This window comes from Taudactylus pleione, unplaced genomic scaffold (genome assembly GCF_031769625.1).
Source record: "Taudactylus pleione unplaced genomic scaffold, aTauple2 ptg000574l, whole genome shotgun sequence".
NCBI lineage: Eukaryota > Metazoa > Chordata > Amphibia > Anura > Myobatrachidae > Taudactylus > Taudactylus pleione.
The window spans coordinates 1081790-1153878 of NW_028284976.1; the positions used below are offsets into that span (position 1 = coordinate 1081790).

The window sequence follows — 72089 nt, forward strand, 5'->3', positions numbered from 1 at the left end:
TGACATGCACTAACAGGTGCAGGGGTATGCCCCTGTGAGAAACAAAGTTCGAAGTACACACTGAACTGGTGTGGGGTGAAACCCCGAGTCCGACACGAGGCTAGAGCCTCAGGATAGGATGATCCATAACCGGGTTGAGCCCTGTATCGTGACGGAGGTCCGGAACAAGGTTGAGCCCTGAGATGTAACAAGATCCGGAACGAGGTTAAGCCCTGAGACGTAATGAAGATCTGGAACTGGGTTGTGCGCTGAGACGTGATGTGGGTCTGGAACAGGTTTGAGCTCTGAGATGTGATGAGGGTCCAGAATGGGGTTGAGCCCTGATACGTGATGAGGGTCTGGAACAGGGTTGAGCCCTGCAGTGTAATGAAGGTCCGGAGCAGGGTTGAGCCCTGCGACGTAATGAAGGTCTGGAGCAGGGTTGAGCCCTGCAGCAGGATGAAGGTCTGGAGCAGGGTTGAGCCCTGTAATGTGATGGGGTTCCGATGAGGATAGACTGTAATGGTGCAGTTGACAACTGTAGAAGAAGTAACCCCAGTGTCCATATGAGTCAATTATAACAAATAGTGTAGCGTAGAATGGAATAGCAGTAATAGAGCAGGATAACAACAGAAAGACAATGGCAATTCTGAGCTCTGTAGTGAAGCTGATAACCTGTATCAGAACTTGAACCGGAACATGAGCAGGAATATAGAGAGGTCCACAGCATACACCAGGCACAGCGGGGATCTGGCAGGAGTCCAAGGAAGACCTGAAAGTAATGTTGCACAGACAATGAGGCATAGTTAGTAACAGGCTTTATACTAGAGGTCTGTGATCCATAGGAAGTTCAGAACATGTGACCCAAATAGAATCAGGTTTGGAATAATAAGCAATCAAGGAATCCAACAACCTGACGACACCTAAGAAACAGATGATCACTTTAACTCTCTGCACACTGCATGTGATGAACGCCAGTAACCAGGAAAGATCCTCCAACGACCACAATGGAACTTCGACAAGTGTAGTTTATCATTATGTACAGAAATAGTCAAAGTCCTGACATACTGTGCCTCTTCAGACTCCACTGTGTACCATCGGAGTGGATGGGAATTAACTCCCAATGGTTACCATCTGCTCTAGGATTTCAGAAATTACCATATAGATTGGCACTCTTCACAGGGAATTAATGTCCTTCTATATCCTCCCATCAGCTGAGATTCCGGTCATCTTGGGTCTTCTATGGTTATGTAAGCACTCTTACACGTTAGACTGAGAATAAATCCAAATTTTATCATGGGGATCTCAATGCCATCAGGGGTGCTTGCTGACAATCCGACCTCCACATCGTATCATCCAAAGTTTACTATGTCCCCAGATGATCCTCTTCCTGCTCCATATCAGACACAGAAACAGACAAATCACAGGTGCACATCTCCAAATTACTGATTGTGTATAAATACTTTATGCAATAAAATGTTGCAATCAATAGAGGTTTTTAGCATAATCATGGCCAAGGTTATGGACCTACCCACCATATCCAGGAAACCTCTGTAGGGTAGGTCCCTATATGATGGGCAATACAAATATAAAGTCATGCATTTTGGATTAAATAATGCTCAAGCTGTTTTCCAAATATGTATGAATCATATCTTCGAGGACCTGTTATATAAGTACATGGTGGCATATCTGGATGACATCCTAATACTATTGAAGATAAAGTGAGCCTATGCTAACATGTATGTGAAGTACTGTCATGACTCCAGGCCAACCAGTTTTTCTGCAAGTCAGAGAAATTCTTTTTTGAACAAAAGTAACTGACATTTCTGGGGTACATCATTTCAGGTTCTTTGTTGCTGCCATTGTCAACTGGCCTCATCTGATTGGGTTGAAAGCGATACAACGTGTCCTGGATTTTGCAAATACTATTGCCAGTTCATCAGGAACTCATCCTTCCCAGCTCTCATCACTGCTCTTACCAAGAAGGGTCAAGATACCCGGGTGTGGCTTCCTGAGGCAGAGGAAGCTTTCATCCTATTAAAGCAGTGTTTTATTTCAGCACCCATTCTGAGACAACCAAATTGTGACCAACCTTTTTTTCTGGAGGTGGACATCCATGGTTGGAGTAGGGGCAGTGCTGTCACAGAAGGATGAAGAGGGCAAGTGATATTCCTGTCGGTTCTTCTCATGTAAGTTCTCTGCTCCAGAGAAGAATTATGCCATTGGGAATAAACAAATATTAGCCATCAAGTTGGCCCTTCAGGAATGGTGATACTTGTTGGAGGAAGCAAAATGTCTGGTGACAATCTATACCGATTACAAAAATCTGACGTACTTGAAAACAGCTCACTGCCTAAACTATTATCAATCCAGATGGTCATTTTTTTTTATTGGTTCAATCTGGTGATCACCTGCTGCCCGGGCAACAAAACATCAAAGCTGAATCCTTGTCCTGAGCATTCAGTTCTGCTGAGGTGGAGGAAGTAAGGGAAGACAAGCCAATTCTGAACCCTGCTTGCTTTGTGGCAGTTACAAACAAGGTTAAGATTCCACCGGGAAAAACATTCATAGCACTCGAACGTTGGTCGAATTTACTTCAACACGCTTTACCAGTCATGCATACTTGTATGACAGGCAATGGTATTCCGGTGGCAACAGAAACATGTAATAGAAAATTAAAGAAGGGGCACGCAGTAGTGCAATATGCTTGATGCAATAATGCTAGTTTATTAAATAAAAACATGAAGTATATATGAGGCAACGATGCAGGTATGTTAAAATAAATATCCTTTAATAATTAGCTCAGAAGCAATATAAAATACAAGTAATAACAACAATAGGCTCTGGAAAAGAGCACAACATCTGAAGTAAATAGCAATAAAAATGTCCATAATGATGGACCCATACCAGTAATTGGTGGTTAGATAGTGTTGTGTTGCAAACAGGGGGTTCTGGAAAATTTCCCTGTGTGACTCACTAGAACAGCGGCCGCTGCATGCTATTGTTAAAGACCAGGACCCAGAGGAACTACAATTTAGTGAGTCACACAAGTGTATTTCCAGAAACCCTGTTTGCAACACAATGCTCTCTAACCATCAATTCCTGGACATTTTTATTGCTATTTAATTCAGATGTTGTGCTCTTTTCCAGAGCATATTATTGTTATTAATTCTATTTTATTTGGCTTCTGAGCTAATTATCTAAGGACATTTATATTAACATACCTGCATCGTTGCTTCATATACTGTATACTTCCTGTTTTTATTTAATAAACTAGCTTTATTGCATTAAGCATATTGCACTATTGTGTGCCCCTTCCCTTATTTTCTATTACATGTTAACGTTGCCACGGGAATACCATTGCCTGTCATACAAGTATAGTATTACTCTTTTAACTATTTTCTATACACTATTAGCGCCAGAGGTGTTTTACTGCTGCATACTTATCAAGGGTGCTCATTTTGTCCCATTAAAAGGTCTACCCTCTGCTCTGAAACTGGCAAAAGCATTCATAAGAGAAATCTCAGGCTGCACGGGTTGTATGTAAATGCTTTGGAGTTCATTTGAGTTTCTCATCAGCCTTTCATTCTCAGAGCAATGGTCAGATGGAGCGAGTAAATCAGGATCTCGAGAAGTTTATTCGATTGTATGTTTCAGCCAATCAAGATGATTGGGTATCCTTGATGCTTTGGGCTGACAATAATATGTTCCTTGAGGCATCGGGTTACTCTACCTTCTTCATCCAATATGGTCTGCATCCTGTGTTAATGGAGTTACTGGCCCTCCGATCAGTTTTACTTCCAGTGGTCAGGGTACTGTGAACCATTTCCTCAAGATTGATGTAAAGAGGAATTTGTTCAAAGCCTCTTCTTAGTACAAACTGTTTGCGGACAGTAAGAGGAAAAAGGGTCCTTTACTAAGTACTGGGGACAGAGGCCCTGATTCAGAGCTGGACACTCTGACAGAGCGCTCACTCTGAATCAGGGCCGGCCTTCTTGTTTTTTAGAGCGGCCTCCTGGCCACTCGCATAGCTGTGGTTACCACCCACAGCTATAGCGAGCGGCCAAGAAGATGGTCGCGATGGTCAAAACCATCGCGACCATCGGGCTTGCGACGAGACCCTTGTGGTAGGGTTTCGTTGCCGCAAGCCCCAGAGAGCTTTCGGCTCTAACAGAGCCGAAAGCTCTCCCACTGACATCACTTGTGATGTCAGTATGGGCCAGCCCCAGACCGTAGGCGTTCCTATGGAAACGCCTCCATCTGGGCAGCCACGCCCCCGGCCCACCCACCAAAGGGGGCGTGCTGTCACTCAACATCGACAGCATGCCCCCTTTGGTACGAGACCCGGAGCGACGGTTTTCCCTTCGCTATCCGGGTCTCGCGCATGCACACGACGGAGCCGGCTCCATCGTGCACATGTGCACTGGGCCACCATCAGCCCACTTGCGAGCACATAGCGCTCGTGAGCGGGTCTGAATCAAGCCCAGAGTCTCTGTGTCAACCAAGCATCTACGATTGAAGGTGCCTACAATGAAATTTGCTCCCAGGTTCATAGGGCCTTTTTAGATTTTTTCAAGTGATCAACCCGATAGCTTACCATCTGAGGCTGCCAGGAGCACTTAAAATACTGAATGTTTTCCATGTCTACATCTTGAAACTGTTGGTTCTTAATCAGTTTTTGACACCCTGCGATCCTCCTTTGGCTATTCCAGTGAACCATCAAGACTAATATGATGTGAAAATCTCTTGAGGTACGGTTCAATTCCTGCTTGACTGGAAAGGATATGGTCCCAAAGAGTGCTGTTGGGTCAAGACTTGGGATAATCACGCACCACAACTTCTTCGGAAATTCCACTAGAAGTTCCCTGGCAAGCCATTTGTGGGGTGTTCTGTGCCCACCTCTAGAGGAAGGGGTAATGTCTGGCGGCACTGGTCAGCAGCAGGGTAGTGGGTGGAGAGTCCCTTGCGTCCGCTGTTGTGTAGTCTTCCTCCTCCCAGCATCTGGGCGGCCGCAGCTTCCCTGGGGGCGCATGCTGACCTAAGAAAATTTTAAAGGGGCCAGACCCTCCCATTGTGACATCACAGAAGGCACCTAATTCAAGCCTTGTCTATATAAGGAAGTCCCTGGGAGCACTCCTGTGCCAGAGTATAGACTCCCAAACCGTACTCCAGCATTCCAAGTGATTACTACTGCACGTTCTTGACCTCAGCTTTGTTTGTGACCTGTTTCCCTAGTACTGCGGTTTTTTACCTTAACTATCGTCCGTGACCTGCATACGTCTGCTCCCTGGTGCTGTCTTTTCCATTTGGTTCTGACCTGGCCTTTTGACTACATTGTACATCTCATTGTACTTCACTCTGATCCAGAGTACACCAGCACCTGTATTAGGGAACCTTGTCTGAGGGCTGCGACCTGCGTATTGGAGGCAGCTAATTCTAAACTTTCTTGCGGGGGTCCCAAAATATGGGTTAGCATCCACTATCCATCCATGAGTTGTGACACCATGAAGTACAGGTAAATAATGAAATTTGTGGGTCTTAGAAGAGGGAGCGGGGCTAAATAAAATGAGGAGTGGGGTTTAATTGTGGACTGCAGCAGGCAGCTCTATTAAAAGAAAAAAAATTGGTTCATCAGGGGAAGTTTCTGGGTACTCAGAAACTCCCCTGCATGCGCAACTGCCATTTGTATTGTTTAGGGATAACATGACATACTAACATGTGGCATATTATGAACACAGGGTGGAATAGCATTTGTATTAATTGAAGTGAACTAGCACTCCTTTCCACACATACTTAGATCATTATCTACCCTTATGATTTTCCTTTACTTCAAATCATACAGTAGATTAAATATTAACTAATTTATCACAAAATAATAGGTAAACAAGATTACAATCTTTGGCAACCTCTGCCCAGAAAGATTTGTTGTTTGTATACAATAAAAGATTAAATATTGTAATGCATTGCCAAGATCTTAGCTTTGCAACAGGAAGGTAGTTTAAGATTTGCGACTGCAAACTGTAGAGAGCAGAACCAACTCGGACAAAACAAGCAAAGGAGAAACGGAAAGAGAGTGACGTGCCAAACATTTGGAAGAAAGAAGTATTTGCAGCAACAGAGACATGAGCACTGCAGGAAAGGTATGCTTTTTTATACAAAAACATGTTTCTAGATAATAAAGACCTTTGTTTCTATTACAATAAAGCTGTAGTATCATAAGATATTCTAAAAAAATATATAACTTGTGCTAATGTTTAGTTATACAAGCAATGTTAATGATCTTTATATGATAAATTCTATTTTCTTACATTTGCAGTGTTGTCACTGATACTGCCATAATCTTCAAAACTCAATATGTGTCTGTTTGAAGAATTATTGTATTACTGTATTATAGAACTTGTAGGTTGTTTATAGAAATCTTGAAATAAAAAAAGTCCTCAGTACAGATGCAGAAATTGTGCCAAACAAGCATTATACAGTGCCATAATAACTCAGATTTTTTTATTATTGGCTACAAGAGCTGATTGGACTGTTAGTTGAATTCTTATCATAGTTCTACCCCCTCATAATGTTGGCAATGCATTTTTTACACGTCAAAGACTATTAGGGTTGGTTTAGTTTGCTATTCCGATATTTTGTAGTATGTTATAGTTTGCATATCTAACAGCAAAATAATAAATACTTAGAAAGATATAAACGAAGTGTACAGGATGTATTGCATTCATGAAATAATATCTAAAAGGTCATACACGAAACATACATTATAAGGAAAAAGTATTACATAGAACAAAACTTATTAAATTAGGATTTGACATATTATTGGTATTTATATTATTATTACTATTATTATTATTATTATTATTATTATTATTATTATTATTATTATTATTATTATTACTATACTGGTTTACAAAAAAAACTTTTTTTCTTTCACAAGAACTAAATAACCTGAATATAAAAGTATTTTTCATGCTGAATTCAAATATGCATTCAAATTTTTTCAATCAGGCAGGTTTCTTTTTGTGACAAACAGTATGTTTAAAGTTTTATTAAATGAGAACTTATGTAAGTCTAAGTGAAAATATACACCTCATTCTGGCTGACCTAATAAGTTGTAGATGATTATTTTCAGGCAAATTTTGCCTTTGAGATGTCTCTCTCCATGGTCCAGCAATAGTCAGCCAGCATACTGGAACTCCATTTGCCTTAGTACCTCATTTCCAAAGTAGAAATCTGCTAATGGGAACACTTGCCATGCTCATCATTGACAGCCCCAAGATATTCTGGGAAGAAGTATAGGATGGAGTCCTCTAATGTTAGTTAAGCAGAAATAGCAATCAATTGAATGGTCCTTCAGGTTCCCTCCAAATCATAGGAATTGCAAATGGCATATGAGATGACCCATTTTCCAGCCAGTAAGAAACCTAACACATGATACACATCCCCAGTTCTTAGCCAGATCACCAACTTTACACCCGAAGGAAAGTTCATATGTAATACTTTTTTACAAGCAGCTTCAAATTCCCCTCTGACAGTTGAAGTTTACTTCACCACACACATAACATAAATTGTCTGGATGATTTAAACACTTTCTTGGCATTGTTGAAAATATTCTAACAACTAAGACAACAAATAATTGTGCTAACAGGCTACTCTATGCTGAGAGAGACCCATGGGTCACAGGACAATGTGCTGAGCCCTGATTGGAGGAGCCCAGCACACATGATCCTCTGACCAAATCAGGGGGTCGGGGCTACACCAGCAGGTCCGGCTGTATGGAGGAGTAGGAAGTTGCTGGAGGCTCCACATAAAGGTAGAGGGGAGAGCGGGGAGGGACTACAGGGGGACATATTTCTTGTATGCTCCTGTCAGTCTGTGTGTATGACAGGCCATATAGAACACTAAAATCTGAAAAAAAGAAAAGTAACTGTCACAAACACACGTTGCCTGATGGAAAAAATTCTAATCACATATTTGAAATCAGAATTTAAAACTGCACTATTCCGTTATTATGAACAATAATACAAGCTCGACTTGTTGTATGTAAATTGCAATTATATATTGAGTTGTGTAGTAAAATAGTAGGATATATGGGGGCAACATAAATAAAGGCTATTATCCAGAGGGAATTACAAAAAATCATAAAATCAGATACCCTAGTTTCAATAGTTAATCACATATCCTGTATGAGGATAGCTTACCATTCATTTACATAAGTGATTCAACTGTTCTGTTTGTGTTCATAATATGGAACATTATAAAACAATGGTTTGTTTTTAAGGTTATCAAATGCAGGGCAGCAGTTGCCTGGGAACCTCATAAGCCCCTCTCCATTGAGGAAATAGAAGTAGCGCCACCAAAATCTCATGAAGTTAGAATAAAGGTACAGTACTGTTACTTTAACTAAAAAGTGATATGCCTTACTGAGGAAGTGCTAATATACTGTATAGTATGCCATGATTATCTTTTTTATACACAATGTTGAGTAGAATTGATCACCTTTTCTTTTCAAACACTTAAATGCCAGCTGATTCAGTTTGCTATTTGCAACCATTGAATTATAAAGTAGATGATGGAAGCAGGTAAAATGGTAAGTATGTAGCAAAATGTTTAATTATGTATTTCAGTTTCATATAGTACATATATAATTTCAGATATACATTATAATTAGAAAATGGTAATTTATGGTATAAAGTCCACTTTAAAAAAATGTGTTGATTGGACTATCTTTTGTGTTATACATTTTCTTTGAAGCAAAGATAATATACTGTACAAATATCAAATCTTCAACTAAAATCTCTAAACTGGAAACTGACTTGAATTTGGCACCGTAATGTGAAAAGAGGGTTTGCCACATTCTTCCTCAAATGCCAACATTCTACCACATTAAAATCAACACCTTCAACTTGTATAATCATGTCTCCTGTACTCTGTGTTCATTATAATTAACATATTGTATCTTTAACATTAACATTAAATAATGTATACAATTATATTGGTTGAAATTGTAAGTTTATAGTTACATGAAAAATATATTGGTTCCCACACATAATTTGTTTTAGTTCTTTTATTTTTTTACTTAATACATATATCCATGTTAAAAAAAACTCTCTTCTTCCTTGTTTTTTTTAGAAGACATTATTTTTATTTTCTACAGAAAATAGTAACATTCTAACACAACACATACAATTTAACCAAAATGGCCAAAAAAGTGGGTTTTTTTTATCCAAATGTCAAGAATGTGCACTAAGAGCAAATGTGATTATTATTTTTATTTTTTTATAAATACCATAAAAATAAATAAAATAAACAATTTGTGGTTTTTGCTCAAGAATTAACCCACCTTTCCAAAACAGCAAAAAGAAAATCAGATATGTAAGGTTTTCAAAAAGTATCTGCATTTGAAAATGATAAATGATTTCTATATTTTTTTATAATCTTCACTGTTTAAATATATACACTATTATGTGTAGGAATAATGTGTTGTTTAAAGAAACCTCACATATTATAAAATAGAAAAACCTACTGCTTTAAATTAAGGGACCCTTTTTTAGTTGACACAAGACAGGGTAGATCTGGTCTTTAGATTAAACACCAACACCACCACCCCCTTCCCGTTCATCTGTGGAATTTTTTTCTTATGTATATTATTTTATTAATTATCAGGAGATCACCAGAGAATAAATACTGGTGGCACACATAATTTGAAAGAGAGGACTCCCCTTTTTCAAATGTCAGTGCCCCCATGTGTACAGGCACAATAATGGGGGTGATAGGACAAATAATGGCCTCCCAATCATGTGTTCAACAGCACATAGTGTATTATTGGCTGTGATCACAGTTGATTACCAGAAAATTGCTACAAGGGTGCCATCTTTTCTTGAAAAAGGGATGCCCTCTGTCAAAAGTTGGTTCTACAAAATATATGGAGACCAGGCGGAGGGTGATCTTCCCCACTCTCTGGACTCATTCATTTTTTTTTGTATTGTAGGGGAAATTTCCTGATGGTGCCCTCATCTTTGTATCTACTACAGTGGGGGATATATAGTGGCTTAAGCTTCATCCCCAACTCTTTTTCTATTTTTCTACTTTTGTTTTTACAAAAGTGGCATGAGAATACTCACTCAGACCACACTGGGCTAATGCCATCTAAAATGGAGTTATCTAATGGTGCCAAGTCCAAAAAAGCTAAAAACTTTTTGGAGCATGGTAAATGTGCCTTTTTTCACAATGCCAGAGAAACCTATAATAACTGCTTTTTGAGAAAATTAGAATTTTTGGCAGCTTTAACATACAACTTGACAAATATGGCCCTCGGTATTATACATTTCCCTTATGGTAAGTCTTAAATGCTAAATGTTATAAGGTTTCTGGTAAGTTACAGTATGAGTTTGAATAACTTCTAACAATATTATTGTGCTCCTTAAGTTTCACTTAATTTGCATACCAATATTAATGAACATTTTCAATAATTTTTTTTCTTATTTATTCTTTGCAGATTCTTGCTTCTGGTGTATGCGGAACAGATAGCAGTGCACTGAGCGCAGTACTTCATACCAAGTTCCCAGTAATATTGGGTCATGAAGCTGTTGGAATAGTTGAAAGTGTGGGTCAGGGAGTGACGCGGGTTAAAAAAGGTGAGTCTAATGTAGTGATAGCTGTTGTACTAAAACCAACTGTGCATATACAGTACCTACAGTATTCATCATCAGAAACTGCAAAGTATTTTTCTTAAAAATTAATCTAGACTGTGGTTGTGATAATACTGTGTACTAGATAAGGAGACATATCATATAATAAAATGTATTTAAAAAAAATGCATCATATGTTATTCTAACATAATAGAACACCGAATGATGTAATAACTCAAGCTCCACCTGAATACCATACTAATAACATGTAAAGCAGCTGAATGATCTTCATATCCAGTCGAGGTATATTTGGATGTACTGACTAAGTCCATTTCCTTTTATATCTTTAGGTGACAAAGTCATCCCACTTTTTATGCCCCAATGTGGAGTTTGCAGAGGCTGCAAATGCCCAAACAGCAATTTCTGTGAAAAAAATGAGTATGTTTGTTATTTTTTTTATTTGTTTAGATTCTAAGGGGCAATGTTTTTTTATTTATATACAGTCAGGTGCATAAATATTGGGACATTGACAGAATTTTCATATTTTGGCCTCTATTCACCACCACAATGGCTTTGAAATGAAACAAACAAGATGTGCTTTAACTGCATACTTTCGGATTTAATTTGAGGGTAATTACATCCAAATCAGGTGAACGGTGTTGGAATTACAATGGTTTCTATATGTGCCTCCCACTTTTAAGGGGCCAAAAGTAATGGGACAAACTAAACAATCCTAAATCTAACTTTCACTTTTTAATACTTTGTTGCAAATCCTTTGCAGGCAATTACAGCCTGAAGTCTGGAACGCATAGACATCACCAGATGCTGGGTTTCATCCCTGGTGATGCTCTGCCAGGCCTCTACTGCAAATGTCTTCAGTTCCTGCTTGTTCTTGGGGCATTTTCCCTTCAGTTTTGTCTTCATCAAGTGAAATGCAGGCTCAGTCAGATTCAGGTCAGGGGATTGACTTGGCCATTGCATAACATTCCACTTTTTAGCCTTAAAAAACTCTTTGGTTGCTTTTGCAGTATGCTTCGGGTCATTGTCCATCTGCACTGTGAAGTGCCGTCCAATGAGTTCTGAACCATTTAACTGAATATGAGCATATAATATTGCCCGAAACACTTCAGAATTCATTCTGCTGCTTTTGTCAGCAGTCACATCATCAATAAATATAAGGGAATCAGTTCCATTGGCAGCCATACATACCCACGCCATGACACTACCACCACCATGCTTCACAGATGAGGTGGTATGTTTTGGATCATGAGCAGTTCCTTTCCTTCTCCATACTCTTCTCTTCCCATCACTCTGGTACAAGTTGATCTTTGTCTCATCTGTCCATAGGATGTTGTTCCAGAACTGTAATGGCTTGTTTAGATGTTGTTTGACAAAGTCTAATTTGGTCTTCCTGTTTTTGAGGCTCACCAATGGTTTACATCTTGTGGTGAACCCTCTATATTCACTCTTGTGAAGTCTTCTCTTGATTGTTGACTTTGACACATATACACCTACCTCCTGGAGAGTGTTCTTGATTTGGCCAACTGTTGTGAAGGGGTTTTTCTTCACCAGGGAAATAATTCTTCTGTCATCCACCACAGTTGTTTTCCGTGGTCTTCCGAGTTCTTTTGGTGTTGCTGAGCTCTCCGGTGCATTCTTTCTTTTTAAGAATGTTCCAAACAGTTGATTTGGCCACACCTAATGTTTTTGCTATCTCTCTGATGGGTTTGTTTTGATTTTTCAGCCTAATGATGGCTTGCTTCACTGATAGTGACAGCTCTTTGGATCTCATATTGAGAGTCAACAGCAACTGATTCCAAATGCAAATGTCACACCTAGAATCAACTCCAGACCTTTTACCTGCTTAACTGATAATGAAATAACGAGGGAATAGCTCACACCTGTCCATGAAATAGCTTTTGTGTTGATAGTCCCATTACTTTTGGCCCCTTAAAAAGTGGGAGGCACATATAGAAACCGTTGTAATTCCTACACCGTTCACCTGATTTGGATGTAATTACCCTCAAATTAAATATGAAAGTCTGCAGTTAAAGCACATCTTGTTTGTTTCATGTCAAAGCCACTGTGGTGGTGAATAGAGGCCAAAATATGAAAATTCTGTCAATGTCCCAATATTTATGCACCTGACTGTAGATTACTATGAGGGAGTGTGTGGAAGAGAATAAATCATATCAGTTTAGTTACTAGTGTATCTTGGTGTAAATACAGGTATGTGTTGTATTACAGGACAATACATTCCTGGCGCTCTATTAGTTAAATGACTGGGATAAAATGATTATTTAAAATATATTGTCATCCAAACCAAGTGATTTCCAATGCAGATTCCATAAACTTTCAGGAATACATTCTCTACAGTGTTATCTACTAAGAAAGTCAAAGCAAAGGCATTATTGTAGCAGAAGTAACAAAGGGCTACTATAAGTGTCAAAAAGTTCTATACCCAAACAAAATTCTATACCATAATTTAAAGTGCTTTAACATTGAAACTGCCCTCAATTTGTATAAACTATGTACAAATTATGTTATTTAGGGGCTTTTTTATGTAGAAATGCAAATTGTCAGCCCAGATAAACCAAACTTGCTGTGATTTCTGACAAGAGAACATAAGCTACCAGAGCAATGCTTCATTGTACCCATTCCAGGACAGCTATCCTGATGAAGCCTAACATCTACACTGCTAAAAATAGTGGTGAAGGTTTACAATGCCATGTTTTGTCCCAACAGTGCTATTTTACATGCGCATCCCTCTTTGGGATCCCTCATAGGATCCTTCTTTGCCCTCCAGACCCTCATCCAATTTTCAGAGCCTCTGCCCATTCCTACCTGCACAACACAGGTAAGAATGGGCTCCCAGAGTCAAACTCTAATATATTTTAGTATTTAGAGCTTGATAAATAATTAATCTGCAAAATCTTCCTACATAAGTCTAGACAAGATATGATTCATATAAGGCTAACTTACCTTAAGGGATTAATGGATTGCAAAATAAAAAAAAAACCTTTAATATTGAGTCTAAAATTCTAAATTTTTAAATTCTAAATTCTATCTGTGTTAATACATAGGAAAACAAATAAGTGCCCATGAACATTGTTATGTCCTGGCACCCGAAGACTAGCTTTCAGGTATCAAGCACCATGCTGAAATCATGTTTAATAAATTTGCAAATTAATCTCACAACATCCACCCAGATGCCATAACGGGTAACAATATAGTTCCCTGAATCAAGCTCCCCATTTTTTCAGTTTGCTGATTATGTTTACAGTGCCTTACCAGGGCAGTTCTGCACCCTGGGTTGCCACCTGCCACCCACCAACCCACAGTGCATGTGATGTCATGAATTCATAAAAGAGGAGATCCAGAATAGGGAACTACACTCTGAATATGCACAACACATTTCCTCTGCAGATAGAGGCTGCCAAGTCAGCAACCATGCAGTGCCCCCTGCCATGCGCCCCAGGCAGTGGCATCGGTAGCACCCTAGTTATGGTGCTGTATATTTTTACATACCAGTTCTCATACATAAGGCATCCTACACATTTACTGTGAAATATAATGACTTGTACTGAACCTTTGACTGATCTTTTTTTAAAATATTCTTTTACAGCATAGGAGGAAAATCAGGGCTGATGGAAGACAAAACAAGCAGATTTACTTGTAAAGGCAAACTGGTTTACCACTTCATGAGTACAAGCACTTTTACCGAGTACACTGTTGTGTCTGAGATATGTGCTGTCAAAGTGGCTGATCGTGCTCCAAATGAAGTTTGCCTCATTGGCTGTGGATTTGCTACTGGGTATGGAGCCGCTATAAATACTGCTAAGGTAATAAATTGATACTGTGAATTAACTAGTTAACTGGTGGCATGACATGTGATGCGACTGTAGACAGCAGTGCTTCAGCTGGCAAAGTCACATCATGTGCAACTACGCTGCTTACCCCGGCTATTGTACAGAACGGATCTCCTCTGACTCCCCAGACCCCCGGAAGTGATGTGGTGGTCTGTGACCGCCATCATCACTTCTGGAGTCACGCCCCAGAATGCCATGCTGCATGTGCCAGGGATCACAGTGCGAAGAGGGGAACTTAGTACCCCTCTAAGCACTAATTGGCTGATCTCTACAAGTGCAGTGATCAGGGGGAACTGATGATCATTCCCCCTTGACACACACTCTGCTGCTCTCTTTATATATGGGGGAGGGGGGTTTTGGGGGGTCTATACTCATGGGGTTTAGGAGGTTATCTAGCATCAGTGGGGGGTGGGGGAGGAATAATATATATAGAAATATAATGCTAGAGAGGAGGGGGGTAAAATAATAATAAAAAACATACTTGTCACAGGATAGGAGGGAGCAAAGAAAAATTGTGTTTTTACAGGGGGGGAAGTTGGTTTAGAAAACAGGTATGGTGTGTGGGGTATTATTATTAGGATTTATGACCCTTGGAGGGTCTATTGCCTATCAGGTGTGTAAATTTGTTTTATAATGGGGGCCTATGGACACGGGGGGATGGGGTGGTTGTAAAACACCCCCTCAATATTTATTTTTTAAAATAAAATATTTAAATATATTACTAAAAATATTTTTTTTACTTAATTAAATAATTTAAAAAAGAATGACAATCTGTGAGCGGTTTACAGGGGAAAAAAATCATCAGTTAAGTGGCTAAGTAAGGTATGGGTATTCCAAAACTGTTTAATAAGCATGTTTTATCTATCTGCAGAGTGTGAGAATGTGTTTTTAATTTGATCTGGTTAAAAACTTCCATTTAATTACAAGAGTGCATAACTGTATATGTTAAAAAATGCATATACCATTTGGGTATTATTACTGAGGGGTCTATTTACTAAGCAGTGTTATGACACAGAGTGAAAAGTGATAAGTCTGTGATAAGGTGCCAGCCAATCAGCTCCCAACTGTAATTTTTCAAACCCAGTCTGTGAGATGACAGTTGGGAGCTGATTGGCTGGCACCTTATCACTTTCTTATCACTTTTCACTCTGTCTCCTAACACTGCTTTGTAAATAGACCCCTTAATCTTAATCACAAAACATATTTCATACCAGCTACTGTAAAAAACAAATTAATTACTGCAGGTCCACACTAGCATGTATATATTTAGACACCTATTGTTCCTGGGAATGGGGTCAATGGGCCTGATTCAGACCCGCTCACAAGTGCAATGCGCTTGCAAGCGGGTCAATGGAGGGCCATTGCGCATGCATGGTGTGCGCAAAGCGAGTGCGTGAGCCCCAGAGCGAGTGAGAACTTCACTCACTCCAGGGCTCGCAGCAAAACGGGGCGGCTGTTGATGTCGATCAACAGCTTGCCCCGTTTTGTAGGCAGGTAGGGGGGGTGGCTCAACAAACAGAGGCGATCCCTTAGGAATGCCTGCCGTTTGTGGGCGGCCCTACTGACATCACTCGTGATGTCAGTAGTGGACTTCCTGCTCTATTAGAGCAGGAAGTCCACTCGGTCTTCCGGGTTACGAGACCCTACCACAAGCCCGATGGTCGCGATAATCGCCACCATCGCCAGGCCGCTCGCACATGCTGTGGGTGGTAACCCACAGCTATGCGAGAGGCCTGGAGGCTGACACACAAAAAAAATCGCCCTGATTCAGAGCGTGTTCTCGCAAATAGCAGGGCCAATATCCCAACTGCGGGGATTCCGGCACTCAGAATGCCAGCAGTTGGGATATTGGATTTCTATGGAGGGATTTTTGGAATTCTTGGTTTCAGAACAAAGTGTAGAAAAACTGGTGTCATCTAGAACAGATATTTTGTGGTTAAATTGTTTCACACACATGTGAGTCCCAAAGTGGTGCTTAGTCCACCACACAGTATGTGTTTCAGGTATGTTTAGGATTGTAGTAATTATTATTATTATTATTACCTTTTATTTATAAGACACTATAATATGTATTACATACTAAGGGAAGTATGCAGCAAGATACATTTAACACTGAGCCTAGAGTTGTTGCTGCATCCACCAAGTGGCTGAAGCTGCTGCCTGGACTGCCGCTAAAATGCTACTGTTTATGTTTTATGGTTAGCTACTGTGTTTCAGCACTAAGAATAACTACTCTAAACGTACAAATATATAATTATTGGCAATATTAAACATACATGTGCTTGGCAGTAGACTGTCACTCCTCTTTATAAGAGCAACACAGTTTGTGCAGGGGCTATTGACAGCACTGGAGGACCCAGACTCAGAGAGACCGGATAGAAAAAAAAGAAGGAATGATGAGGGACAGTAATGCTGACAGTGCTAGAAAACAGACTCATAGGTCAGACAGACAAATTGACATTGCTAAAATGTTGGCTCACTAGTCAGACAGGCACACTGACAGCTCAATAGGACATACTGAAAGTGCTCATCCTCTTTTACCAACATTCAGACATCTACAGATTCCTTCCTTCCTGAACTGTGTGCTGACTACTCCTAATGATATAAAGCAGGGGTTCCCAACCACAGTCCTCAAGGCACACTAACAGTCCAGATTTTAAGGATAGCCATACTTGTGCACAAGCATGTTAATTAGTACCTTAGTTATTTTTATTTAACCATCTGTTACCAATCATGGATATCTCTAAAACCTGGATATCCATGTTAGTGTGTTATTGTGTCTTGAGGACCAAGGTTGGGAAACACTGACATAGAAGAATCATTGAGCACACCTTTGTTTTGTTCTACTGCTTCCTGAACTAGTCCCACCCCTCATCTCCCCACACAGCCTATTGTACTGCCTAAAGCTCCTGCATGAAAGTATACAATATTTTTCAGCACCCAGCAGGGTTCAGGGCAACAGGAATCCCTGCAATTTAGAGTTTTAACAAAAAGTGAGGAATATGGGCCAACTAGATTAATTCTTTTGTCCAATCATAAAGTAAATGAGTTTAGCCAGACACAATGCAGGAGGGAGTATTCATTTCTACTAATTACAATTAAGTTGACATTTTCATATCTACCATATTCTATTTCCTCAGGTAACTCCTGGCTCTACCTGTGCTGTATTTGGTTTGGGAGGTGTTGGTTTCTCAGCAATAATTGGCTGCAAAGTTGCTGGAGCCACACGCATTATTGGGATAGGTTCTCATGAAGATAAATTTCCAAAAGCCATTGAACTTGGAGCTACAGAGTGCGTAAATCCAAAGGACTATCAAAAGCCTATTCAGGAGGTCATTTGTGATATGACTAATGGAGGAGTGGATTACGCCTTTGAATGTGCTGGGCGTATTGAAACTATGGTAAGTGGAAAATATTTAAACAGTTATGGCTGATTCTGAGTTTTAAGTCACTGGTGTCAAAAAACACAAATGTAAAATGCAACTATGCAAATAGGCACAGTTAGACAAATCCCAAGATGTGTGCAGCTCTGCATAAGTAGTTTGTATGCCAAGTTTACATCAGTCATAAATCAGCAGGGGTTCCAAAGGGTTGGTGAGCATTTACAATATAATGTAGCCATGGTCTGCCAAAGAGGCAGAGGCATGCTCCCAACATGATGTGGCCATGCCCCGGAATGTCCCAATGAGACATGACCTCATTCAAATTAATTGCCACACGCCCTCTTTGTATAGGTGATAACATTTCTTATGGCATTCATTTATATCAGATACAAATACACCCAAATTTGTAAACTTTTGCTTTGATAGTGAAATTTGCATTCACTAGTAGGTTTAAATAAAGCAATAAATAAACTCTGTAATACAGTGCAGTTATCTGCTTCAGCAAACAAGTGCCGGCAACTGTTTCTATCATCAGTGTGTATTTACACAAGTCCTCAGTCACCTGCAAGTGATATAGGTACCAACAGATGTATATGAAATTCTGCATCTGTTCACAGACTGTATTCTTCTAACAAGAGCCAGTGTCACCTGTGAGCAAATCTGCAGTCTGTTTTGTAGACATGCACAAACCCAACTTGCATAGTTTATCAGTGGCGGAACTCCCGGAGACAATGGAGTCATTTGCCACCGGGCGCCAGCCCTCAAGGGGGCACCTGGCTCCATTGTCCCCCAGCCGTTCCGGGCACTGCATGGAGAAGGAGCGCCACTGATCGGTGCTCCACCTTCAGTGGCATGCGGGCGATGCAGGGGGTGCGGTCGCATTTGCCGGGCGCCTACTGAGTGTGTTACCAATGGGCGCCCACTCCTTCTTCCCTCCCTCCCCCCGGCGCCAGCAGCAGCCAAAGTTCACTTCTGAGCTCCGGCTTCCGGGCCCCACAATGCACTATGGGAGTGACGTCATGACGTCACTCCCATAGTTCCGAGGAGCGGGCGCCGGGGCGGATTGCAGCAGCACTGGAGCGGGGATTAAGGTAAGTATTGTGTTTATATTTTTTGTGTATGTGTGTTGACGCGCGCGAGGGGTGCTCACTACTGGGGGCCTACAGGGGGCATTACGGTTGTCACTACAGGGGGCTTACTACAGGGGGCATTCTTACTACTGGGGGCCTACAGGGGGCATTACTGGGGTCACTACAGGGGGCATACTACTGGGGACCTACAGGCGGCTTACTACAGGGGTCACTACAAGGAGCTTACTACTGGGGGCCTAAAGGGGGCATTACTGGGGTCACTACAGGGGGCTTACTACTGGAGGCCTACAGGGGGCTTACTACAGGGGGCATTACTGGGGTCACTACAGGGGGCTTACTACTGGGGGCACTACGGGGGCTTACTACTGGGGGCACTACGGGGGCTTACTACTGGAGGCATTACAGGTGGCTTGCTACTGGGGCAGAGCTGGATTAAGGCTTTGGGGGGCCCGGGGCATTTAAGACAGGGGGGCCCTAAAGTCTAAAATTAAAATCATTCGTCATCAATCACTAGAGAGAGAATTACGGTACAATTCGGTGGTAAATATTAATATTATATATAGGTATAGGTATCCTGTAGAAAGGAAAAAGCTGCACTCCACAGACTTTTAAAATAGTTCAAGTTTGTTTAAATAGTTACCGATATTTCAAGACCTCTATGAATCTTTTCCTTGGGGTACATATTTACACTAATTTGAAAGTATGTGGAGTGATGCTTCTTTCTTTCTACAGGATACTGTACCTATTTGCGTCTACTAAAGTAGGAGTGCACTCTGGCATACTGTTTCTTTTCCAGAGTGCCAAACTTCACGTTTAAAAAAAACGTGACTTACCGATAACCTACATCTCCAACTCATTTAGCCAACTGAAGCCATGTCACTTTTGTCGCATCATAGGCATTGTATAACACAACGCGGTTGCTGCGTCCTGAAAAGCGATGCGTTCCATGCGCGGCACGCAAACCCCTGCGCACGTGACCAATGTGTGTTAACCAATGGGCGCTTCAAAAGAGAGTTGCTATGCAACAAGATAAATACACAATCTCGGTATAAAGAAGCAGGGATAAGCACTCAAAAAAACCTGTATAATCCATTCTGATATCTCAAACTATCTTGTCCAGGGGGTAAAATAATATACGGACTTGGCCATAGGGACACACAACCCCATCTCCAATTATTGTGTTAAAGTACAAGCATATCACTTCTAGCTATACCAGATACATTTTATATTTATATATATATATATATATATATACTCACACACACACACATGTACATATACTGTATGTATATATATTTATATATATACATATATATATATATACACACACACATATATATATATATATTTGTGTATATATATATATATAGGTCTATATTTTTATGTAGTTATATATATATATATATATATATATACACACATTATCTCTCTCTCTATAGATCTAAATATAGATATATATGTATAATATATATAGATATATATATCTATATATAGATCTATAGATATATATATATATGGAGAGAGAGATCTATATATAGATTTATATGTATATGATATAGATATATATATATATCTATATCATATACATATAAATCTATATATAGATCTCTCTCTCTCTATACATATATGTATATATACACACATAGATATATATATATATATATATATATATATATATAAATCTATATAAGAAAAATTTAGCTGCCTAAATGAATAAGGTCTGTCACTGACTTACCCTAACACTGGGACAGACAGTGCACAGACCAGGATGGTGCAGCCCAGACAAACAGGTGGAGGTTGCCGGGTGGTGGGTAGGCGGCGGCGGGTGTCGTCGGTGACTAATTGGCTCCCTGCTGTCATTGTTGAGCCCAGCGCCCGCTCCTCAGTGGTGAATAAGAACGGAGGCCAGGGTGGAGGACCGGCGCAGGCAGTCGCGCAGCGTCATGAGATGGGAATGAGTTCATGACGCATACGCGGCGCCGCGCATAACGTATGCGCAGCGCAAGCACTTGACCTCCGCCGGCGGCGCCCACAGTCCATTCAAGTACGAAAGACGGGGGCCAGGGCCGGCGGTGGAGACGATGCAGAGTCTCCGCTTGGAGCCTGGCCGGGGGGTGTTTACACAATCCGCGGAACCGCGGCAGAAAGGTGCTTGGTGCCCTGAACACTCAGGGCCCCTCTGAACTTCAGGGCCCGGCACAGGTGTGCCCCTAGTCCCCCCATCGCCGGGCCTGTTGGCAGGGGGCCCTCTCCGAGAGGGGGGCCTGGGGGTACATGCCCCCAGTGCCCCCCCCTTAATCCGGCCCTGTACTGGGTGCATTACAGGGGGCTTACTACTGGGGTCACTACAGGGGCTTACTACTGGGGTCACTACAGGGGCTGACTACTGGGGTCACTACAGGGGCTTACTACTGGGGGCATTACAAGGGGCTTACTACTGGGGGAATTACTGGGGGCACTGCAGGGGCCTTAATACTGGGAGCACTATTGGGAGCATTACAACTGGGGGCACTACAGGGGCCGTCACTACTGGGGGCACTTCAAGGGGCATTACTACTGGGGCACTGCAGGGAGCATTACTACTGGGGGCACTACAAGGGCATAACAACTGGGGGCACTACAAGGGCCCTTACTACCAGGGGCACTGCATAGGGGGACAACTACTGGAGGTACTGCATAGGGGGACCATTACTGGGGGGCACTACATAGGCGGGCACTGCATAGGGGGACCTCTACAGAGGTCACTGCACAGGGGGACCACTACTAGGTGCACCGCTAGGGGGCGGCGGCAGCTGGGGCTGGCATAGGTGCTGGGGGGTGGTTAATTTTTAATTTGGGGGGGCACCAACATTTATCTTGCATCCGGGCACCTGGGATAAAGTTACGCCACTGTGGTTTATGTTTCGCAATTTGACATATGTGCAACACAGCATCAGCCTCTTAATGTGTAAAGTTATTTTGGAATAATCAGTTTAATATGTTTGCCACACTGCTTGATATTCTTTGGGTGTCCAGCTGTGTCCATTTCATGAAAACAACTTAAGCCGATTCAATCATAAATTAATATAAAAAATGCAAAGGAAAATATTAAATGAAGTATGAGAACTGACTTTCTTTTAGTTCTAACTTATGACTGTTGCTAACCCTTTGGGTACATAGGACCTCTATACTATACATAGAGCTTAAAACTGTGAAGGGTGAGATTGGTTGGATTCCATTGGGAACATGCGTGCACTCTCTGAGCATCAAGTAAAGAAAATGCCAAGGATGGGTTCAGTGGCGTCACTGGGTTTGGTGTCACCCAGTGCGCTTACTACTCACCCTGTCACCTCCATGTGATGCATGCAATTGTGAAAGGGTCATGGCCTCATGTTTGCGAAGTCACTATCCCTGTTGAATTACATTTTGGGGATGTGACCACATGCCACACCTCCATTCTCATCACACTGGGGGCTGACCCATTGCTCTGGGAGCTGCTGGGAAGTCTACAGCCTCTACAGACACAGGCCCTGATTCAGAGCCAGACGCTCTGACAAAGCGTTCGCTCTGAATTAGGGCCGTCCTTCTTGATTTTGAGCGGCCTCCTGGCTGCTCGTATAGCTGTGGGCGAGCGGCCAGGAAGATCAAGATCATCGCGACCATCTGGCTTGCGACGAGACACTTGTGGTAGGGTCTCATTGCCGCAAGCCCTGGAGTGCTTTCGGCTCTATCAGAGCCGAGAGCACTCCCATTGACATCACTTGTGATGTCAGTGGGCCCGGCCTCAGATGGTAGGCGTTCCCATGGGAACGCCTCCGTCTGGGCAGCCACGCCCCCGGCACACCCACCAAAGTGGGCGTGCTGTCACTCACCATCGACAGCACGCCCCCTTTGTAGCGAGACCCAGAGCGACGGCTTGCCCGTCGCTATCCGGGTCTCGCGCATGCGCATGACGGAGCCGCCTCCGTTGTGCGCATGCGCACTGGGCCAACATCGACCCTCTTGCGAGCGCTCAGCAAGTTGGTCTAAATTAGGCTCACAGTATGGATGATGGGAACATGTGAGTATCATCCATCACTGCTATCAGTGCTGCTTGGTGACACCATTCGAGGGGGTGACACCAAAATAGCAGAGCAGCTCTGCATTTGGTGTCATTCCCTCCAATGGTGTCACGTGATGTGGCACAAACACCCCACATCCCCCTAGTGACACTACTGAATGGGTTGAAAAAAAATTGAGGTTGCCCATCATTGGAAGGAGAATGCCCCCTTTTGAAATTGTAATGCTCCTGTTTAATAATTGTTTGCTTGTTGTTTTTGATCAGCAGGCTATAAATAATATTAAAGGGTTGAATGGGGGAATTCTAAAACAGCTCTGATTACACACCAACAGCCCCAAATTAAAATGGTGAGCACTTATAATTATCTTATTTCAAACATTCAAATCTACAGTATCTGTAGTATATACAGTATTTTAGTTGTTTTAAAAATTTTGTTTTAATAAAAATGTCTATAAATAATGTACAGGGGACTGGTCACTTTTAGAGCCACAAATCTGCTCCTCCACATTTTATTTTACAAGAAACTGGGGGAACCACTGTTTGAAAGAGTGGTCTTTTTTATTTATTGTCATAATCTCATGTTAACCAGACAAGAAAATAAATACTTTTGTAGATAAAAATATTAGGTACATGTAGAAAAGTATGCAATTCATCTTTAATAACTTTCTACCCCATTTTAATATTGTAAATAAATGGCAAAATATAAAACATATTTCTCTATTTTGCCACCTCATGGAGACTGTTGTGCTTTCTAGACTTGGGTTAGAAAGGCTATTGGCTCCTCATTTGTTGTGGTAGTATACTAGCTTTGTAAATTATATATCTTTCCCACCTTATTTGTGCACCATTATAATTAATTAATTTCATACAGGAAATAAATACAACAAATGATTTATAATGAAATAAGCGCACCAATCCAATGGTGCTACAGGAAATGCTTGGGTGGCCACTTACACCCTATAGACCTCAATGAATACTGTACTTGCAGTTCCCGCGCTCCTCTGGAGTAAATGTCAGATTTAGGAACGGTTAATTATTGAGAAAATTTCCCCGGAATGGATTCCTATGATGTTCCTGTTCAAACGATTCAACCAGTGAATATGCCAAAATTCCTCAAAAAAATTAAAAAAGTAGTATATAGTGAAGTACAGTTTATTTCAAACGTAAAAGCATCAATAAAACACATAAAGGTAACTCCATACCAGATACCCCCTGTTTACTCTGCTTGCTAAACTAGCCTTAGTTGTTCTGCCAGTTGGCTCTGTTGCTTACCGCGTCAATCTCCTATGTGGGCTATTGGGAGCAGTTGCGGCCTCTATGTTTACTACAACATTCAGGTGGTTAATATACACCTTGAAAAAGGCTCTATATGAGCAGAAATGTGTTGGTGAGAAAGGAGCTACATTGAGAATACCAGGAATAAGGGCTAGAGGACGAACCACTGCCTTATAGACAGTAGGGGGACCACACGAGCCTATCCCGGGAGGTGACTGTTTATATCCCTGTGCTATTTTGGGTGTGTATTGTCCTACACCCCTATATATCTGGTACGCAGTTACCTTTATGTGTTTTATTGATGCTTTTACGTTTGAAATAAACTGTACTACACTATATACTACTTTTTTAATTTGTTTGAGGAATTTTGGCATATTCACTGGTTGAATCATTTGAACAGGAACATCATAGGAATCCATTCTGGGGAAATTTTCTCAATAATTAACTTTTCCTAAATTTGACATTTACTCCAGAGGAGCGCGGGAACTGCAAGTATTGTATTCATTGAGGAAATAAATACAGCTGCTGGGAAAGATATGATATTCCCTGTTTTGAACTTTATAGTATATAAATGAAAAATGACTTATCTGACAATATTATAACACATTCTGGAAATTACTGTGCATTCTAGTTATTATTTGTGATGGGACTGCCATGAAAAGTTACTGATATTAAAATTTGAATGTGATGAACCCAAAATTGCTAAAAACATGTGAAAAAAATGCTATAATATATCAATAAATAAGAAGTATGCCCTCTTTTTCTTAAAAAATACTTTCCCTTATTACTAATAATTAATATATGTGCCCTCTTTCTCTTAATAAATAATATTTGTGCCCAGTAATATCTGTGTTCCTTTCGTTGTTCTAATATATGTTTATTCTGTTTTTCTACTAATAAATATATGTTACAATATTTTCTGTAGTGTAGTTGTACCCATCTTCCATCTTCAACAGTGTCCATTGGGATAAACCTTAGTATAAGCAAAATAGACTGCTCTAAAGAGCTCCCTGATGCAAATGAGTAAACCTTTAGCAAGCCTGTTTACAGAAAGCTAGTCAATCAGTTATCTCATTATTCATGAGAGACTGCTCCTGATTGGCTGCCCATCAATAAGGGGTGTATCTAAAAAAGAATACAAATATTTTAACCACTACACTACAGAAAATATGAGTCTATTTTTTTATTATTATAAAAATAGTTCAAATATATGTTATAAAATATGAAGATGGCACATAATTTATTATTTGAAAAGTGGCATAATCAGATTTATTGATATACTGTAATAAAGGGGCACATATTGGTGCTACTAATCTAAAGGGGCCACATATCCTAATGATTTGCACTGGTACGCACCAATCAAGATGGGCTACTTAGCATTGGCCTAGGCTTCCCTAGTTACAGAGTCAAATATAGAATGGCTTGTTGAGGAAGGGGAGGGAGGGGAATTTATTTTTTATGGGAAGCCTGATAAGTCTACCTCTAGTAATATCAGTAAAGATATAACCAATACAGATTATCAGGAAAATCAGGATAGAGGCCCCCTTCAATTTAGAAATAAAATAGGGAGCAGATCAAATAAGATCTCCCAGTTCAGAAATCAAATTTTTTTTCCAAATCAGTCTGATAATTATATCCATCCTTAAAAAAGGTTAAATGATTATACTAATTACAAACGAAGCTATTATCCCATTAATAATTGGAAACAAAAAAAAACAGTGGTCAAATAGAGGATATGATACTAATAGGGAATATGTTTATGTCTCTTCTGATTCAAAGAATGATAGATGGGGGCGCAGTTCCAATAAGTAGGTATATGATCCCCACCTCAAATAGATTCCATTATTTACAAAAAAATTATTTTTTTTTTAGAGAGACAAATGGACATAAAGAAATCCATATAACATCTAGTAGAAAGAAAAAAGGGGGAAAAGGGCAGGGCAAACAAAAATTTGAAAAAAAGAATATAGAAAAAATAAAATGACTGAAGATAAGAAAAGAGAAAATAGTAGTCAAATCCCACTTGTTAATGAAGGCAATAATCTAACTCATTGCGACAATGTCATGGTTAAATTTTTTAATTATGTTTTAAATTATATTGAGAAGTCGGTATTATCTCGGGGCTTAAAGTTTGCACCGTCCAATAATATAACTTTTTTTGATCTTTATATAGACTTCAAAAGTTTGTCCATATATTCTGTTTAAAAAAATTCTTTGGAGATGAAGGAGAAAATTCAGAAGAAGTAGTTAAGAAATTTAGGAAAATATCAACATTTAATCCCTCTTTTGCCAAAGGGTGTTTTGTAGAATTCTTTTATAAAAGCGTTATTAAGGATATTGATGTCCTCAAATTTGAGAATAAAAGAAAGTTTAGATATAATCTCACTTTGGAAGAAAGGGCTGCATTAGAATCAGGACCTAATTATCAAGCAGGCAGACAAAGGAGGTGGAGTAGTGGTGTTAAATAAAATAGATTATATTAAGAAAGGGTACAGACAGTTAAATGAAGGTGATACATATATTAAATTAAAATCTGACCCTTCTCAATAAACATTATGGACTTTAAAAATATTAGTCCAATGTTATATTGATTTGGGAATCATATCAAAGGAGACTTCTGCATTTCTTATTAATGAGGAATCTTCAGTTTTAGTTTTATATTTTCTCTCAAAAGTACATAAAAATACCACAATCCCCCAGGATGCTCTATAGTGGCAGGGACAAACTTGATTACAGCAAATGTATCTGCCTATATTGATTACCATCTGCAGCCGCTAGTATGTGAAGAAAGATCACATTTGAGAGACACAAAATATATTTTAAATAAATTAGAGACTGTTACTTCGGATAATGATTTTATTTTAGTCATAGCTGATGTATCATCACTTTATACAATAATTTATCATCATGATGCTTCTGAAGCAATTAAAAATACTCAAACAAAAACGGATTTTAGTGACAATATGTGCAAATTTAATTTATAAGGTATAACTTTTATTCTACACAATTATTATTTAATTTCAATCTCCATTTTTTTAAACAAAATGTTGGCACTGCCATGGGTTCCAGGTTTGCACCCAGATATGCCAACCTTTTCATTTTGAGGTGGGAGGAGTCCCATATATGTGAAGGGCATTGCTGGAGCATGAACTTGGTACATTGGTGGAGATATATAGACAAGTCTAGACAGTTTTTGGGAGTATTTGAACTCTAATTCATTAAATATCTGATTTACCTATAATATTAGCCCAAATCTTAGTTAATTTTTTAGATTTATCGATAGAGATTAAGGATGGGAAACTTAATATGTATATTTATAATAAACCCACCAACTCTAATACTTATATTCAAAAAGATATCAACCATTTGCCACAATAGCTGTAAGGTGTCCCAAAGGGACAACCATTACGACTTCATAGAAATTGTTGTGAAAAGACTACCTTCCAACATCAAGCCAGAGAAATGGTGATGCAATTTACACAAAAGGGTTTTAATGTTGATAAATTGAATCAGACAATTACAGAAATTACAGCTATGGATATGGCTAAAATATTAAAGAAAAGACGAAAGATATCTCCAAAGGAAAAATGTAATATGGCATTTTGTACTACTTTTAATAATCAATATAGAAACATCAAAACTATCATAAGGAATAATTGGAAATTACTCCTCAAGGATGATACACTGTGTAAAATATTACCTAAGAGATCTAAGTTAACTTACAGACATGCCCCCACAATCAAAGACACATTTGTCTTTATTGCCTTACCCATGATAGAAAATAGATTTTAACCTAGAAACAAAGGTTTTTTATAGGTGCAGGGAATGTAAATTGTGTAAACTATGTCCTGGTAAACAAACTAAGGTAACAGAATTTAAAACACTGGAAGAAATCATAAAATAACTGATTTTATTACATGTAATACCCGCTATGCCATATATGCAATAGAATGCACATGCAATACGGGATATATAGGAAAAACTAAAAGACAACTGAAAATCAATGGGCTGAACATGCCAGAAACATTCAAAAAGGATTAGGAACTCATCCTTTTTCTGCACATTTTGCAGATCAACACAAAATTAATCTATAAATGGTATAAAGAGGTTTTGTGGCATTTCCCTAGTTAAAGAAAATGTTATAACCAATAACCATGATACACGGCTAGCTAGGAAGGAGAAGCATTGTATTTATGACCTCAATACTTTGAAGCCATTTGGTTTAAACCATGACTTTGAAGTCAAATGGTTCTTAAGGTAGCATTAGACCATTTTTAAAGTGCCTGAATTTATAATTTTCTTACTGTTATATATTTTTTGAAAGCACTTTATTGTGTTATATGTACATAAAGGGGTTTGTCTTTATTAAATGCACTTTTTATTGTTATGCATTTGTATTTTAATACATATATGATATTATTTATTCATATCTTACATTTTCATATACTGAATGCACTTTATATTGATATACAGTCTTTGATATATCACTGTATAAGGACATGATGCTGCTTATTCATATTAGATGCACTTTATTGTCATACATTTTTTAATATCCTTTTGTCTATATTACCCTATGTATCTTATGTCCAAAGGTTTTATATTTTCGATGTGCTAGTGTTATTTTATTTGCTGTATTCTATGATTATTATGTATATGGAATCTCTGTTTTCAAACATAGTTTTCATCCCATTTGTTTATATGGTTGCTATGACAACCAAATTGGAGACTCTGTGTCATATGGTCCCAATGAACTTTATTGAGACACAACACTATTGATCGGAGACACTCTGTCATGTGATCACAATAACTTTATTGAGGCACACTGACAGAAATGTCACCCGACGCTATTGAAGGATATCGGTGCCAGCGCAGTCCGCTACACAAGGACCCTAGGGAGTGCATGAGCAGCTGAACATGAGTTTCCAAGGATTTATATATTCTGTTATTGAATCCTTTTTAATACGGTCATAATTAGTACATCGTGACTTCCGGTTTAATATTTCCGGTTTTGGGGATTTAAACCCACGTTGTCAGTATGTCACTCCACCTTGAAAAAGACACCTGTAGGTGTCAAATCATGTTGGAGGAGTGAATAGGGGGATTACCTTTCTATTTCCAGCAGTCACTGTGTGGATCCAGAGGGATAATTTCTAGTCCTGAATACCCGTGTTCCAGCCATTGGCTGAACTGTATCCATGTGATCCTGCTGTGTGATATTTGGTATGGATATGATATACTCCCATTTTTTATGTGTATAGTTTAAATTTTAAATACATTTTTATTATTGCATATCTTGCACTATGAAAAGTGTTTTTGTTTTTATATGAGCATTAGAAGAAGGCATTCTATTTGTGAGGACATTAAATAAACCTTGGTAAGTCTGCATTAAAGGTTTTCATGTAAGCCACAGTGTGAGCATTGCCTTTTAATCTATCCTTAAGGTGTATGGGCACAATTGGGTGAAAGAAACCTTGATGCAATTTTCATACACCTGTTTGTGTATGAAAGCACTGATGTGAGCAATATGGCCCTTCCTTTTGAAACAAATGCTGTGAAAATAGGTTATTGTGGCCTGTACAGTGGTTTAATTTAGTCTAAGAATGTATGTCAAGTTTTACCTTGAATTCTCTCCCTAAAAAGTTTTCTTTTTATATTTTGGTTGCATATACAGTATATGCATCGAGGACTTCCATTGTGTTAGAAGAATTTGATCCACCGGAAATATTAACTCAGGCATAACTCAGGCGTGAACCATTGGAATAAAGATTAGCGCAAGAAGTTCTCATTATTTTGTTTGAGCTATCTCACCTGCTACACCCAAAGCTTTATTGGACTTTTTTGCAATGAGGTTTTCTGCAGTTTGTGTAACTAAAGGTGAATTTATCCAGCGTTCTGATGTTTTTGTAATGGATAAAATCAGGAAAGAGATTTTGAAAAAGGTGATTTGCTGACTTTTTCTGGTGGTTTTTCTTTGATAAATCCATCATCTTATAAATTACCCAAAATCATGGCAAATTGTTGATTTTCAACCAATCACAGCTTGATTAAGCTCCCCAACAGTTGGGGATATCTACAAACTATGAGTAATTAAATTATTTGCAACGAAAACACAGTTTTTATACCCTATTGCTTTCCATGCTTGTTCCCACTAATTGTAAACCTTATTAAAGGAATACAAGCATATCACCAATAATTAAAATGATTACAATATATAGATTTAATAATTTCCTTATTTCTTAATAATTTTCCTTATTTATTTATATACTGCCATGCATACAGTACAGTAGAAGAAATGTAAAATGAAGATGTAACAAGACAATTTGCCAAACCTATTCAGTTCTACTGTTAATTTGCAATAGCAATTGATGCTTAGATGTTTACTGAGTCATTACAGGCCCCTTAATAAAAAAAATGGTTCATATTCAAAAATTGCAGTAATTTCACAATGTAAGATTAAAAAAATCTGAAATTGCATTTGAAAGGTTCAGAAAATAAAAAAAAACCTTGGTTGAGTCTCCCATATCCAAATATTCAGACGTACAGAATATTCCGAAAAACTGAATATTTTTGGCATGACTGAGATAATGAAACCTTTGATTTTGATGGTTCAATATATGCAAACTTTGTCTAAGGCACAAATTATTAAAAATATTGTATAAAATTACATTTAGGCTGTGTGTATAAGGTGTATATGAAACATAAAGGAATTTAATTTCTGTACACAAACTTTTTTTGAGCCAAAAAAATATTGAAAATATTGTATAAAATTACCTGCAGGCTGTGTGTATAAGGTGTATATAACACACAAATGCATTCTGTGTGTATATTTGGGTCCTACTCCCAAGATATCTCATTATGGTATGCAATTATTCCAAAATACGGAATATTCTGTTATCCAAAATACCCCTGGTCCCAAGCATTTTTGATATGGGAGACTCAACCTGTACTAATGATCTTACTAATAAAACAATACTATGATAAAACAATTTTTCTTAACTATTTCCAGATCTCTGCGCTTGAATCCACTTACTGTGGAAGTGGAGTCACTGTGGTCCTTGGTGTGACATCTCCAACTGAAAAACTTTCATTTAATCCAGTGTTTCTCATCACAGGTCGTACACTGAAAGGATCTGTATTTGGAGGTTTGTTTAACTGTTTTTATCTGCTATTTAAAATCATCTTTTTTCAGATCAACTTAAAACGGATTGAGCAGTCTATTACTTGGTCACACATTCACACTTGGCCTTATAGTCGCATTTGGAATAAAAAATAATTTTCAAGGAAATTATCTTTATGTATATGATGTGTGAAAACAGCATTCCCATACCCTCCAACATTTCACAGTAAAAACCCGGTACAGGGGCATGACAACAGATAAAGGGGGAGTGGTCACAGATAATGGATCATATCCACGGGGGCAAGAGGCAGCTGGCGCTGGCTGGTTTAACACTTGCAGTATAACACTAACTTCTGTATACCGGCGCTGGTGTCAGGGCAGACTGTAGAGAACCACGGAGGATGGAGCAAAGCCACCTGTCACTCAGCAGCGCTGCGGGAGTCCTGTGTCCTAGCGCCGCTGCTTAAGAAATCGGGAGATTGTACCAACCTGGTACAAAACAGTATAGCTCCTGTTTGCCAGTACAGACCATTAATAAATGGTGCTGTACCAGTTAAAACGGGATAGTTGGAGGGTATGCATTCCACTGACTTCACTGGAAGGCACCCAGCAAGGAACCGGTTCATACCTTACCAACGAGTGGCGGACATTTGCTATGTATGATTTAAATAATGTAGAAGTGCGTGCAACCTTACAATCTTTCCATAGCAGTTTGATAAAAGCCTTATGCTGGGTACACCCTGGTAGATACATTGGCCTATCAATTGATCAGCCAATATATTGTGTATGCATCGGCCAGTGTGCACCAGCAATATGTCTTTGAGCAATTGATCGGCCAATATATAGTGTGCATCAGCCAGTGTGTAGCAGCGATATGTCTGTGAGCAGTTGATCGGCCAATATATCGTGTGTGCATCAGCCAGTGTGTAGCAGCGATATGTCTGTGAGCAATTGATCGGCCAATATATCGTGTGTGCATCAGCCAGTGTGTAGCAGCGATATGTCTGTGAATGACGTGATTCACACACTTATCATGTCTGCTATGCAGCACAGCCGATGGCAGATATATCTGCAGATATGTCTGCTCATCGTGCTGTGTGTACGGGCGGTCAACCAGCCACCCATGCACTTGCTGCAAAGGCCGCGGGGAGGTGGGTGCGGCGCGACCCTTGGCCAGTAGGACTCACGGCCAGATTACAGATGATGGTTGTTCAGTGTGTATGAACAACCATCATCTGCAGATCAGATATATCTTTTAGGTGTGTTCGCAGCTTTACATTTCTTCTTCAGTATGTGCTTCTCATTCCATTATCTAACTTTTAGTCTGTGGCATTTGGCTTTCTGCTGCTAACCCCTTTATGCCAATTGACATACAGCCCTGTCAACACTAACATACAGTAATAAGCATTAATCAGATCACTGCTTCCCACAGGATCAGTACACTTATTTTCTGCAATCAAGTGAGCCAGTAGTATAATCACTGGTTGCCTAGAGATGCCTGCCTTTGATTATTGGAAAAAAACAAAACACTATTTTATTATGGTTTCTTTGTTTTTGTTTTTCTAATGAATTGACATTTTTTTTATTTTATTTTGCTTTTGGTTTGGAATTCTGCAATGTGGATGTGATGTGATGTCAAACAAATGCAACAATATCCCATCACCACAGTTTAAAAACTGCTACTGAAATGTATTGCTATTCCTATTCAGGGCTGTAATGAGGGGTGTGTAACTGGTGCCGCTGTCCACAGCACAAGGATGAGGGGGCAGCATAGTTGCTTCACCAACAGCTGCTGTTTACAGCTTTTTGGGTACATTCTGAGCTAGCCTGCTATAAATAAAGCCATAGGGCATGTCTAGGACCCATCTTCCTGTTTCCCTGTCACTTATTCGTGATGTCACGTGCACCAGGCAGGGGCGCAGAGAGGTAGGGGTACTATTTAGCCAGGCCTGGGCTTGCTGGAGGGGACCGGCAGGGGCCCAGGTCCGGCGTCGCCCCCCTCCCTTTTACTTCACAGAAGCCCAGCACACGCTGCTGTGTGCTGAGCAGCAGCCGCAGTAGTCTCCTATGCCTGTGTGGGAGAACGAGCACACTGATGGCGTGCCCCCCCCCCCCCACAACTTTGAGCCAGGCTGAGGGGATCACAGCGCCCCCCTCCCCATCTCTGAAAAAAAAAAAAAATTTATATCCTATGTTGGCGTGGCCACGTCATTGCAATTAGGCCACGCCCCCCTTCACCAGGCCTGGCACGGCTCTCAGCGCCCCTGGCACCAGGAGTGGCATATAAAGGAAATTATTTTCTTCTCAATTCATTATACAGGGTAAGTTAAAAATATTTGCTATGCAAAATGTAATGAGTTGTTGCAAGATGTGTGCTTTGAAAGGTAATCTCTCAAAGTTGAAATTCCCTGCTGTCAGTTCCGTGTTGATTCTGCTAGCATTCCCAGGAGTCAGCTGAGGATAATGTGTACAGGCTTATTGAGTGCCATACTACCTTCCATCCCTGCAACTTTCTACTGCTTGCCCTACAAGATAGTGGGTTGCCCTACCCCAACCCCGTGTCCTTGTTATACCTAGTTTATAATTTATATCTGTATGTTGTTCCAAGGTATGTCATTTTACACCGATTTATACTTATTATGTGTTAAGTTACTGTTACTATGTATATTCTTTGTATGGCGATGCACAGACTTTGTGGTGCCTTAAAAATAGCAGATATTAGAATGCAGAGTTATGTGTACACGAAGATGCTCCTGTTTTCAGAAGAATCTCTTACACCAAGAATAGGGCTGGTGCAATTGTGACAATGATGATGGCTATAAAACAAAGTGTATGGATAAGGTTAGTGCGGTTGCATAAACTCTGTTTATGGTTGAATATTCTGTAGGCATTTTATTTGGGCAGGCAATGCACAGATGCATTCAACTCTGCATCTCCCCTAAATAGTATAAGTGAATGGTTCCAAAACTGGCATTTGCAGGAGTGCCACAGGTTGGAGGTTCAAGATCAAATCAAAATATTTATGGTCAATGTGACAGGCAAAACTAGTGCTGGTGGCCGCACAATAAAAACATACATGACAAACAGAAGCGCCAACCTGTACACTATCACATAAATGAACTTTAAAATGACAGGTAAGCACAATTTACTTAATTTATATTATTTTGATCAGTATAAGTTTCTGAATGCACTTAAATATTTGAAATGCAGTTAATTACATACATTTTTTTTTTAGTTTTAAATGTTACCCTGCATATGAAAAATAAGTTATTCCATCAGTTTTTTCCATCTTTGAAGATGACAGTGTTTTGATTAATATTTTGGTTCTGGCCTACAACATTATTTTACTGAAGGCTGTTGATCGCGGCTTTTGACTGATGGATTTAAAGCGGCAACAGAAATAAATCCTAAACCATCCTGATTTACAGTAGCATTTATTTCTGTTGCTGCTTTAATTCCATCATTCAAAGCTGCCGATCATTGTTGGCTTTGACAAACTGTTGAATAGTAAAGCTATTACGTTGTTTAATATAAAAGGATAAAATACCAAGATTAAAATGTTAAAAAAGCACCACTAACAAGATAATTAGAGTATGTCCACTCATTACAAACATATGAAGAATGCAGTGAGCAATAATCCCAAAGTGCTTATTTAGAACCCTGAACCAGGTGTAAACCATACAGTAAGTAACCCCTGCATTGCAGCTGGAAAACCACACTCCCTTCCCTGGCATGTATTATACAACCATGTGCTTCATCAATGAAATAAAACCCATATTAAGCTTTCTGAGAGTATTTTATTACTATTAATTATATTATTTTTTATTTCTATAGTGTGCAATAAACTATCTTTTTAAAAGAAATTTGTTTACATGCATTTTAATGCTATTTTCTATTAAATCCCATTGAAGTTTACAGGAAAGCAATTTAAATGGGGTTTCTAGCATTTTAGTGGCACACAATAAGTCTCGAAAATGCTAGAAAAGAAACGTGTGGATGAGCCCTACATTTTTTTCTATCCATTTGGTATGACTCGATGCAATGTTCTAACTACAATGTGGTACCTCTAGACCAGTGATTCACAACCTCGGTCCTCAAGGCACACTAACAGACCTGGTTTTAGTGATATCCATGGTTAAGCATGGATAGTTAAGTCAAAATAACTGAGGTACTAATTAAGTCAGCTGTGCTCAAGTATAGTTATCCTTAAAACTTGGACTGTTAGTGTGCCTTGAGGACCATGGTTGGGAAAGCCTGCTCTAGACATTTTTCCATAAAAGATATGTTTGTAAAAAGATAAAATAACATAGTATCCTTTTGTATAGGCTGGATTGGTGAAGATATCCCAAAGCTAGTAGCTGAGTATATGAATAATAAAATCAATATTGATTACTTGGTGAGCAATACACTCCCATTGGATAAAATTAATGATGCCTTTGACCTACTCCGCAGTGGAAAAGGGTATGTATTTATGAAAAAATAAAGGTTTTATAGTATACACAGTTTAAAAAAATAAACATTTTAGTTCAATTACATAAACTCCATAGCAGTATACATGTCATAAAGAAGTAATTGAAGTTTTGTATAAACACTTTCAATTGTAGTATTATTTTCATAATGGTAAATGTTTTATATTGCATTAAAACAAAAGAAATAAAACAAAATCTGATTTAGAAGTTGCCATGATCAAAATCAAAGGCAAATTTATAAAACCAGTTAAACCAAAAAGTATATTTTTAGTCTAAGGCCATCCTCCTCTAACTGTAGTACCATTTTGGTCATATTAGGGACAGTCACAGTTTTATTTAGTTATCCAGTTCATATATATTCTAAAGCATCCTTGCTTACTATCCTACAATTTCTGGGAGACTCTTGAATTTAGGGAACCAAATCCCGGCCACTTTCTTAGCAATTTTCTCTGAATTGTGGCATAATGAATGCATGTGGCCATACTGCCACAATTCATGGCACAATGCCCTTTGTTTCTCTCACTTTGATTTCCCTCTGTCTGGGCCTCCCAGAGGTCATCTTGAAAAAGTAGATAAGTATGGTCTAGATGCAATCACTGTAATCATCCTATATATTTCTACATCTCTTGAACTTCTAGATTGTAAACCTCTCCTCTCTGCACTCTCTGTATAATTATGTAATCTGAGTGCTGTAGTTGTAATTATGGATATATATATAAAGTTATGCTATTGTCTGTACCATTTTATACTTATACAATATGCTATATGTTTTACTACTTTGTATGGTATATGGTGCTGCAAGAACTGGTTGGCGCCCTATAATAAATAATAATAATAATAATAATCCAACACTTTAAGCCTATGAGCAGGGCCATTTTTATTATTTTATTTATTTGCAAATTGTTAAGAATCAAGAGTATTCTGGAACTGTAAAAATAAATTACAATATTATTCTTAATATTTAGATTTTACAATTTATAACAATTGTTTTTTATTTCTTGTTTCAGGGTTCGGAATATTGTGTTATTCTAAACTCATTGCAAGCAGATATAACAAATTCTTTCAGGGGAATTATCCATTTTTATTTGCTTTATTTCAAATTCTGCATGAAATTTACATAATCAAGTTCTTTATGAAAACATGATGTCCTCTATTGTTTTACTGTAGAATTTGTAGCCTTTCCATAGTCAACTGTTTAGTTCAGAAACCAATGCTTTTAAAACTGAAACTTTTGGAACTTCGTTTCAAATATATGCTGCTCCTTCACTAAAAAACATAGTTTTATTACTTTATAATAATGTTTCATCCATACCAGATTTGGAATGTTTCCTTGTTTTGAAATCTCAGTTTTTCTGCAAATTAAACAATTAACCGTTTGTTTACTTTCATTACTATATTTCATTCATATGGCATCACAAAGTGCCCATAGTGATGAATTACAATGGTAACAATTAATTGTCAAAAGACTCAAATAGACAGTACAAGGGGGAAAAAATCAAAAAGTGAAGTGTTTATTTAAATGGGTGACAGCTAAAACAGTAGCACTCAATGACCTAGTGCTCTTGAAAGGGTGGACAGAAAGGATCAGAGTCAGGGAATGTTTGAACAATGAAGGCTGGTAAACAGTCTGAAAGGGCAGGGGAGTGAGTTCCAGAGGAGGAGAGCAGAGTGGGAAAAATCTCAATTTGGGAGTGGGAAAAGGTAATCAGTACAGAGACAAGACTACAGTCAGAGGAAGAGCGGTGAGGGCGAGCGGGTGTGTGGATTGAGATGAGGTCAGAGATGTGGGAAGGGGAGTAATTATGAAGTGTCTTGAATGTTAGGGTGAAAATCTTAACCTGAATTTTGTTGTGGAAGGAGACACAGTGAAGTAGGTGGCAGAGAAGAGAGGTCGAATCAGAGTGAAGAGATAGGAAGATATGATGAGAAGCAGCATTGATGTAAATTGTTTTATGAACATTATTATTACACATAAGCTTTCAGAAACAGGACCAATAGCTTCACCTATTGCAGTCAGCAAAACACGCTTACCAATACTTAGATACCTCCAGGACTTCAGTGGCTTTAATGACCACATTTCATGTAAGGAATAACAGCATACCTAACTATACAAGATATACCAAAAGCCACCTGAGATTTAATTCCCTACTATGGTGAGTAAAAAACAGATTTCAAATAATCAGCAAGATGCACATTACCAAATTTCACATGGGGAACAACACCAGAGAAGATATAATGATGTGGTTAAATAGCTGTTAAATAGCAAGCAGTAAACATATAATGGATGAGGAAATAGGGCTTTATTCAGAGGCGGCCGTACGGTCTACGACCGCACGGCGCCTCGATGTTTGTCTAGTGCGCATGCGCACGAGGGAGCCGGCTCCTTCGTGCGCATGCGTGAGACCCACTACGACCGACAGCGCCGGTCACAGCGGGTCTCTTTCCAAAGGGGGCGAGCTGTCGATGTTGATTGACAGCTCGCCCCATTTGGAAGGCAGGCCGGGGGGGTGGCAGCCCAACGGAGGCATTCCCATGGGAATGCCTGCCATTTGGGTGTGGCCCCACTGACATCACTAGTGATATTAGTGGAGAGCTTCCGGCTCGGACAGAGCCAGAAGCTCTCTGGGGCTTACAACAAGTGAGACCCTACCCTAGGGTCTCGTTGTAAGCCTCGATGGTCGCGATGGTCAATGACCATCGCGACCATCACCCTAGCAGTCATTAGAGCTGTGGGTGTTAACCCACAGCCTAACGACCAAAACAGAGGTGGCCGGTCAGGATGCAAGCGGCCTCCCAGTTGCTGAGCGACCGCTTGCATCCCCTGACCGCCTCTGAATGAGGGCCATAGTGTGGTAAGAGACAATAGCAAATGGTCAGGACAAAAGGCCAGTCAAAGTTAAAATATAATAGACCACAACAGGCTTATATGAGAATAGGAAAGAATTACAGTGACACTTCCTGCATTGTAAACTGAAGGAACCCAATGAAACTCACTCCTTTACTAATCAGTGCAGCTGACAAGCAGAAACTGCCTAGTAATTGCCTAGCTTTCTACTAACTAGGCAAGAGACAGCCTACTGTAGCTCTCATAAGAGGGGATAGGCTACAGAGAGGAAGACCAGAGAGTAAAAGATTGCAGTAATCCATATGGAAAATTAAAAGGGCATGAATAAGAGATTTAGATGCCTCAAGGGTCAAGTTCTACAAATGTTGCAGAGGTAGAAGAAGAAGTTTTGGAAGATGCTAAATTGAGAGACAACTCACCTGTATGCACCCCAGGATCCACCAATATGGCACAAAAAAGATCAGCATTTCCTCCAGCTACTGATCCCATACATGCATCTCAGAACAATGATATACGGAATGAAGTTGCTCATAATCAATTTATTGGCCCATTACAGGTTACTCTAGACAAGAAGAAAACAAGACACAAATTCCCCCAGCACTCTGCAATGAGTGGAGCTAAATTGACATGAAACTTAACATAATATTAAAATGCAGAGGACTCCGTTACACAGATTTGCAAATACATGATAAATCGCCCACTGTGCCAAGGGGCCTCTGCGCAGGTGGTCCTACTGTACATAATAATAGCCCCACTTTGGGTCATATATTCATGTGTTTCTAATTTGAGGACAAACTAACCTGGAGGCACCCCAGCATCCTCAGGTAGGGCAATAAGTCAACAAGTTCACATTTGCAATCGACCATTGTGCAACTTTCTGAATGCATTAATCCTCAATACTTGTTACTCCAATTTATAAAAATAGATTTGAACAATATGTGTTACCCTACTGCTACAAGACCAGTCTTGTACAATGATGATATCTTCAAATAACTTGAACAGGAACATTTATAAGATAGCTGTGCAGTTGCACTCTGATATACATACAACATGTGTGATTAGACACACTTAATCTCCAGCCTTGTGCATCACAATGCACATGAAGGTGTTCATATATCAGAGCAGAACCAATCACCCAAGAGTGGTATATCTATTATATATGTTATAGTGCCCTATACAGGGTGTTTAAGTTGATGCTTTAAGTGTGTTTTCCTCTTTCCCCTGAAATATTACTACCATCACCCCACCCTATCCACTAGTGTAATGAATTACTCAACAGTAAAGGGGTTACACTTGCATTATTGTACAAAAATAAAGGGACAGGGTAGACTATTAGACAAGAAGTCCATAAAAGACCAGTGGGTGGACCAGAGAGAAAGGAGAACACTGTAAAGTAGAAGGGAGTGTGAGGAGGCACAATAGCAGAATTGGAGATGGGTGTTGATGACCACAGTAGGGTTGTGAGATTTAAGGTTGTGTAAAGAGTCTGGTGATACAAGAGTGGGACTGATCTATGAGTAAAGAGAAAAGATTGCAGGCAAGTTTCACACAAACACTGGCACATTGCAAATGGAGCATGAGGGAAGCCATAGATCCAGAGAGAGAAAGACAGGATAGCACAGACTGTAAAGCTAAACTTACTGAGGAAACACATGCATTTTGCTGAGCAGAGGAGAGTAACTTACAGGCAGAACTACATCCCTGAAGGGCCTGCAAAGTGGTCTTAGCAACCTCAGGGAGCAGAGGCAAGCTGCATGTGATGAAACCCAGCTGCTGGAGTAAAGACAAGCTGCTTGTGATTATTAAGCCAAGTTGTGTTCCTTTACCAATAGATCTAAAGAGATCATATATTATTATTATTATTATTATTATTATTATTATTATTATCCTATATGTTTACATAATTTGATAATATCTGTATTATGCTAGAGGTTTAGCAAATCCATGCTTATAGTTAGACAGCAGTAGAAAGTGTAGCATAAGGTGTTGTGTAATTGTATTGTGTTATTGTAAAGTGTTACTGTGTTATTGTAGACAACTGTGCATATTTAATGTATTATTGCAATTTAAGTACCTGTTATCTGTTATACTTTAAAAGTAAACACTCATTAAGCTATTAAATCCTGTTCAGTTACTCCTTCTGGAATAGTCTAACCTCAAAAAAATGTAATTGTCTTTCAACAAGCTGGTGATGTATTCATTGTGTCTGGAGGTTGGGGATCCTTGCATCTCTGCTGTGGTTTGGAAGGAATAGGAACAATAGTGCTGTTAAAGTCAGAGCAAAAATCTGATTCCTGCTGATACGTCATTGATAGATAATATCAGAACTTGTGAAGATCCAATACACTTTAACCCCATTAATAAATGTACGAGGGGGTACAACAAATATCTCGGTTTTCTGGTTAAGAATTAGAAATACAATATAAAGATTATATTATTGTGAAATACAAAAGTAAGCTATAGTAAGTGACAGATATTTTTTTAAATACTATTTTATTCACAGTAATATATCAGTGTTTTATTCATAGTATAAAAATGCACAATTTGTATTCAGAGGTTTTTATTTTTTAGACTCAAATATATATTTCAAATCTGAGCAAATTATCTATATAATGTTCCTAAATATGAGTTACTATAGACAGAGGCCTGGGAGACAAGCATAAGCAAGTAGCCTGGGTTTTTCTATTATCCTTGCTTCCTGATGTGGATGTGGTTGTATAACCACACCCACATCAGGATAAATTAAAGAAATATGGAAAATTATTTAAGAGCTATATTTAGAAACGATGCTTGCACACCCTATCTGACTTCTATTCAATGCATATACCATATCACTGGCCTAGGAACAATATAGACAGTGTGGAGTGAACTGTATTTAAATATGTGATTCAAAAATCAATATTCCTTACATTTCCCTGTAAATATCTACTTACAGTATAATAAAAAAAAACAGTGGACTCTAATAACTTTTTATAATAAGATCTAGTTAAAAAAAATACACGCTAAGCAGATTAAAATGAACCTGTACTTTAGAGGTTAACTTTAAAAAAATTAAGCACAAAAATTAGTTGATAATTATAAAAAAAAGAGTATATTCCTAAACAATATTGAGTCAATACTTAAATCAAGTTAGACAGATTACTAGATATACGCTTTTAAAACCAAAAGAAAAATTCTTAAATATAATGTTTATAGATAAATCTACAGTATGCCCTATATCACAATAATTGGGATAATCAGTAATATTATGTCATTACTGATTATCCCAATTCAGAGTTGCATGCAAGACCCTCTTGCAGATGAATATTGTCCTTTTTCATACTCCAGATGCATCTAAGCCAAGCCTAGGCAACTCAGTCATATCTCTACTTGCACATGAATGAATGTAAATTGGGCAGTGATAGATTAAGACACAGCACCATCTATTGTCTCTCCAATATTGTCATTCAAGTAATACATAGTCTTTAGCTGTTGATATACTCCAACAATATCATCAGACCTACATTACTGGACTACTGATGTCCCAATCAATATGCAGTCAGTGCATGGGGACCTTGCTATGTTCTGTTTGGTAAATGGCAAACCCCTCTTCGAATCAGCATGCTGTGAGTTCTCTATAGGCTCCTAGCGAACCCAGTAGTAATGTGACCACAGAGTCCACAGTTGGCAGCTAAGAAATAGGTAAAGGTTACTCTTCAAACATTCTGACTGTTTTTATAATAAAGCAAAAACAGCCATGGAGTATCTATTGACTGCCAGCTGTAGCTATAAACTGTGCAGATAGTATTGACTGAAATGTGCAATCCAAAGCCACCCAAAATTGTATGTTACCCATCCTGAGACTGCCCTGGTTACCATATACCCCATATTTGTATAGGAAGATTGACACATTTTAATTTAATTGCAGTTAAACATTTTCCATTGTAATCAACCCGCATTGTTGAGTGAATTACTTTAAATGTGTTTTTAATTATGGTTGTTAGATACAGATTTAATTATCATGCTGTGTTGCCAAGCAAAATATACATTCATTTCCTTCTCTGCTTTAGCATTTTAAAATTGATTTCTACAGTGTAACTAGAACCAATATTGAATGCTACAAGTGACAGCTCTTTGAATGTCTGCCTGGTCCAAAATATTACTTTTGGCCTTGTTCCATTTCCATAATAACACACATAACTGTAACCTTAACCAGGACATTATGATAGCTTTGGAAGTTTACCAGTCATGTAGCTTCATATTTCTGGGATTCAATGAAAAAATGTTTAAATTCCTGACACTGACTCAAAATAGATGTTTAGATCAGCATAATGCATTAAGGAACAATACTTATATACAGGGCTCCAATATTTTCGCCATTGATTTATATTGGTGTTTCACATCAATATAGGAGACTGAATTACAAGATTTATCTGAAATATTTATCTTTATTGTTTATTGATTATTCTTGATTTCACTACAAACATATATTCCTTTGCATTAATTAAATTATTTATTTTGATATATTTCTTTGGCGCTTAGCACTTTGCATTTTCTTTGTTAGATTAATCAATTTTGATGATTCTGTTATGTTTATATTTAACTACATGGACACTTTTATGTGTGTTATAAAGAGTCGTGAAATAGTTTAGATGCATCAGAGTGGTGCCATGCACTGCAACTTTTGAATGGCACATGTGGATGCTGCAAAATTCATATATACTGGTAAGACACTCCCCATTAATGTCAATGTTGTTAAATTGCTGCACTTCTTTGCACATAGCACCTTAGTAGATTTCTGATAAGATAATTATCCATTTGTGTATTTATTACATGTGTTAATGTACAGTTATATGTAATTGTTGTCGTCATTCAGTTTTTGAGCATTACATAGTGCTACTTTGGAATAACAATTAGCCTTTTTATATAGGTAAATTCTAATTGGAGATCTATACTACAAAACTGTGGTTTTTATTAGAGATGAGCGGGTTCGGTTTCCAGAGATCCGAACCCACCTGAATTTAGCAGATCCGAGTCGGATCCAAGCTGGCTGGGATGTTCCCGCCTGACTCGGATCTCTCAAATCGAGGCAAAACCATAGAGACAAAATCTTGCGGTTCGCAAGCTTTCGTCTCTATGATCAATGTAGTATATAAGGGACCACGCGACGGTCGCCATTTCACTCCGGCTGTGGAGACTGAAAAGGGAGGGTGGGTAGTGTAGGGCGGGGAGAGGTGCTGGTGCTGTCTGCTGTGTCCTGGGCTGGTGACTGCTGATCCATTCTGGGCTGGTGCTGTGACAGCTGTCAGTGTGCTGTCTGCTGTGTCCACCTGGGCTGTTGCTGATCCATCTGGGCTGTCTGTGCTATCTGCTGTGTCCTAGGCTGGTGATTTTCATGTGTGCTGTGTCCATCTGGGCTGGTGCAGAGCTGCAGATATATCTGGGCTGGTGCTGTGTCCATCTGGGCCCAAGTCCTAGACTAAAAAAAAATATATATATATATATATATATATATATATATATATATATAGTAAAAAAAAAAATCAATCATAGTGTCTTTTATATTTTTCTGTGCGTGTGTGTGTGCGTATGTGTTAGGCTTAACCGCAGTACCGCACAAGATCCAGCCAGCAACACAAGTTGCAAGCTACTGCTGCCCGACTCCAGTCGTGATCAATTAGCCTTTTTATATAGGTAAATTCTAATTGGAGATCTATACTACACTTGTATCTATACTTGTGCTCTGGGCCCAAGTTCTGGAGCTGAAAAAAAATAAAAATCAATTGTTTTTTTTCTAATAATTGTCTGTGTCTGTGCGTGTTAGGCTTAGCTGCACAAGATCTAGCAAGTTGGCAACGCAACCTATTGCTGCCTGACTCCAGTCGTCATCAATCTGTGCTCTGGGCCCAAGTTCTGTACCCAACCCCCCCCCCAAAAAAATGGTGTCTTTTGTCTATTTATTTTCTGTGTGTGTGTGTGTTTGTGTGTGTGCGTGTTAGGCTTAGCCACACAAGATACAGCAACGCAACCTAGTGTTGACTGACTCCAGTCGTCATCAATCTGTGCTTTGGGCCCAAGTTCTGGACCCGAAAAAAAAATAGTATCTTTCGTATATTTTTTTTCTGTGTGCGCACGACTGCACATGTGTGAATTTTGTAACCGCACCTTGGCTACACTAATGGTGCTTGTGACACTGCTTCAAGACCGCAGAAAATATGGAGGGCTGTCACATGACAGGAGAGCAAGGCCAAGAACCACATGTTGTAGCTGCCACCAGCAGTCATCATGATAATGCAAGGCCATCAACTTCCTTGTCCTCTATGAAGGCCCATGCCTTCAATCCTCAAGGGTATCCCAACCATCATCTTTGCACAGTCCTCAACTCTATTAATAATTATATCACTCAGTTTTGAGCCAGCAAGCTGGATGCAACCTTTTGGCCCTTTAACTAGATAGAAAAAAATCAATATTGTGAGCTGTGAGGTAACCAAAATTGACTGGAAACGAGTGGAAACAAATGTTATTGAGGTTAGTAATACTGTAGGAACAAAAAAAGCACATTTTATGTGATTTTAGCAGTTTTTTTATTTTTTAAGAAAAAAATCCAGATCCAAAACCAAAACACGAAAACAAAACACGGAGGTGATGTTTTGGCAAAACCAATCCAGATACAAAACCAGGGGAGATCCAGATCCAAAACCAAAACCAAACCACGGGGGTCAGCGCACATCTCTAGTTATTATACTACTGTACAGTAGGGGTGAGCGGGTTCGAATTTCTGAAATCCGAACCCCCCCGAGCCTCCCCGATCCGAGGCCGATCCGAGTCAGGCTCGACTTTTCCCGCCTGACTCGGATCTGAAATCGAGGCAAAACGTCATTATCCCGCCTTCCGGGTCTCGCGGGTTTTGGATCCTATATAAGGTACCCGCGTCGGTGCCATTTTCTCACTCGGCTGTGGACAGTGAAGAGGGAGGGTGGGAGTTAGGGCTGGCTGGGCTGTGTAGTGTAGTGTAGTGCAGAGTAGTGTTGTGCTGTGCTGTGCTGTGCTGTGCTGTGCTGCTGTTGTCCATAGGGGCTGTCTCCACTACTTCAAAGTCCATAGGGGCTGGCTGGACTGTGTTGTGCAGTCAGTTGTCCATAGGGGCTGTGTCCACTCCAAAGTCCTGTGCAGTGTCCCAGTCCTAAAGGGGGTGCTCTGTCCATCAGGGGTGCTCCCCCCAAGTGCAAAAAAAATAAATTTCTGTGTTTGTGAATTGTGTGCACTGTGGCTGCACGTACATCAACAAAGGAGCAGCGCCAAGCATGCGCCTGTGTCCCATAAGTAAAAGGCCGGCTGGCTTGTCCGTTAAAGGGTGCTGTAACCCCCAAAGGGCACTCCAAACAAAAAAAAAAAAAAATGTTTTTGTGTTTGTGAATTGTGTGCGCAGTAGCCGCATGTGCATCAACAAAGTAGTGGCAGGCGTGCGCCTGTGTCCCATAAATAAAGGGCCGGCTAGATTGACCGCTAAAGGGTGCTGTAACTCCCAAAGGGCACTCCAAACAAAATAAAAAAAAAAATCTGTGTTTGTGAATTGTGTGCACTGTGGCTGCACGTGCATCAACAAAGGAGCAGCGCCAAGCGTGCGCCTGTGTCCCATAAGTAAAAGGCCAGCTGGCTTGTCCGTTAAAGGGTGCTGTAACCCCCAAAGGGCACTCCAAACAAAATAAAAAAATATATTTTTTTGTGTTTGTGAATTGTGTGCGCAGTAGCCGCACATGCATCAACAAAGTAGTGCCAAGCGTGCGCCTGTGTCCCATAAATAAAGGGCCTGCTGGATTGACCACTAAAGGGTGCTGTAACCCCCAAAGGGCACTCCAAACAAAATAAAAAAATATACTTTTTTGTGTTTGTGAATTGTGTGCGCAGTAGCCGCACGTGCATCAACAAAGGAGCAGCGCCAAGTGTGCGCCTGTGTCCCATAAGTAAAGGGCCGGCTGGCTCATTTCTTAAAGGGTGGTGTAACCCACAAAGTGCACTAGTCTCCAACAAAAATAAAAAATTATTTTCTGTGTTTCTGTGCGCCTCAGCCGCACGTATATATCAATATAACATAAATGGAGGACCAAACTTTCTCCGATAAAAATAAAATAGGGAAAGATCAAGAACCACTTCCTCCTAGTGCTGAAGCTGCTGCCACTAGTCATGACATAGACGATAACATGCCATCAACGTCGTCTGCCAAGGCCGATGCCCAATTTAATAGTAGAGGGCACATACAATCCTAAATGACAAAGTTCAGGAAAATGACCTTGAAAAAAACATTTAAATCATCTGAAGAGAAACGTAAACTTGCCAATATGCCATTTACGACACGGAGTGGCAAGGAATGGCTAAGGTCTTTCCCTATGTTCATGACTAGTGGTTCAGCTTCACATGACGATGGAAGCCCTCCTCCCACTAAAAAAATCAAAAGAGTTAAGCTGGCAAAAGCACAGTGAAGAACTGTGCGTTCTAAGAAGATATCACAAATGCCCAAGGAGAGTCCAAGTGTGGTGATGGTTGCGATGCCTGACCTTCCCAGCACTGGACGGGAAGAGGTGGCTCTTTCCACCATTTGCACGCCCCCTGCAAGTGCTGAAAGGAGCACCCACAGTCCACTTGCTGATATGCAAATTGAAGATGTCACTGTTGAAGTACAACAGGATGAGGATACTGGTGTAGCTGGCGCTGAGGAGGAAGTTGGCGAGGAGGATTCTGATGGTGATGTGGTTTGTTTAAATCAGGCTCCGGGGGAGATAGTTGTTGTCCGTGGGATGAAAAAGCCCATCACGGTCATGCCTGGGCAGAAGACCAAACATTCCACCTCTTTGGTCTGGCAATATTTCTATCCAAATCCGGACAACTGTCTTGCCATATGTACCATATGTAAAGGTGAAATAAGTAGGGGTAGGGACGTTAACCACCTAGGAACATCCTCCCTTATACGGCACCTGCAGCGCGTTCATAAAAAGTTACTGTCAAGTTCAGAAACTTTGGCTAAGACCGTAAGCAGTCCAGGGACACCTAAATCCCTTTTTCCTGTTTTATCCAAGGAATCAGTGGATGAGGAGGATGAGGACGACATCTTGCCTCCGTAGAGCCAGTTTGTGCAGGGACACATTAATTGCCAGCTTGTTTTGTGGGGGCCCAAACGAACCAATCATTTCAGCCACAGTCATGTGGTAGACCCTGGCATTGAAATGATTGGTTTGTTAAAGTGTGCATGTCCTATTTATACAACTATAAGGGTGGGTGGGAGGGCCCAAGGACAATTCCATCTTGCACCTCTTTTTTTTCTTTGCAGTATGTACTGTTTGGGGCCTAGTTTTTCAAACTGCCATCCTGTCTGCCACTGCAGTGTCACTCCTAGATGGGCCACGTGTTTGTGCCGCCCACTCGTGTCGCTTAGCATAGTCATCCAGCTACCTCGGTGCAACCTTTTGGCCATAAAAACAATATTGTGAGGTGTGAGGTGTTCAGAATTGACTGGAAATGAGTGGAAATTAAGGTTATTGAGGTTAATAATTGAATAGGAGCATAAAAACCCACAAATTCTGTGATTTTAGCTGTTTTTATGCTTTTTTTCAAAAAAATACAGATCCAAAACACAAAACCCAGAACCCAAAACACGGAAGGGTCATTTGGCAAAACCAATCCAGATCCAAAACACGAAGAAAGATCCAGATCCAAAACCAAAACACGAAAAGTGGCCGGTGCACACCCCTACTGTACAGAGTTGTAGTTCTACATATTTTTCAATATTAATTATATATATATATATATATATATATATATATATATATATCGGTATATATATATATATATATATATTTATTTATTTATTTTTTATGTCTTTTCTGTTTGTCCCCCTTTTTTCATTTGAACAATTTTTTATTAATAAAAGTAAATTTTTAATAATCTATTGATGACATAGTGTGTCCCATCTATGAGAGTTTGCTCTTTTTTTCTCTCTTTCTGTGCCATAATGGTGTAAGGGGCATTACTCTTTGGCATAATGTGTGCGGCATAATGGTGTAAGGTGCATTACTGTAAGTGGCATAATGGGGGGGCGCCAAATTAATGCTTTGCCCCGGGTGACAAAAATGCTAGTTTCAGCCCTGCCCATGAACACCATTCTTGTGAGTGTTATAAATATTATAGACTCATGAACAGATAAGGTAGCAAGTTGCAGCATTTTTTGCAAGTGTTAAGCTGACACTTTAGGATCATTCTTAATTTCTGTGAGCAATTTGCACTGTGCTTTGTACTCCTAGTAATCTCCATTTATATAATAGACAATTTGTCTTCCTGTGTACCCTTTCCAGCTTTATGCAAGTCAACAATACTTTATCTTAAGTCTTCTGAGTCATCTGAGATATCAACTGTTCAAAGCATGAATCACATCAGGCAATGCTTCCAGTGATAGCAAATTTATAGTATTTATCAAAGTTTTTATATGCCAGGGCAACTTAAACCAACACTTGCAATCCTGTCTCATTGATTGGACTCCAGGTTAGCCAACACTTGATGCTAAATAGTTTTTTTAGCTAGGAGTTCACATACTTTTTCTAACCTATTCTTTGTGTCACAAAGATGTTTTCAGTATAGACAGGCAAAATGCTGTACTTTTTGTGTGTTTTTAGTTTTAAGAACATCATGTTTGTCTACGCTGCAGGTGCCATATAAGGGAGGATGTTACTAGGTGACTTACGTCCCTACCCCTACTTTTTTCACCTTTACATATGGTACATATGGCAAGACAGTTGTTGTCCGGATTTGGATAGAAATATTGCCAGACCAAAGAGGTGGAATGTTTGGTCTTCTGCCCAGGCATGACCGTGATGGGCTTTTTCATCCCACGGACAACAACTGTCTCCCCTGGAGCCTGATTTAAACAAACCACATCACCATCAGAATCCTCCTCGCCAACTTCCTCATCAGTGCCAGCTACACCAGTATCCTCATCCTGTTGTACTTCAACAATTTGCAAATCCACAAGTGGACTGTGGGTGCTCCTTTCAGCACTTGCAGGGGGCGTGCAAATGGTGGTGAGAGCCACCTCTTCCCGTCCAGTGCTGGGAAGGTCAGGCATCGCAACCGCCACCACACTTGGACTCTCCTTGGGGATTTGTGATATCTTCTTAGAAAGCACAGTTCTTCGCTGTGCTTTTGCCAGCTTAACTCGTTTGATTTTTTTAGCGGGAGGAGGGCTTCCTTCATCATGTGAAGCTGAACCACTAGTCATGAACATAGGGAAAGACCTTAGCTGTTCCTTGCCACTCCGTGTCGTAAATGGCATATTGGCAAGTTTACGTTTCTCTTCAGATGATTTAAATGTTTTTTTCAAGGTCATTTTCCTGAACTTTGTCATTTGGGATTGTATGTGCCCTCTACTATGACATTGGGCATCGGCCTTGACATTCGACATTGATGGCATGTTATCGTCTTTGTCATGACCAGTGGCAGCAGCTTCAGCACTAGGAGGAAGTGGTTCTTGATCTTTCCCTATTTTATTTTTATCGGAGAAAGTTAGGTCCTCCATTTATGTTATATTGATATATACGTGCGGCTAAGGCGCACACAAACACAGAAAATAATTTTTTATTTTTGTTGGAGACTAGTGCACTTTGTGGGTTACACCACCCTTTAAGAAATGAGCCAGCCGGCTCTTTACTTATGGGACACAGGCGCACGCTTGGCGCTGCTCATTTGTTGATGCACGTGCAGCTACAGCCCACACAATTAACAAAGACAGAAAAAAACGAAGAAATTTTTATTCTTTGTGGAGCGCACTTTGGGGGTTACACCACCCTTTAACAGACAGACGCACGCTTGGTGCTGCTGCTTTGAGGATGCACGTACAGTGCAGACAATTCGCAAACACAGAAGAAAATGTTTTATTTTTGTTGGAGTGCACTTTGGGGGTTACACCACCCTTTAACAGACAGACGCACGCTTGGCACTGCTCCTTTGTTGATGCATGTGCAGCCACAGTGCACACAATTAACAAACACAGAAAATGTTTTTTTATTTTGTTTGGAGTGCACTTTGGGGGTTACAGCACCCTTTAATGGTCAAGCCAGCTGACCCTTTACTTATGATACAGGCGCACGCTTGGCACTACTTTGTTGATGCACGTGCGGCTACTGCGCACACAATTCACAAACACAAAAAAAATACATTTTTTTATTTTTTTTGGAGTGCACTTTGGGGGTTACAGCACCCTTTAATGGTCAAGCTAGCCGGCCCTTTACCTATGACACAGGCGCACGCTTGGCGCTACTTTGTTGATGCACGTGCGGCTACTGCGCACACAATTCACAAACACAAAAAATATATTTTTTTATTTTGTTTGGAGTGCACTTTGGGGGTTACAGCACCCTTTAACGGACAAGCCAGCTGGCCCTTTACTTATGGGACACAGGCGCACGCTTGGCGCTGCTCCTTTGTTGATGCACGTGCAGCCACAGTGCACACAATTCACAAACACAGAAAATATTTTTTTATTTTGTTTGGAGTGCACTTTGGGGGTTACAGCACCCTTTAACGGTCAAGCCAGCCGGCCCTTTACTTATGACACAGGCGCGTGCTTGGCGCTACTTTGTTGATGCACGTGTGGCTACTGCGTACACAATTCACAAACACAGAAAAAATATGTATTTTTTTGCTCTTGGGGGAGCACCCCTTATGGACGAGACACCCCCTGGACAACACTACAGCACCCCTTTAGGACTGGGACACTGCACAGGACTTTGGAGTGGACACAGCCCCTATGGACAACTGACTGCACAACACAGTCCAGCCAGCCAATATGGACTTTGGAGGAGTGGACAAAGGGTCTCAATCAGAGCCGCTCGTAAGCGGCCATTCACTCGTTCCGAGCGATGTTTGCACATCTACGCATGCGCGAACCAGTCAGTGCGGCCGAAAATCGTTTGTTCGCTATATAGCGAATGCCTGCTATTTTGAGTGACAGGAGGAGGCGTATGTGGGTGGTAACAGGGGAAGGTGCTTGAAAATGGGGAGTGGAATTCAGAGCGCAGGTGTGCTTAAAGGTCAAAACGGGCGTTTTAAAGGTGTGTATAATTAATACAGCAGCGTCATTGACCACGTCACTTGGTTGTTTTATAGTCAGAACTGCTCTTAATATAGCGGTAGGAAAAACCAACCACAAGAATAGCGAGCAGTTCATACGCTGTTAGATGTACTCGATTAATCTAATAAATAGCGGACATGACGTATGATGAGAGCGGCCAGGGGGCGTTTTTTTCAAAAAAACGACCGCATGTTTTGTTCACTCATTCAGACATAGAGGCGGCAACAGACCGCAAAGAGTGAACAGTACATTTGAATAGCCACCCCCTTTTTCTGAACGAGCGAGCGCTAATAGCGTCCGGCTCTGAATCAGGCCCACAGCCCCTATGGACAACAGCAGCACAGCACAACACAGCCAGCCCCTATGGACTTTGGAGGAGTGGACACAGCCCCTATGGACAACAGCAGCACAGCACAACACAGCCAGCCCCTATGGACTTTGGAGGAGTGGACACAGCCCCTATGGACAACAGCAGCACAGCACAACACAGCCAGCCCCTATGGACTTTGGAGGAGTGGACACAGCCCCTATGGACAACAGTAGCACAGCGCAGCACAGCACAGCACAACACTACACTGCACTACACTACACTACACTACACAGCCAGACCTAACTCCCACCCTCCCTCTTCACTGTCCACAGCCGAGTGAGAAAATGGCGCTGACGCGGGTACCTTATATAGAATCCAAAACCCGCGAGACCCGGAAGGCGGCATGATGACGTTTTGCCTCGATTTCCGATCCGAGTCAGACGGGAAAAGTCGAGCCTGACTCGGATCGGCCTCGGATCGGGGGGGCTCGGCGGGTTCGGATTTCAGAAATCCGAACCCGCTCACCCCTAATATATATATATATATTACACACATATGTCAAGCTAGTACTCCACTCCACAATAATGGTACGTGCCCGCAAGGATGCTTTCTCATTATATACTCCACCTTGGTGTCCCTACCCTCACCCTCCCTGTAACGCCCCCTTCGGTGTCCCTGCCTTCACCCTCCCTGTAACACCCCCTCAGTGTCCCTGCCCTCACCCTCCCTGTAATGCCCCCTCGGTATCCATGCCCTCACCCTCCCTCTAACGCCCCCTCGGTGTCCCTGCCCTCAAACTGTGTGTCCTTACCCTGCCTGTCTCTCAATCTCAATATTCCTGCCACTCATACTCACTGTCACTTACTCTGACCCTCATTGTTTTGTCACATTAACCTCTGTATCACTCACACTGACTCTCAATGTCCCTGCACTCATCAATTACAGTATTCCTACCACTCACACTATCACTCATGCTACGTACCACACAAACACCCACAATGTTACTGTCGCACACTTGCCCTAGCTCTCAAACTAAATAATACACAATCACCATCGATGTTCTCCATCACAAAAAATGAGCAGGAAAGAATGCCAGAACAAAAACAGACACAGACATAGAGGGGCAGGAGAGCGAGAGGGGGAAAAGTGGAAGACAGGAGGGAAGAGCGAGACAAAGTAGAGGGATAAAAGATAAGGGAAGGAGAATATCAGAGCAAGAGAGAGAGAAACTGTGGAGGGAGAAGAGAGATATGGGGAAAAGACAGAGTGGGAAATGAGAGATGGAATAAGAATGGGGAAGAGGGGAGGAGAAACGGGGCAGAAAAGAGAGTGAGAGAGTAGCAAAAAAACAAAAAAAAGGCCTTATTGGGGACAGCAATAGTTAACAAAAAAAAATGCTGGGCATTACATTTAGATTATGTGGGGGGTATGCATATACTGTATGAATATGTTTTTAAAATGTTAGTTTTTGTGTGGAAATGTTTTTTTGCCTATAATATGAATTTTGGGAAAAGAGTAATAGCCGACACTATTTCACACACACACGGAAAATCCACATTGGGTTCATATTTTTTGCATCCAACTCAGGCCCAGTGAGGAGGGATCCCGCCCCCTCGACAGACTCCACCCTGGCAACAGACTCCGCCCCCATTAGGGCTGCTTCCATAAATTTCCCGGGCTGGTTTTCCATCCCAATCCGCCCCTGCTTGGGACTTTGAGGAAGATCAGATCACAGTGACCAATTTATGCAGAAACTGAGATACATCCAAAGGGTTCACCTATGTTTTATAGCCACTGTAGCTTACATACTTAACATAGAACAGATTACAGTACATTGATAAACATTGACACAATAATAAATATAATTCTGTGTCCTTAAATATTTGCACACAATTTAAAAGTTAATATTTGCCATTGATAATTACAATCCACAAGTTAAACACACTGATATAGATATGCACTTGGGCTTAGTTAGATTTTGTCATGTTCCAATTTATTTGGGCTAATACAACTTTGTTCATTAGTATCAGGCTATATATTGTCAAGATATGGCTGTCTAGTATCATTACTTATTTATCATAAAAGTCCTAGCAGCTGATGATTGATTCCAAACCAAAAAGAACTCTCTATATAGATCAAAATAGGGGGGCCCCGCACCACACACACATAGTATTACCTCTCCGGAGTCCCACATCGGAGCGGGGGTTTGGCACTGTAAAAATGACTGGAAATTTTCCCATCGTTTGCGCATGCGCAGTACAGGGAAAATGGCCACCGCAGCCATTTTCCCGGTGACCTGCGCATACTCTATGGACTCTGGGCGCAGGTCATACTCTATAGACTCTGGTCTATAACTCCGGCGCTGGCCGCTCACAGCTCAGTGTGCTGCCGGCCGCAGGACAGAGAGTAGGGGACCCATGACGGAGACTGCACACGGGCCCCCTCCTCTCTAGAAATGCCCCTGGTGGTGTTAAACTTGGTTAGCTTCATTATTTAGTCACAAATAGTAGAAAGGTTGATAGAATAAGCAGCCAGTTATGAGTAAAGAACTTTATGCAAAATAACTTCCAACATTTGTCTGGGCCATTTGCCTTATCAACAACAGTGAAATAACAGGTATACTACTCCCATACTGACCCAATAGGTTAATATCAGGTTGGGAACATATTGGTATAACCAATTGGTGCAACTTGTTTGGTCACAATAGGTGATAGCGGAATGTGAAATTGAGCTTAGTTCACAAAGATATCCTTAACGAGGCTGGATGGTTTATTTTTGTAACAGCGATGTACACAGAGTTAACAGTGGTGACAGCAGTATACACAGTAAGGACAGGGTTAACAGCGAGTTGCAGTAATGACTTTGGCAGTAGTACTCAGGTCTCACTAACAGGAGCAAAGTACTGCAGGTACATGCAGCATTGTGGAATTCTGCTCAGTGGCATGAATGGACTTTGCACATGCGCACAAGCCTAATGGTGACGTCATCACGCCAGCATGTCACAGAAGAGAAGGAAATATTGCAAAAGCGAGGTTAACATTTCATAACAATCCTCTGTGTCTAAGATGTATAGCTGGTGGCACCGGGTTGCTGTTGCTATCACAGTCCCCTTTTTGTTCTGTGCAACACACTTTCTCCCTGTAAACCTAACCTCGAATCCTTTGTCTTCTAGGACACTTAAGGGGCCTATCCATTAGCAGATAAAATGAACGATTGAATGATATATTGTTCAGTTGTTCATTATATCTGCTAATGGATAGGCCCTGAACGATGACAGATGCACACTCCCGAGGCCGATAAATCGCATCTATCATCTCTCCAACATGTTGGTCAATTATCGCATATAACTGTACGATATTAGTAATATCGTGCAGTTAATATTCAGTAAACGATAAAGGACAAAAGATATTAGCAGCAGCTATAGAGCACTGCAGAGAAAAAAATCCACTCCCTGAATGATGTCATGCGATATCGTTCATCGTTCGTCGTTTGCCAAAATCTGTCATGTACATGACAGATATCGTTCAGCACAGCCACCGGGATTTTCAAGGGATAACTTTTGTCTTTCATCGCTCAGAAATAAATCTGCTAATGGATAGGCCCCTTTAAGGCGATAAGGTTGGTCTTGAGATCTGGTACGAATAACACATCATGGATATCTGTGACTATGGTTTAACCTTTTATTCTCAGGTGCATCATGATTGTTCCGACTTTCGTGGCTATAAGGACTTTTTAATCTATTTATCAAGCAGTGAAAAGCCCATAGCAACCAATCAGCTTTGAAGTAGCATTTATCAAGTACAGTCTATAAAATAATAGGTTGGAGCTGATTGGTTTCTATGGGCAACTTCTCCACTGGTCCATTTCTCCACACATTTCACTGCTTGATAAATAGACCTAAGTGTCTCTGACTGATGTCGGGTCACATGCACCCAATTATGTATACCATTCTTGATTGCAACTAAAATGTTTTGTAGCTCCTGAGTCCTTGTAACAGCAATCCTTCTTCAAACTGTCTGTGTCATTTAAAGCTGACTCATTCTTTTTTTCTTGCTTTTGTGTGCCACTTGATCTTTCAGTCTACATTCAGAAGCTGTAGGTCCCACATTTTGACATATGAAACACTTGTACTCAGGCCTTTTATGCTTAGTGTCTATTATGAGTAAATCAGAACTCTCAGCATTCGTCTCAATCAGTATGCAGCATTGAAACTGCAGAAGCTTAGCCCTCACGATTGCCATTGATAGTTTAGTTGCACAGGATTCCAAAGTCACTGCTAGGAAATCAAATTAAGGCATTATATTTTGCAGCATAGCCATTGCAACCTCCTCCTCATTCGCCTGGACTACTATAGATGTTAATTGCTGAGATAAGGACATCTTGTAAATGTACTTGTTCATGTCTCTGCATGGACTCAGTTTGGTACCATACAGTAAGCCTGATTCTGAAAAAAATGTAGGAGTGAATTGTGCTGCATCTTCAGCCACAGCAGATCTGAAAAGTTAGGTGAATGTAGCAGGGGACCTCTGCTGACATTTTAAATGTAGACATGGTGACTGCTTCTTGTCCCTGTTACAAGTCACCGGCACAACTTGTCACTCTCCAATGCTTCTGTGATCGCTCCAACCACTTCCATCTGCCATGCAGGAACTGCACCATCTGTTGCTAGGTGATCCAGATGCTGGGTCACGCCACGTGTTACTGGGAACACAAGATGACCTTCTGTTGCTCTGACTGGTACTTGATATTTTTTATGCCTGACAGCACCCTCACGGCCTTGCCGGCTATAGTGTCTCTATACATGCCCTTCTGGTTCCTACTGCGAGGTCTCATCTCAGCATCATGGTGAATCTAGCTGCATCTCAGTCACTCTAGGCCACACCAGTTTCTCCAGCTGTACTAGTCACATCACGACGAATCAAGCCGCACCACGGTCCCTCCAGGCTGCATCAGTTCCTCCGGCTGTACTAACCATATCACGGCGACTCAAGCTGCACGACGGTCACTCTAAGCCATATCAGTTTCTCCATCATGCCTCATCACGGCGAATCAAGCCGCACCATGGGCCCTCCAGGCGGCATCAGTTCCTCTGGCTTTACTAGCTGCATCACTGTGAATCAAGCCGCACCACAGTCCCTCCAGGACACATCAGTTCCTCTGGATGTACTAGCCACATCACAGTGAATCAAGCTGCACCATGGTCCCTCCAAGCTGCATCAGTTCCTCCGCCTGCACTAGCATCTCGGTCACTCTAGGCTGTACCAGTTCCTTTGGCTGTACTGGCCGCATCACGATGAATCAAGCCACACCATGGTCACTCTAGGCCGCATCAGTTCCTCTGACTGTATTAGCTGCATCACGGCGAATCAAGCCGCACCACGGTCCCTCCAGGCTGCATCAGTTCCTCCACCTGTACATGCCAAATTACGGTGACTCAAGCCACACCATGGTCCCTCCAGGCTGCATCAGTTCCTCCAGTTGTACTAGCCACATCACAGTGAACCAAGCTGCATCACGGTCACTCCAGGCCGCATCCGTTCCTCTGGCTGCACTAGCTGCATCACGCCATTTCAGCCATATAAATTCCTCCTTGATATTCACTGCATTAACATCTACGGCTGAACCAGCCATATCAATTTCTCCAGCGATATTCACTGCTCCAACATCTATGGCTAAGCCAGTCATATCAATTCTTTCAGGGATATTCACTGCATCAACATCAATGGCAGAACCAGTCATAACAATTCCACCAATGATATTCGCTGCATTAACATCCCCGGCTCTGACTGGTGTCACATTAAACCCTGGACTTCCTAGGAGACCTGTGTAAACCTCTATTACTCTGAGTTTATGTCCAATCGGCCGCATAAATACCGGTGAACATATTCTGTTCTGAGTGAACAGCGGGTGGCTGTTATATGACCTCATATTTTGAGTTTTGGGGGTTTATACAGTGAATCCTAGGATCCGTAACAGTCCCAAAGCTGTTATTGAATATTTCCAAAGCAGACATTATTCATTGTTAGTCATTATTATCTCAGTTTCTGAAAATGATACCCTTGGGATCTATTGATTTAACCAACATTCATTACTGCAACAGAATACAATGCAGACAGTTTGTTCTGGAGTAAATTCTTCATTACCAGTGTCACATCCATGTGGTGTCCCAGAGTGTTCTACAATATCTCCCATGCATTTTGCAGTATACATGCTACCACTGGGTGAAATAATCAGACATCATGTCCAGGTTTACCACTGCTATGCAGATGATACACAACTGCACCCGTCTGGTGCTCCAGGCACTGAGAACATAATTCCAACCCTAAATGGCTCTCTAGTTGAGCTCCAGGAATGGATGAGTGCCAGTTGGCTGCAAACAGGAGTTCACAGGAGAAGACTGCAGCATAGCCATCCAACAGGACTTACGCTTGGTGGTTCAGAAGTATAAAAACTGAGCATGTGCTTGGTGTTGTACTGGCTAATGGCTTGACACTTAAACATCAGGTATCAGCCACAATAAAATCCTCATTCTTTCATCTCAGGAACACAGCCAGAATCAAGCACTTAATTCCCTCAGCTCCCATTCAGGCACATGACAACCATTCTCTACTTCCTTCACTGGCTGCCTGCAAGATGGTGAATAATTTTCAAGATTGGCTTACTGACTCAAAGCAGCTTTTTGATCCTTTACTGTCCCACCCGATCACTGTGATCCATTGACGAAGGACTATTAACAGTACCTAGAATGTCTTGGAATTCATTTGGGGGTTTAGCTTTCAGCTTTATGGTTCCAACTCTATGGAACTCACTTCTCCGCAAAGTTTGAGAATTCTCGACTCTAGAATCCTTCAAGAATAGACTCAAGACTTTGCCTGTTCACCCAAGTATTTCAATAATTGTTAAGCTTGTATTGTTTTGCATTTTGTGCTGTAAAGGCAAATGTAAATGTATTAAATTCAGATACCCCACAATTTTCGAAACAATGTGACTTGCTTATCACTTAGTATATAAAAATCACCACTTGATTTCTTTGGTTGCCAAATGCAGCTCATTACAACTTTTCCATTGGCAAAACCTAAGACTGACATAAGAAAACAGAGGCACATACAGTAAAAGCCCTAATCATATAACTATTACTGAACTTTTACATGACTGACTGTTTGTGGATTAAGGCTGCCATCTTGTGGTTACTACATAATATTGTACCTTTAAAATATTTGGTATAAGCAATTCATGAGTGCAGTGATTGTAATTAGAGATTTGCACTGACCCCTGTGTTTTGGTTTTGATTCTGTATTTCCTTCAAGGTTTTGGATCTGGATTTGGTTTGCAAAACCATCCTTGCGTGTTTTGGTTTTGGATCTGTATTTTTTTTAAAAAAATCACAAAAACAGCTGAAATCACATAATTTGGGCCTATTTCTATTCCTACAGTATTATTAACCTCAATAACATTAATTTCCAGTCATTTCCATTCAAGTTTGACCACCTCACACAATATTGTTCTGATTTGTTCACCAGCATAGGGCAAAGGCTGGCTAAACTAAGCAACCAACAGAGCAACAACACAAACACAAATGTTTTCCAAATTAGTAATGTATTAGCAATAACCAATCAAACCAACTCACAAGTATATTGAATAGAAAACAATACAGCACAGAAATTTACTAAAAATCGTACGTGGAATATCCTTGCTCAAAACAATTAGTCATAGTTAACAAGCAGCAAACAAAAGACCCCTAAACCATGTGTAAATAGCAACAGCAGACTTGAATACCCCCTATACACGTGCACATGCCCCCAGCACATGCCTAAGCTGCATGGAGGTAGCTTTGCAATTGTGATCCTTGCAGATCTGGTAATGCAGCAGGAGGCATCACACCTTCTGTGTATTACTTAACCAAGCTGCGTTGTTCATCAGTTAATCTGCGCACTATTGGCCAGCTGCGGTGACCCATAGGGTCCCGCAGTCGGCCGCTGCAGTTTACAGGAAGAGGCCTCTTCCCTCCCCCGCAACGGGGGCAGCACACCTCCATTTCGGCTAATGGAGGCTGTCGCTGCCCCTTCCCCATCCCCAAACGGCAGCAGACTGTAAATCACTGCCAGTTTGCAAGCGTACTCGCAGACCCGTTCTGAGCATGTGCAGATTACCAAACATTGGGAATCTGTGTTCATCAGTGCACTAGCATGCACTGCTGAATCAGACCCTCAGTGCGGGACACAGTGTGAATTGGATACTCTGCAGGTCGGATACAGTACAGGGTACAGTGTGAGTAGGTTACAGTGCAGGTCGTATACATTGCAGTTTATAGTGCAGGTTGGATACAGTGTGGGTTGAATACAGTGAATTTCGAATAAATTGTGGGATATAAAGTATGTTGGATGCAGTGCTGGTCGTATATAATGTTGTATACAGTGTGGGTTGGATACAGTGTCAGTTGGTTACAGTGCGGGTCAGATACAGTGTGTGAGAGTGTGGATTGGATACAGTGCAGGTTGGATACAGTGTGCGATACAGTACGGGTCTGATACATACTTGCCTACCCTCCCGATTTGGTCGGTAGCCTCCCGAAAATCGGGTGCCACTCCTGACCTCCCAGAAGGCAGGCAAGCCTCCCGGCTGCTGGTGACCCCTCCTATCCCCCCGCAATTACATGTACAGCCCCACAGCGGGGGGCGGCGGTGACGCGATTCACGTGGAATCGTGTCATTTTGGACCCGCCCCCTGGTTCACACTGCCTGTAATATCGGCAGTGTGGATCGGGGGCCGGGCCATAATGACGTGATTGTGTGGCTCCGCCTCCCGCCCCCAGCCCGCAAACACTCGTCGTCTGGCTGGCCCCGCCCCATTTTCTGGCCACGCCCCCCAGTCATGCCGATCTGGCTGCTCCCTCCTGAAAGGGGCAGGTAGATAGTCGGCAAGTATGGTCTGATATAGTGCAGGTTACAGTGTGGGTTGGATGCAGTGCAGGCTGGATACAGTGTGTTATACAGTGTTGGTGAATACAGTGCAATACAGTGCAATCAGGAAGCCGGCAGACGTAAGCCAGACAGCCGGCTCCCCGACTGCTTTATCCCAGCGAGGGTTAAATGACAGGCATCTTTTTCTAGACACCTGTCATTTTACCGACGCCGGGAGACCGGCGCCCTGCCCGATCGAGGTGATGCCAGGTGCCGCTGCGGAAAGCTGCGGGGGGGGGAGGGTTAGGTTTAGGGCTCCCGGGGGGGGGACTTAGAGTTAGGCATCCCCACGGGAGGTTAGGGTTAGGCTAGGGGGAGGGAGGGTTAGGGTTACACACCCCCGGTGGGGACTTAGGGTTAGGCACCCCCGGTGGGGACTAATGGTGGGTACACACTACACGATATGCTCCCTGAGCGATATCGTGCAGTGTTGTCCCCGGTAGGCTGTGCTCAATGTCGTTCATTACAGACAGAGCCAGAAGCTCTCCGGGGCTTACGACAAGTGAGACCCTACCCTAGGGTCTCGTCGTAAGCCCCGATGGTCGCGATGGTCTATGACCATCGCGACCATCACCCTAGCTGTCGTTAGAGCTGTGGGTGTGGCCTAACGACCTAAACAGAGGCGGCCAGTCAGGATGCAAGCAGCCGCCCAGTTTCTGAGCGACCGCTTGCATCCTCCGACCGCCTCTGAATCAGGCCCACAGTGCTGGTTGCATACAGTGCAGGCCAGATACGGGACCTCATTCAGAGTCGGTTGTTGCGGCTGCACGGTCGTAGGGGAAAGGGGCCGGATATGCAAAAGAAGCGATCACAAGTTGCGGTCCTAAGATGAGATCGTTTGCTGAACGACCGAGGGTAAGAAGCGGCCGTAAGACTAAAGCACGCCCCCTTCTCGATCACATCACACGTCATCTCCTGGGATATAAGGATTAATCGCGTGCATCGGGAACCATCGGAGCTGGTCGTAGAGCTTAAGGTTGACCATACCCTCTCTTAAGCACTACGATCAAGTCAGTGTACAAACCTCCCATGTCACATGTGCCATGACACTACTTTGTTAAGTATGCACTCCCATTAAACGCCGTTCGCATAATTAGGCATGCCTGCATTCGGATCTCCACTCCCCCGTTTTCAAGCACCTTCCCCTGTTACCACCCACAAACGGTTCATTCTGTCACTCAAAATAACGACCTGGCTCTGTTCAAGGAGAGACCGACTCTGAATAAGATCCAGAGTGTGTTATACAGTGTGGGTTGAATACAGTGTGAGTCGGTTACAGATAGTGTGGGTCGGATACAGTGCAGTTTATAGTGCAGGTTGGATAACAGTGTGGGTTGAATACAGTGCGGGTTGGACACAGTGCAGGATACAATGTGGGTTGGATACACCAATAGTGCACTTACTGTGACAGCAGTATTGGCAGTGAGGAATGCTGGTGGTGTCCTCAATGCGAGAGTGCCAGTGGTGTCCTCAGTGCAGGGATGCTGATGGTGTTGGCCAAGCAGGGGTGCAGGCGGTGTCCTCAGTGTGTTAATGTTGGCAGTGCGGGGTAGCTGGCAGTGTCCTCAGTACGTGGGATAGCAGTGCTGGGGTGCTGGCAGTGTCCTCAGTGCAGGGTGCCAGCGGTATCCTCAGTGCAGGGGTGCTGACAGTGTTGGCAGTGCGGAGGTGCCGGTGGTGTCCTCAGTACTTGGGGCAGCAGTGTGGGGGTGCTTGCAGTGTCAGCAGAGTGGGGATGCCAGAGTTGTCCTCAGTGCAAGTGTGCTGACAGTGTCAGCAGTGCCAGTGGTGTCCTCAGTGTGGGAGTGCCCGCAGTGTCAGCAGTCAGGGGTTACATGTGGCAGCAGTGCCAGTGGCAAACGCAGGATTTCTAGAGGGGAGTTTCCAAATGCCTGATTTTAGAGTGAGTGTGGCCAATCCATGAAGAGGGCATAATTAGCACTTATCCAGCTTTGATATGCATCATACGAAGTGTATTGTGTGTCATAATTCCAGCATATACAGGATCAGTGATCACAGTAAGCCATTAGATACGGCAGTAGGGCCATCCTGCCTGAGCTGAATGTTTTTATTTTAGATGTGGGCACAATTCCAATGCATAGGAGCAAGTCCGGGAGTCTGGAGGAGCAGCAGAAAAACCTAGCACTGCCCTGGACATACTGTATATATAAATATTGGGCTCTATAGAAGTGCATCCCTAACAGTGCATGTTTTCCAAATCCCCTAATTGGTGCACAGGTGTATTTATTACTGGCTGATACATGTTAAAAGATCCACAGATGGTGGTAATTATTTAATTTATGGTACTGAGAAGAACATACAGCGCTAGTAAAATTATATTACTATTTCTATTGTGGTCATGGTGTGGGCTGGGGAGAGGGGTTTCCAGGCAGATGGAAACCCCCCTGTGTTTGCCTATGAGTGCAGGGGGTGCTGGCAGTGTCCACAGTGCAGGATGCCAGCGGTGTCAGCAGAGTGGGGGTGCCAGCGGTGTCCACAGTGTGGGGGTGCTGGCAGTGTCGGCACTGCTTGGGTGTCCTCAATACAGGGTGCCAGCAGTGTTGGCAGCGTGGGGGTGCCGGCGGTGTCAGCAGCGGGGGTGCAATCAGTGTCGGCAGTGGGGGATGCAATTGATTTCGGCAGTGGGTGGTACCGGCGGTGTTGGCAGTGGAAGGAGCAGCGTTGTCGAACAAGGGGGATGGGCGGCATTTCCCTTCCTTTCTGTAACCATTGAATTCAATGGGCTTAACGCTGATTGGCTGAGAGCCTTGACAGATGACTCTCTCAGTCAATTAGCATTAATGGGACTTTGTAAAATGGCCACTCGATTAGGGATCCGGGGCAGGCAGAGAGATCCGAGCTATGTCTCGGATCCCCACGGATCCCTGAAATTTGGGTGGGCTCAGCACTCTGAGAACCAGGCCCGCTCATCTCTAATTGTAAAATACATAAAAAATTTTGGTAAAAATATATTGTGAACATACTCTATAGTCTTTTATGTCTGTTTGTGTATTTTGCTATTGTATCACACAAGTTTATAAACATTTGACAAATTCTTGTTTAATAACCGTAAGCAACTATTTTTTTACTTCTTTGTTTTTATTTGCAAGGAAAGCTCTACTTCTAGCAAATGTATCAGGATAATGCTGCACAGAAGAGGGGTAGAAAAATAAACACTAGTCATTTGTCATTGGCTAGAAGCTACTCCTACTGTAACTAGTATACCTCATATTGCTACACCATAGCATTGGGGCCTATAAATCTTTGAAAATGTATGGGATATTCCCCATTCTGGGGGGTACCCACAAATACTAAGAAACCTCCAGATGTACTATGGAGGGATAGGTAATGCCATCTCCAGATGGCGTTATCCAGTAATAACATATGGGCTACTATTTTGCTGACATGCACCACCATCTGCCCACGGTGGTATATGCACTGGACATCAGCTGGGCAAGCGAAGTGTGCACCGAGGACCCGAACCATAAAGCATTGTGAAAGCTTTTACACTGCTTTCAGCTCTAAGCCAGGACAAATTTACACAAAAATAGTTATCACATACACATTAAGAATGCTGATTGTAATAAATATGCCCTTCTGTGCTTAGAGCAGGAGTATCTTTAGGTCTTGTTAACATAATCCCCAGCACCAAGTCTTAAATATATTTTTTAATCAATTTTATAATGAGCTAAGGCATGTGTCTACAGCAAGACATGTAAAGAGTTGGAGGGAGCTTTTGCCCATCCCTCCCCTCACAGCTCTCACTGGCTAGCTGGACACTATCCTCTCCCCTAGCATACTGGCACACACTAAAGGGGCTTATCCATTAGTAGATGTATTTCTGAGCGGTGAAAGACAAAAGATATCTCTTGAAAATTCCGTTGGCTGTGCTGAACGATATTTGTCATGTACATGACAGATTTTGGCAAACGACGAACGGTATCGCATGACATCATTCAGGGAGTGGATTTTTTTTTTCTGCAGCGCTCTGTAGCTGCTGCTAATAACTTTCGTCATTCGTCGTTTACCGCATATAAACTACACATTATTGCTAATATCATACAGCTATATGCGATAATTGACCAACATGTTGGAGAGATGATAGATGCGATTTATTGGCCGCAGGAGTGCGCATCTGTCAGCGTTCAGGGCCTATCCAATAGCAGATATAATGAACGATTGAACGATATATCGTTCAATCGTTCATTTTATCTGCTAATGGATAGGCCCCTTAAGAAGTATCATGTGTAAACCTGTCTGACTCAACTCACCCATCCATCTAACCATGTGCCTTCAAAGTTACTTCACATCACCGAAGGTACTCAAACACTGGAGTCATGTGCATCCCCAGAACATATAAAGGCTACCCTGAATGCTCTCCCCTAGTAAACCGGCTCACAATTGAATGACTTGAAACCAACCCTCCCTCAAATCTTGGCACGTACCGCCCCCACCCACCCTGCCAACCAAGTTCCTGAACAAAGTCAAAATCACTGTTGGTAAAATGGACAAGGGAGACACGAATGCTTTAATGCCACACGCACACCCCCAGAACGTTGTGACAAGCCTAAAGAAAGCTCACACATGTGTCCACCTGCCCACCCCCACTTACTCACATACCTTACCAGAGACCAGATAAGTGCATGCCTATTTGTTGCACACATGCCTGAAAGCTCAGCATGCATGACCTCAAATTAGCCTGCCCTAACACCTTCCCACCCACCCATATTTTACACATGTTTTGCTGTGCAATTCATTTACATACTGTATGGCCATTTCAAATTGTGGGTAAGACAGAGAGAGAGAGAGAGAGAGAGAGAGAGAGAGAGAGAGAGAGAGGAGGGCAGAGAGAGAGAGACACAGATACAGGCACATGGGTGCAAGAAATGGTCCAGAGACTTGGGGGGAGGCAGAGGGAATACATAGGGTAGAGTCATGGTGTAAAGACAGAGAGAAAGGGCAGCAAAAAAATTGGGGTATAGAGAGATGGGACAGAAACAAGGGGTGGAGTGATGGGACAGAGACATGGGAAAGATGACCCCCCAGGCTCTTGCAGAAAACCTGGATCTTTCTGGGGTAATGGGGGCCTGTGAAGATCCTTGTTTTCTAGTACATTACTATAACAGAGATGCGACAGCTGCAATGAACATTACCGCCTCCTCTTCTCTCTCTCTTGCTCAGCCATCAGTACAAAGGACTGTCGTTGTGGTTCCTGCTCCTTTAAAAATGTTATAAAAAAATAATACCATAGGGTGGGGCGATAGACATCATCAGCAGATGCTCCAGATCGCTTGGAATCCTCAAACTTTGCCAGCTCTTTTATAAACACAGTGCGAAGGTTTTGGATTTTGAGGAGCACAGACTTCAGTGTAACTTCATGGTAGAATTGCCAGCTGTATTCAACCAATTCATCTAACGTGATTAGTTTCTTCTCCCTATTGGAGTAGTCGCGACTATTAATTCTCCATAGGCACTCCTTTGCCTCCCAATGTTCCAGGAAGCCTGTGATGAACTCGAGTTCCTGATTCATAGACATTTCTGTTTGGGAAAATAAAATAAGTAAAAATACGGACATATACAATGTTCTCCTAATTTGCAATAGGTTTTTGAACTTTTATATATATATATATATATATATATATATGGAAGTGTTTGTATGGACAGCGCACAAATACAGTGATTCCCTCAAATGAAATATAAATGAAATGTGATGTGAATGTGACAAAGTCAATTGAAGAAATTGTTTTACAAGTGACTGATGCTTGTTTAAAAGGCGGCAGCAGTCTTCTTAGTGTTCCGTTTTGGCCAGCGGATGGGGTGATTCTGAAAAAGGGGGTTAAAGAGACATGCGCCTGATAGTGTAGTAGATAAATTAAAGTGATAATTGGTGCTCAAAATTAATGTGCGTACCAAAAAAAATTACTTTAAAGCTTATCTGGTTTCCAATGGTATATGGCTCACATAGGGTGAAATATACGGGATGTCATCTACTGGAACACCTTAAGAGGGGCTCATTTCAGCCCAGGAGAAAAAGGTGATATAATGTAGTTTGTTTTTACAGAAGTACCAAGACAGGACTACAATTAGCTGCATACCATATATTGTTGTAAATCAAGCATGTAGTATATATATCCAAGTGTCTCCCAGTATTCCTCTCTCCTTAATGCTTCTTGGAGGAGTATGCAATACGCATAAGCTTTGGAATGGATACAAAATTGATCCCCCGTCAGTATATTTTATCCGGAATTTTATTTTGATACATAAACATGGGGATACAGTTTGTAGGGAAACATACAAATAAAAGAAAAAAATGCTTATCTTTCAAAATGGTACCCAGTCCTCTTAGGTATAAGTGTCTAATATCTAGAGAGCCTGGGTCAGGTGGCCTCATATATATATATATTTATATATATATATAGCAAACAGCCAAAGTCCGGCACTCCCTTAATATAAGCAATACTTGCCCGGGTGCCCGAGTAAACAGTTCATGTAGAATGCAAAAGCTAATGGCACTCCTGGTACAAACGACAACTGACAGGTAGCGTGTGAAGTCAACGTTTGACGTCAGGAGTGCCGTTTGCTCTTGCATTATATATATATATATATATATATATATATAAACACATTTTAAAAGTTGCTTGGTTATGTTGTTATGGTGTTTTACATTTTGGAAATCCTGTTTGCATTTTAAAATAAACTTTTGAAAAAAATCCAGTAATTTACTTGAGTCAGTGGTGCTGAGTGGGTGGGTAGGCAATGCATTAAACACATAGGTGGTCAGTGGGTGGGTGGCGATGCATTAAACACATAGGTGGTCAGTGGGTGGGTGGCGATGAATTAAACACATAGGTGGTCAGTGGGTGGGTGGCGATGCATTAAGCACATAGGTGGTCAGTGGGTGGGTGGCGATGCATTAAACACATAGGTGGTCAGTGGGTGGGTGGGCAATGCATTAAACACATATAGGTGCTGAGTGGGTGGGTAGGCGATGCATTAAACACATAGGTGGTCAGTGGGTGGGTGGGTGATGCATTAAACACATATAGGTGCTGAGTGGGTGGGTAGGCAATGCATTAAACACATAGGCGGTCAGTGGGTGGGTGGGCGATGCATTAAACGCATATAGGTGCTGAGTGGCTGGGCGATGCATTAAACACATATAGGTGCCGAGTGGGTAGGCGATGCATTAAACACATATAGGTGCTGAGTGGGTGGGTGATGCATTAAACACAAAGGAGGTTAGTGGGTGGGTGGGTGGGCAATGCATTAAACGCATATAGGTGCTGAGTGGGTGGGCAATGCATTAAACGCATATAGGTGCTGAGTGGGTGGGCGATGCATTAAACACGTATAGGTGCTGAGTGGGTGGGTGATGCATTAAACACATAGGTGGTCAGTGGGTGGGTGGGCGATGCATTAAACACATATAGGTGATGAGTGGGTGGGTAGGTGATGCATTAGACACAACGGTCAGTGGGTGGGTGGGCGATGCATTAAACACATATAGGTGCTGAGTGGGTGGGTGATGCATTAAACACATATAGGTGCTGAGTGGCTGGGTGATGCATTAAACACATATAGGTGCTGAGTGGGTGGGCGATGCATTAAACACATATAGGTGCCGAGTGGGTAGGCGATGCATTAAACACATAGGTGTTGAGTGGGTGATGCATTAAACACAAAGGAGGTTAGTGGGTGGGTGGGTGGGCGATGCATTAAACACATATAGGTGCTGAGTGGGTTGGTGATGCATTAAACACATATAGGTGCTGAGTGGGTTGGTGATGCATTAAACACATACAGGTGCTGAGTGGGTTGGTGATGCATTAAACACATATAGGTGCTGAGTGGGTGGGCGATGTATTAAACACATATAGGTGCTGAGTGGGTGGGCGATGTATTAAACACATATAGGTGCTGAGTGGGTTGGTGATGCATTAAACACATATAGGTGCTGAGTGGGTTGGTGATGCATTAAACACATATAGGTACTGAGTGGGTTGGTGATGCATTAAACACATTGGTGGCCAGTGGGTCACATATTCATTGGTGGACAGGGTTTGCATATACATGAAGTCACGATGCCCCACAAAACGGAGACTGGGCGTGTACAGGGGTATGTCAGTCAAGTGACAGAATGGACAATAGATCGTACATTGGATCGTGAGTACAAACACACGTACGATCTGCACCACATCGGGTCTGAGATTGGCAAATCTTGCCTGCAGCAGGCAAGATCTGAAGATGTGATGTACGACTGGCGGGGACATGCATCGGCATCATAATCATGAGTGGACACTCACAATTAGAACATATTTTACACGATCTGTCGTCCCGATGCATCGGAATCGGGCTGATCGTGTAAAAATATAGCCTAGTGTGTATATAAAAGTTACCACATTTCTTTGGTTGCCAAATGCAGTTCATTACAACTTTTCCATTGGTAAACCTAAGACTGCCATAAGAAAACAGAGGCACATACAGTAAAAGCCCTATTCATATAACTATACTGAACTTTTATATGACTGACTGTTTGTGGATTAAGGCTGCCATCCTGTGGTTACTAGGGGTGTGCACCGGCCACTTTTCGTGTTTTGTGTTTTGGTTTTGGATCTGGATCTTTCTTCGTGTTTTGGATCTGGATTGGTTTTGCCAAAACCACCCTTCCTTGTTTTGGGTTCTGGGTTTTCTGTTTTGGATCTGTATTTTTTTTCAAAAAAGCATAAAAACAGCTAAAATCACAGAATTTGTGTGTTTTTCTGCTCCTATGCTATTATTAACCTCAATAACCTTAATTTCCACTCATTTCCAGTCTATTCTGAACACCTCACACCTCACAATAGTGTTTTTATGTCCAAAAGGTTGCACCGAGGTAGCTGGATGACTATGCTAAGAGATACGAGTGGGCGGCACAAACACATGGTCCATCTAGGAGTGACACTGCAGTGGCAGACAGGATGGCAGTTTGAAAAACTAGGCCCCAAACAGTACATACTGCAAAGAAAAAAAAGAGGTGCAAGATGGAATTGTCCTTGGGCCCTCCCACCCACCCTTATGTTGTATAAACAGGACATGCACACTTTAACAAACCAAACATTTCAGCGCCAGGGTCTGCCACACGACTGTGGCTGAAATGATTGGTTCGTTTGGGCCCCCACAAAACAAGTTGGCAATTAATCTGTCCCTGCACAAACTGGCTCTACGGAGGCAAGATGTCATCCTCATCCTCCTCATCCACCGATTCCTCACCCTCTTCAGTGTTGTGTACATCCTCATCCTCACAGTATTAATTCTTCCCCGCTGGAATCCACAACCACAGGTCCCTCTGTACGTTCTGGAGGCTGGTCTCCCTGGAAGAGTTGGTAATTCATTTTATGAACATCATCTTCTCCACATTTTGTGGAAGCAACCTCCTACGCCTTTCGCTGACAAGGTTCCCGGCTACACTAAACACTCTTTCGGAGTACACACTGGAGGGGGGGCAACTCAGGTAAAATAGAGTCAGTTTGTACAAGGGCCTCCAAATTGCCTTTTTCCTGCCTGAAAAGGTATGGAATGTCTGACATGCCTACTTGGATGCTGTCACCGATGTAATCCTTTAACAGACAGACGCATGCTTGTCGCTGCTGCTTTGAGGATGCAGGTGCGGCTACAGCCCACACAATTCACAAAGACAGAAAAAAAAGAAGAATTTTTTATTTTTTGTGGAGCGCACTTTGAGGGTTACACCACCCCTTAACAGACAGACGCACGCTTGTCGCTGCTGCTTTGAGGATGCAGGTGCGGCTACTGCACATACATTTCACACACAAACACAGAAAAAAAGAAGATTATTTTATTTTGTTGGAGCACACTTTGGGGGTAACACCACCCTTTAACAGACAGAGGCACGCTTGTCACTGCTGCTTTAAGGATGCTGGTGCGGCTACAGCCCACACAATTCACAAAGACAGAAAAAAAAAGAATTTTTTATTTTTTGTGGAGCACACTTTGAGGGTTAAACCACCCTTTAACAGATAGACGAACGCTTGTCGCTGCTGCTTTAAGGATGCAGGTGCGGCTACAGCCCACACATTTCACAAAGAGAAAAAAAAAGAAGAATTTTTTTATTGTTTGTGGAGCGCACTTTGAGGGTTACACTACCCTTTAACAGACAGACGCACGCTTGTCGCTGCTGCTTTGAGGATGCAGGTGGAATCTAGATGGGATTTGGAACCGGGGACACACTACCTCCATCAATTGTCTAAATCCCACTGCACTAATGGCGGATACTGGACGCACGTCTAACACCAACATAGCAGTCAAGGCCTCAGTTATACGTTTTGCTTCAGGATGACTGCTGTCGTACTTCATCCTCCTCGCTAGGGACTGTTGGAGGGTCAATTGTTTAGTAAAAGTAGTGGTGTTCCTACTTCCTCTCTGGGATGATGAACAACTCCCAGCAGCAGCAACAGCACTAGGAGGAAGTGGTTCTTGATCTTTCCCTATTTTATTTTTATCGGAGAAAGTTTTGTCCTCCATTTATGTTATATTAATATATACGTGCGGCTAAGGCGCACAAAAACACAGAAAATATTTTTTTATTTTTGCTGGAGAGTAGTGCACTTTGTGGGTTACACCACCCTTTAAGAAATGAGCCAGCCGGCCCTTTACTTATGGAACACAGGCGCATGCTTGGCGCTGCTCCTTTGTTGATGCACATGCAGCCACAGTGCACACAATTCACAAACACAGAAAAAAAAAAATTATTTTGTTTGGAGTGCCCTTTGGGGGTTACAGCACCCTTTAGCGGTCAATCCAGCCTGCCCTTTATTTATGGGACACAGGTGCACGCTTGGCACAACTTTGTTGATACACATGCATCTACTGCGCACACAATTCACAAACAAAAATATATATTTTTTTATTTTGCTTGGAGTGCCCTTTGGGGGTTACAGCACCCTTTAGCAGTCAGTCAGCCGGCCCTTTATTTATGGGACACAGGCGCACGCTTGGCACTACTTTGTTGATGCACGTGCGGCTACT

General features: G+C 41.5%; 1 protein-coding gene across 3 annotated transcripts; it reads left to right on the forward strand.

The window, feature by feature from the left end:
• Positions 1 to 6101: 6101 nt before the first annotated feature.
• On the forward strand, positions 6102 to 36917 carry LOC148481546 (NADP-dependent alcohol dehydrogenase-like). Of its 3 annotated transcripts, none has more exons than XM_088453276.1 (10): positions 6102 to 6119; positions 8261 to 8362; positions 10478 to 10616; positions 10961 to 11048; positions 11559 to 11564; positions 14236 to 14452; positions 17620 to 17880; positions 31274 to 31409; positions 35710 to 35845; positions 36861 to 36917. In XM_088453276.1, the coding sequence occupies exons 1-10, from the start codon at positions 6102 to 6104 to the stop codon at positions 36883 to 36885; spliced, it is 1128 nt and encodes a 375-aa protein (XP_088309402.1). In that variant the 3' UTR covers positions 36886 to 36917. The 3 variants fall into 3 exon arrangements, with proteins under 3 accessions (XP_088309402.1, XP_088309403.1, XP_088309401.1); XM_088453277.1 differs by lacking the exon at positions 11559 to 11564 and adding an exon at positions 33431 to 33444 and having other exon boundaries at positions 31274 to 31413; positions 35725 to 35845; XM_088453275.1 differs by lacking the exon at positions 11559 to 11564.
• The last annotated feature ends 35172 nt before the right edge of the window (positions 36918 to 72089 follow it).

Bases quoted from the DNA above. Each gene is read 5' to 3' on its own strand.
- LOC148481546 (XM_088453276.1), top strand. The intron at 10,617-10,960 runs GTGAGTCTAATG...TTATATCTTTAG, and splicing joins AGTGACGCGGGTTAAAAAAG to GTGACAAAGTCATCCCACTT. The intron at 35,846-36,860 runs GTATGTATTTAT...TTCTTGTTTCAG, and splicing joins CTACTCCGCAGTGGAAAAGG to GGTTCGGAATATTGTGTTAT.